This window comes from Coenobita brevimanus, chromosome 53 (assembly GCF_032717465.1).
Source record: "Coenobita brevimanus isolate Jiangsu-jjx chromosome 53, ASM3271746v2, whole genome shotgun sequence".
Classification (NCBI taxonomy): domain Eukaryota; kingdom Metazoa; phylum Arthropoda; class Malacostraca; order Decapoda; family Coenobitidae; genus Coenobita; species Coenobita brevimanus.
In genome coordinates, this window is record NC_137006.1 from 5,405,081 (window position 1) to 5,477,169 (window position 72,089).

The following is a 72,089-nucleotide window of genomic DNA, read 5'->3' on the forward strand; positions in this document are numbered from 1 at the left end:
CTTAGTAGGCATGTCAGACTTCGCTTTAGGCCGCACTAATGGAGAGGCAGCAGCAGCCTGAGAATATGTGGAGGCCTTAGGGATGTAAGTGAGAGAGTTGGAGCGGACAGGAGGCCGAGATGGAGAGGTACTGTGAGTGGCAGGAGGGAGAAGGACAAGGTCAGTTTGCGTCTCGACAGAGCATATCACAGGACGGGACATTACCGCTGAAGCATAGCACCTATTCGGCTTGGGAGTTGCATGCAACTCCTTCACCTTTTTCCTAGCTTCATGGAAGGAAATACCAACCTCAGTTGCCTTCACCGTGCAGACCTCCTTCCACTTGAGACAATCCCTAGAGGAAGTGGAGTGAGTACCCTTGCAGTGAAGGCAACATACTGACTCGGATGTGCAATGTTCCGCATCATAACCCTGGCTTGCACACTTGCCGCACACTGGCTGGGAAGCCCGACAAGTCTTTGCACCATGCCCATACAGCTGGCATTTCAGGCAACGCAAAGGGTTAGGGATGTACGGTCGAACGTGAATGATTTCATAACCAACTTTGACATGACTAGGAAGAGAAACTTTGCCAAACGTCAAGATAATAGTTGCTGTCTTCGTCCTTGTGCCTTCCGAGTAACGAGTAATAAATCTAGCCTCAATTAGATTTTGCTGCACCAATTCATTACGATTTCGTCCTCGCTTATCACCATGAGATCCCTGTTAGTGACAACACCCTTGCAAGAATTCATGGAGACTGTGATTTTCGCTTCGACATCGTAACAGTGGAATTTACGCAGTTTCAGTAAATCTCTCACCTGTGACGAGTTAGCAGTTTTGACCAGGAGATCTCCATTAGCAAGTTTTTTTACTTGTTCGACTTCTCCCGCACAGTGGTCATTACCTTCTTGATAAGGAAGGGATTGAGACTGGACAGGGGAGTGGAACCTAGAGCATGAATTGTCACGTAGGTCGCATTCCCTACAGGAACTTCAAAGTGGGGCTCGAGTCTGGCGTCAGTTAGTCTGTGGGTGGTCAGTCACGTCAACCCTATTGTCGGCAGGACCACCTCCCCCCCTGAAGGGGGGGGAAGGCAGCAGGGACGTCCGCCATAGGTACCACTTCCCCCTCACGGGGGAAGTGGGAAGAAAAACGACCAAGGGACAAATTAGCCGGGGAAAACACACCTAGTCTGAGAATACCTCTCAAACCACTCTCGGGAGGACGCGCCTGTGTGTAACTCACACCCCAGAGCGATCAGTGGGGGGTACACTCCAGAGATGGGTAAGCAAAGGCGATCTCAGTAAGTAGATATAGACACCTACTATGTCTCTAATAGGCCTGGGAGGAAAATGAGATCTAGCTAACCTAACTTTATTATGGCTATGTACAAAACTATTCCCGGTGAGGCAGCCCTAGAACGCTAGAGGAGAGAACAACGAATACAAGTCTGCACTTTCCACGACCATCCATCAAAGTCCCCCGAGTACTTGTTCAAACAGCCAGGCTTTTATATACAAACTCACAGAAGCATGAAAGTAACAAAAAGTTATTAAAATGGGCAGACACTCATTAACGCGACCAGACACGAAACTAACATGGACAGACACGAAAACGGCAACAATGAGCCTATGGAAAGTTCAAAAAACAGAAGTGTGCATTAGTTTCCTCATCAGAAAGGCTCAAAATTACATATTAGTCGATGATAGAAACTCCAACTGATAAATTTCACTTCATGATATAACACTGCAACAAGCGACAACACTCAGGCAGGCCAGCTGGCTGCTCCCACACGGTTTGATATCTATAAAACTCTTTTTTTATTCACAGAAGTGCTAAGCATGATGTTATCAGCACAAGCAAATAAAAAATGCTCTGAACGAAACATTAGTATAAGCAATTTGATCAGAAACACGTAACAATATATATATATATATATATATATATATATATATATATATATATATATATATATATATATATATATATATATATTTTGCATTTTTTCTCGTTATGTTTATTTTTGCCATTTGCACCAGCACTTTAAGGCATAATGAAATGCCTTATTCCTTGATTTATAGTTATCATGCGTGAAGTATGAAAAATAATATTGTGTTGGCGTTTATCTGAATATACACCGTTAAAACAATGTTACCACTAACAATATTGGGAGAAACTGTAGTTGTTAGCAGAATAAAAAAGTAGAAATCTGTAGATTTTTTTTTATAAGTACAGAAATAAACATATGTATACTAAGCTAAATTGTTCACAATATTCCCAAATTGGAGGGTAAGTTATATCCACAAAAGTCTCCATACATTTTAAATAACTGGTTAAAAAGTTTATTGTTATGCTAGGTGTTTTTAGGTCGAGTTCTCTGCCTAAGAACACTAGCTACTGAGCGGGTCCTCTTTCTAGACTGGAACTAGAACACACAACGAGAGGAACAAGGCATAAAAACGCGGCAGACCGCCTTTACACATCTATTGCCTTAATTAAATTTCCTTACAATATACAACAATTATATACAATACAGGTTATATGGACAATGTCAGGCTTTGGTAAACAACAATTACTGCACACAATATATACAGAAAAAGTGTAGTCACCGTCGGTCAGTACTATTCATCAACAATATACAGTGGTTGTAATCACAGTCTGAACAGTCTTTACCGTACAGTCCTAGCGTATCACTCGTTAGTTCTAGACTTAGGCAATTCTCACTGTACATTAGATGTGCCACTCTGTTGAGTATGGACACTGTCAGCCTTCACTGTACCACAGGTATGAATAGGACATATAACACAGACACTGTCAGTCTCTGGTTCATTTGGTGACACTGGGACTACATTACTGGGCTTCTTGGGCTGTTGAAACCTGGGCTAATCATAAGTGGCGCCTGGGCGTAGGAGGCTGGTTGTTGGGCGTACCCTCCCGTAGGGGGCACGGGACTACTGCAGGGGGTGAGGTCGTCTGGGTGTGGCTGCGCTCTGGTGTACAGGGAGGCCCTTCCCTGATGGGGCCTCGACCTGGGAGGTGGCCCTCGGAACAGGGGCCGAACAAAGCCAACAGACACACCTGTCATCGCCTGCTCCTGGCGGAGGGTCGTCAGTGGGACGGGCTCGGGAGGTCTCGCCCAGAGGTTCTGGGGAGGTTCCTGGGTGGCTGGGGACTGTGGTCACCACTGGGCTGGACCTCTGTCAGGAGCTGCCTGTGGCGTCCCTTCCGGGTGGCATCCGTCAGCACTGGATGTTGTCCACGGGCAACCTGTAGGGTGTGGATCTCCTCTCCCTGGATAGGGCCCTGCCACCACTCCTCAAACAGCAGCTCCTCTGGGGGACTATACCTGTGAGGAGAGTGAGAGGGACATCCCCCTCGACCTCCAGATGGCAGGTGGGCCGAGCCAGAGACTTCCTCCGAAGGGGTAGTCCCAGACACTGTGGATGAAAGGTGTACAGTGGCCGACCCTTCCCCGATGCGTACAGTGACCGACATCGCAGTTCCACAGGCTCTAGGGGCAACAGCTGAAGGGCGTACAGTGGCCGACCCTTCCCCGGTACGTACAGTGGCGATACTGCGGTGCTGTTCCCTGAGGAGGCAGATGAAGGACGTACAGTGGCCGACCCTTCCCTGACACATACAGTGGCTGACGTCGCGGGTCTGCCTTTGCCTGGCTTGCCAGCCGACGTGCGTACAGTGGCTGTCATGTCCAACACAGGGCGAACAGTGGCCGCCACCACGGGACTGGTCCTGGGGGTGGCTGCAGTTGAGGGGTATACAATGGCCGACCCTTCCCCAGTACATACAGTGGCCAACACCACGGTGCTGCAGGGGGCAACAGGCGAAGGACGTACAGTGGCCGACCCTTCCCAGGTACGTACAGTGGCCGATACCGTAGTGCTGCTTGGGACTGTCTGTAGACAAGTCCTACCCCGAGCCTTGTGAGCGTGGGTCCGGGTGTGATGTAGTGCGCCGGTACTGTTTAGTTGTCGTTGGCCGTGTTGAGGCGAAGAGGGGCGTAGGGCTGTGGTACACCTGGGCCCGTTTTGCTCGGGCCTGGCGTACTTGTAACCATTTGTAATAATATGTAGCATGTAAGTATAGTATGTAAGTACTGTATTGTAAGTGGGATCCAAGTAGGGCGCCAGTGATCGCATACTAATGTCTGGCCTAATTCAAATTTTGCTGAACCATGAGTTTGAGGCCACACCACTGGCTCACGGCTGCTGTGTGGAGATATAAGGCAGTGCTTAATATATTATCAGAAAACTACTCTGAGACTTCGAATTCACCTACGACTGGCGTCAAGGGGGATCAACATTCTTAACAGGCACTCTCTCTGCTTCCCCCTCCGTGATCTCCTTCTGGGATGGGAGTGGGGGGCTTGGGGCCGTCCTAAGGTGGGTGTCTCCGTGGGGGTGTGTGTTTCAATTATTAATTGCTACAAAAAGATAAACCTCGGAGGTATATTTGGGGAGTGGCGCGATCCCCAACACACACACCCCTAGCTACGGGCCTGGATGTGGAGAGATTGCACTAAGATTACTGGACAAAGTTCGAAAGAATGTCATAAGAATTAATTACTAACAAACCAGAAATAACAATTAACTACCATCCCTACAAGTAAGATGGAATGTTGCTTCCCTTGCATTATTTTAGAGGTCTTTTTATGGCAAATGCTTAAATGAAGTTGGATCCATTGTGCCATTTTTCCATGCCTTCCCCTGTGCTATACGGCCACCTGGTAACGCTCATGGTTTGACTTGTCACATGAAATATTGCAAAACGTTTGCCAATCAGAAATCCTTTATTCTCAAAACTGCACCTTTTTGGAACTCGTTTCCTCAAACTTCAACCTACAGCATTTCAGATCCAACTGTTACAGATTTTCTTTATGAATAGAGGACATCTGTAATTTGATGTGTATATTTTTATCTCCGCAAAGGGTATGTTTTACCCTGCATTGGTTTGTTTATTTTTCTCTTTGTTTCTCTGTCTGTCTGTTAGCAGGATTACACAAAAAGTTATGAAATTTTGTGGAAGGGTGGTTCACGAGCCAAGGAAGAAATTATCAAATTTTGGGCCGAATGGATCCGGATCTGCAGTATCCTGCACAATATCTCCAAAAACTCTTGAAGAATTTCAATGAAATTTTGTGGAAAGGTGAGCCATGGACCAAGAAAGACTTTATTAAATGTTGGGGCGGATCCGGATCCTGTATCCACGGATCAGCATCAGGATACTTTTTAACGGCAATGTGAGCGCTTTCTAGTTTTATCTGTTTTACCTTTCTGTTTTCATTTGATGAAAAAAAAAAAAACGAGTTAGTGTGCAGTTAAGATAAATAATTTCATATCTCTCGACGTACTTAAAACCAATATGTCAATAGACACACTATGTAAGGATAGCATCGACACACCCATAAGCCTCAGCTAATATATCCTTCATAACACCAGACACGAAGGTATTAGGTATTTTAAAAGTATAGCTGTAATCCTCATGCCTGTCGACACTTGAAGCATCTCCTAAGGTAGAAAAAATTACACTAGATCCCAATTTCCCCACCACCACCACATCTCCACCTCTTCCTTTTCCTTTTCCTTTTCCTCTTCCTCCTTTCCTCTTCTTCTTCTTCTTTTTCTTTTTCCTCTTCTTCTGTTTTAGATCCCTCTGACTCTAAAATGGTAAAATGGATCCCCTTGGTTTTTTCAAGGAGAGGTTTCAGACTTTACGGGGTTGAAAGCACGGTAGATATTGACCGAGAAAAAATTAATTTGTATCCGACTAAAACAAAACCACAAAACTTGTTGGAAGAGTACAGGGTGAGCAAAGAGTGAAATGTTTAGATTTTGGAAGCAAGAGGTCAGAACTAAAGGTCACAGGGTAGTGTCAGACTTTCAGCCCTTTTACCAAAAAAAAAAAAAAAAAAAAAAAAAAATTGTTTAATTTTAGGTAGACGATTAAATGATATCGAGTCAGTGACAAATTATACTGCACAATTTTGAGAACAATAGGACAACGGTCAAGGTTACAGGGTAAGGTCACCTACCCATTAATAGGCAAATGCAAATTTATGGCTAAAATAATTACCGTCGTAAGTTTTTCTTTTATTTTTATGAAAAAGGAACAGCTATTACATAAAATATATCTCCTTTAGTCCTCATAAAATGAATCTCAGCAATTTTTTTGAAGTGTATTTATTAGAAATAGTCCTTGTTGTATTCAAACAGCTCTGGAAAAAAACAAATACATTAACTGTGCATCCATAAAGCCTTACAATCATTAATATCGTTGTTGTATTTTGTAGCATAGAAATAAAATATAATTATTTTTTGTGTGTAAGAACCTTTTGCATCACACCAATATATTAATACTACCTGTTTCCTCACTGCATCAATATCAAATACAAATGTTTTCCTCCGCACTTCCACTCCAGAATACTTTGTAATTGTTGAATATGCCTCACCATTTTTGTTGAGCAAAGGATTAAAGGGCTATGTCCAACATATGATTGCATCGTTAGGGAGTACTGCCATTAAGTCATCACGTTCTCGCCCGTAAAATGCATGAGCATTCATTACAGTGTGTGAAAGAAATGTAAACACTAAAAAAAAAAAAAAAAAAAAAAAGTTTCTGTGATAACAGTTTTGTTGAACTGTTTCAGTACCATGTAGTTTTATTATAAACATGTCTTTGGATAAAATTGTTAAGCATTATTCATGCATCTAGTGTTATATATTACACATCACATATCATACGATATTGGTACGGTATTCAAAATAATCACCAGTGCATAGAAAATACAAAAAAGGGTACAGAAATATTCCTTACCTTTCAGTAGACCACTAAAAACGAATGAGAAAGATGAGGGAATTCATGTCTGGTTGGTGCCTTTGAGGTTGTGTTTAAGTCAGCTGACTGACACATGCTACCATCTGTTGACGGGATCAGGCACCAAGGCAAAGACTTCTATAATGCTGAGCAGTCTGGACGGGGTTTCTCATTTCTGTACCTCCACTTTGTGCCTCTTAAATATGCTTCACCATTTTTGTTGGGCAAATGGTTACACATTTGATTCACTTTCAACCAGCCTTAGTGGAGGGGGTCATGGCCTCGCAAGGATGATGTTTTTTCAAGCTTAAGAACGATTAGTGAAAGGTCAAGGTCAAAGAGCCGTGACAAAAGTTTGGTCATAAACCTACCGCAAGATGTGTGTGTTGCACTCTTTCGGTGCTCTTTCTTGTTGTTTTATCCAGAAAAATTTATTCACGTCAAGAGAGACTCCTCGAACTGGAGCAGTTCGTCAGAATCTTCATTAATCCCCTCACTACTACGACGCTCTTACGTTGAAAAACTACAAACACTTGAGTTTTCTTATATAGAGGCTTTTAAATGTTAATAAGTCTAACAAAAACATTTAATAATATGTACGGAGATGTAGGAATAGCAGTGCACCCAAAATTTTCGGAAGGAGGTTGAGGCAGTAAAACGACATGTAAGTCCATCCCTACATTTATCTTTGCAGTACGTACATGCTATTATCGTGTAACATAAGTGCACCCCCAAATATATAGTTATGATAATAATAAAACTATCAGCCAGCCATGCAGTATCCAGAAGTGTGCCATTAAAAAAAGATGTAAAAATGGGATTACATGTCTCTTTACTTCCTCGATCTTGTTCCAGTGTTTTTGGACTCATTGCCACCCCTGTATCTTCATACATTTTATTAAATGTTTTCTATACTTGCTTATCCCTCAGCATACGTACCTACCTCCATTCCCGGAAATAGGAAAGAAGGAAGGAAGGAAGGAGGGCAGGAGGGAGAAGGAGGAGGAGAGAGGTAGTAAGGAAAGAGAATGATAAAGGAAGAAAGAAGGAGGAAAGATTCAGGGAGAAAGAGAATTAAGAAGAGCATAGGGAATTAAGGAACGGAGCTTGGGTAACGAAGCGACAGGAAGAAAGTAAGAGGAAGTCAGAAAGAAAGGCAGGAAGGAGGAAACAAGGAAGAAAAGAAAGAGTGAATGAATGAAAGAAAAAAAAAGAAGGGAGGAAGAAATATAAGAAGGAGGAAAACAGAGACACTGAGAGCATAAAGACAGGAGTGAGGCACTGAGGGAGATGGAAAGAAAGTTATAGGGAAAGAAGAGGTAAAAGAAGAAAAAATAGAGAAAATTTAGGGGTAAGAAATAAAATATTGATAGGAAAGAAAGGGAATTGTCAAGAAGGAACACCCAGAGAGTGCAATACCCGCACCCACATATTGTTTTCATAGCCGAACACTTTATTTTGCCCTGTTACCACGACCTTCGATCGTTTGTTCTCAGTATAGATTTTTTTTTTCTTTATTCTTACCCCTTTCACCAAGCCTGATCGAAGTCAGTGTGTTTGAACTGACCTTGTGCTGTGTCCTTGACATCTGATCTTCCCTGTGACTTTAACATTTGACTCACTGTTCTCAAACTCGTATACCTTTATCCGTGGCTTATCCTAATCCCTTCCATGTTTTTGGCTAAATTATATTAAATGTGTTTAAAGGTACATTGCCACATGGCCTTCGGTTTGGACCAGTAGTTCTTGAAATATAACCGAATTAGATTTTGAAAATGTGCAGTTCCTTCTGCCCTTTTAGAGAAAACATGTAAACTGTATACTCAGTCCTGCGAAGCGACTGCTGATTAGAACAAATACATATAATAATAATTTTCCTGTGTCATACAAGTAGCTAGTATCCTGATGTAAAAGCCCCACGGTAGCAATGGTGGCATATGTGAACGGGTGACACCCAGGATACACTCAGTAAGTCGTGGTCGTGATCGTCGTCGTCGTCGTAGTAGTACTTACTGTTGTTGTTGTTGTTGTTGTTGTTCTAGTTAGCTGATGGAAGCTCATGTTACAACATGAAGTAAAACATCAAAGCGATATATACCGTCCTTTCCATATTTTGTATCCTTAATATGTTTTTTTTGGTGGGGGATGATCTCCCATAAAAACAATGGTGGAAATTTTTGTTTAGTGGAAGACTTATCAAGGAACCAGATGAACTAACCTGAAATGTATCGCTGAAATCTGTGAGCTAAATTTCTCCTTATTCTTATCATTTTTATTTTGGGGGAGGCTGACCACCAAGAATCATGGGGGGGGGGGTAAGGGTCATACTTCCCAAATATCTCATTACGGAGAAGAGTCCATTGTACATTATGTTCTAATATATCATATCCACATCTGCCGGCCTTTCGCTATTTCTGAGGCTTTGAAATTGGTAAGAATGGTTTGCCCTCTTAAAATCATGGTATGAAAACTGTATATAGTGGAAAATCTTTGGTGTAACCAGACAAACTCACTTGGGATGTTTCATTCAAAGGTATCAGATAACCCAGGAAAAGTTTAAGGAACACACACACACACACACACACACACACACACACACACACACACACACACACACACACACACACACACACACAGAGTCTCACGCAACGATACAGGGTGAGTTGCCGCTAAGTATACCATCCTTCTTTGCATGATTGATAACCAGTTTACTAACAAAATAGCTAACTTAACACCCTACCTAATTTTTAAAACATTTTCACCAAGTTTGGTTAAAATCAGATCATAGATGGTTTGGTAAATTTGTTCACATGCAGACACTCCCATCCAAATCTGACCTGGCACTGTGACCTTGTACCTGGATTTGTTACTTTCATAAACAATATGCTTCGTTCTTGTCTTACCCCCAACCTTTCCACTAAGGTTTGTGTACTGTATATTGGATAAAAACTGCGTAAACTAACTTTGCTAGGCCAGAAATTTTACCTACCCTGTGACCTTGACCTTTGATCTATCGTTCTAAAAAAAAAAAAGATTTATTCCTTGGGTGACCCTCGCTCTTTCCACCAAATTTGGTTAAAATCAGGTGAAAACTTTTAAAGTTATATACTACACACACACACACACACACACACACACACACACACACACACACCAGGTAAAACACATCTGTTTTTGCTTTCCAAGCGCGGGTATAATTATAATTAACCCAACATTGAATAGAGAAACACAAACGCATTTTTCAAAAGAACTGTTGAACTTAAGTTCTCTGTCATTCTATGAGGCCCATAATTCTCTCTCTCTCTCTCTCTCTCTCTCTCTCTCTCTCTCTCTCTCTCGTGTTAAATTAATTAAGAAAACGCTGTTATTACATCTGGGTTCAGATCAGCTAAACGCGTCATCTCCTCCTCCTCCCTAGTCAGATGATCTTCAACAAAAGGGCAGATACTAAGAGCTAGGGATAGTAATTCATATATTATTATTATTATTATTATTATTATTATTATTATCTCTAATTATTGTGTTGTTGCTGTTGTTGTTGTTGTTCTTCGTCTTCTTATTCTTATTATTATTATTGTTCGATTCTCCATGTCCTACTGTTAATGTTCAAAACTCCACAATATACTTCACTTTTTTTTTTTTTTTTTTTTTTTTTTTATTGGGCAGTAGACAGGCTATTTCCATATTCTCCTTTCCTGTTGTCAGCACTTTAACCACCAAATCTTTACACCATTCCTTTCTTCCTATGTTCTCCTCTTACACTGAGCTTTCCATTTCATTTTCGATCAAAGAAACAAATCATTCTGTTTCATCGATATATTCAGCACTATGAACCCCCTCCCCCCCTTTTTTTTCAGCACTTTCAGTATACAACACTTACGTCACTCATGTAGTTTATCGCTGTTGGAATTTAATATATTTTCTTCTTAATTTCTGCACCATCTTAGAAAAAAAAATCCTTCTATCATTCGACTTTATGATTATCACTTTCATCGCTGTACACTAACTGCTACGGTTCGCACTATATTTGTTGACGCAGCCGAAGAGACCTCTCATGCCTTTATTGTGCTGGGACGTTACACACAACATCCATCCCTTTTTCTGCTACTTCACTGTTATCCATCCATCCATCATCCAATCCTACATTGCCCCATGAGGAGCGTAGGAGCCCGGGGCTAAGCAGTTGGTCCCGGCATTTAAGATGAGAGTGACCAGCCTCACTCATCCCTGAGTGGCATTACATGAGCAATCAACCCCAACCATCCCTTGGATATAAACCTTCACCGGTTCAATCCGATTGGAGCGCAATAATTACTCACTAAACCACCAGGCGCCAAAATTTGGTTATATGGTTACCACCCAGCGTAGTAAATGGTTTCCTGGTGTACAGGAAGCCATTTGGCTTGTCACTCAATGTAGAGTAACCCACAGGAAGAAGGAAGAGGAAAGAATGAAGGAAAGAAAGACAGAAGAGGATTGTATAGTTACCCGTAGGCAGAAGGACAAGGAAAGAATGAAGTAATGGAAGACAGAAGAGGATGGAAGGATCATTCTGTAAAACCTTTCTCTAGAGTTACTGTCTTCGGTTTATACTTCATACGCTTCATTTTCAACGTAATTGGCATCAACGAAATTTTGTACTTATTATGAACGCCACCTAAACAATTATCCAATTCCCATCATATCTGCAACGCGATAGGAAGTTGACCAAATCACTTATCCCTTCTCTCTCCCTCTCTCTCTCTCTCTCTCTCTCTCTCTCTCTCTCTCTCTCTCTCTCAATCACACACACACACACACACACACACACACACACACACACACACACACACACAGAAGATATCACCATGGGGATCTTCAGTTGATTAAGTAGACTGAGGGAAGGAAGATGGGTTTTGGCGGAGCTGTCGCTAATAATTAGGAATTTGAGAGAGAGAGAGAGAGAGAGAGAGAGAGAGAGAGAGAGAGAGAGAGAGAGAGAGAGAGAGAGAGAGAGAGAGGAAGCGAGTGGAATCTTAGAAGACACTCCAGACACAGTAACAACTGAAACTTGTGATCAGTTCCTTTGGTAACTAAGATTTGTTTTTTGCAAGATTAAAAAAAATAATTTTGGGTAATATTCAATACTCTTATTATAATATTTCTCACGTAATTTCGATTTGGCTCAGCAGAATAAACAAAAGACATGGGAAAGTTTGGCACTCTAATTTTTTTGTTTTCCCTGTTGAAATGTTTCTTCGTGAAGACAGAGAAGCAACAATATTTGGAAGATCCTACTATATTTAGTGGGTAAACCATTTCAGTTCGGTATTGTGTGTGTGTGTGTGTGTGTGTGTGTGTGTGTGTGTGTGTGTGTGTGTGTGTGTGTGTGTGTGTGTGTGTGTTTCTTCATCGAAATAATGTAATTCAGCTTAGAGGGAGATGTCTCTAGTTAATTTACTTTTAATTTGTGTTCGTCCCTTTTCATCTACAGCTTTACATCTTTTCCATAGCTCTTCTTCATGATTACTAGCCCATCATAGTCTACTACCAAACTTTTGTTACAACTCCACATTCAAGATGGAAATATAACAGTTTTACGCCAAGTTAAGGTGCAGCATGTAGGTCAGTGGTTCCCAACCTTTTTGGTCCTATGGCCCCCCGAGTAAATTATGAGAAGCTCCATGGCCCCTATATAACTCAGATCGTATATTTATATATTCTTAATATTTGATATTGTGCAGAAAACGGTAATTACCCCAATATACTTAAGGCTAAACTAGCACAGTAAGGTATATTTCATACTTGATTTCTGTCAGGTTTTACCCAGACCAAATACCTTATAATATCTTATATTACCAATAAGGCCCATGGCCCCCCAGTCAATGTCCCATGGCCCCCTTGGGGGGCCATGGCTCCCAGGTTGGGAACAGCTGATGTAGGTAGTGAAGGAGTTGGTGAAGGTTGTGTCTACTTGTACAGTCGAAAAGTCTGTTTGAAGCTGAATCAAATCGTTTGAAGATAAGAAAAACATGTTAAATATAAGATGTCTTGGAACAGAATATCAAACAGAGCCATCCACTGCTGCCAGAAAGATCCAGATATAACCGGGCCTGCTGGCTGAAAAATGTTCAGTCGGACACAACTGTCTTTCACAGGATATCATTGAGCTATTAACGCTTATTGTTCTAACTACCACTAGATGATTTTATGCTGGGTAGGAGACCCCTTGGCATTGCAGGGCTAAATGAAGGCGTATCTAATATCCCGATTTTTATAAGCATCTCAGATAAATAGAAAATCCATCTTTTAGTAATCAAAATAAAATAAACATAAAGGATCACTCATACAATGCAACCCTTGCCCCAACCAACTGGTCATAGGGACAAATATATGACAATGTCATGAGCCCTTGACATTCAACTGGTTACATCAGAATCTAATGTCTTCATTCTTCCTTAACTCTTATCCCTTTGGCCAAGTTTGGTTCAAATCAACTGAAAACTTTTTGAGTTGACATTTTTCAGTTCGACCTTTTCCTGAAACTATGACCTTTGACTGATTTTTCTTAAAATCGAATCCATGTGTTCTTGGTGTAACTTGTTTGGCATAACGGTAAACAACATAGTATTTTTTTCTTTTATACCAACAAACGACTACTTGTGTCCCTGGATAGAAGCCATTGTTTTTATCTTGTTACCGATGGAGGACTGTACTCATCTTGAACGGGGAAATTACGCTACGGAGGGAGGGCGAAGGGAAATGCTGACGTCTTTCCTATTCTGAATGAAATAATCCTTCTATAGTAGGAATACTGGCCGTCTTCTTAGTGTCTTTGAAGACTGCACAGCACCTTCTCCTTAGCAACTTATTCTTCACACTACACCTCAGTATAGTCAGGTATGTTACTGATAGTATATAGATGATATAATAGATATACAAATGCTGAATTATACAACAGAATGTTAAGGTGTGTAACGCAAAAATAAATCGCTGTGGAGCAAGTACAGAGAAACCTCCTATGATGTCTAGAATCAATATGTTTATAATTCAGTCTACTATTGCCCCATTAGGACTGTCGGGGGCGAGGGCAAGGCTAATTATAGTCCAGACATTTAAGGTGAGAGTGATCAGTCTTTTCTCAAATGAGCGGCATTATGTGCAAAATAAACCTTAAACATTCCTCGGACGTAAACCTGCTGGACCACATAGGGTTATAGAATCTCAGCGTACTAGACCCACAGACGTTCATTCGGTTATATGGACCATCCAACGTAATAAATGGCTTACTGGTGTTCAAGAACCATTTGGTTGCCAGTCTGTGTAGAGTCGCCTGACGGCTGCACTACATGGACTGAGTTGGTGATAGGCGTACCTTAATACCGCATAAGTTGTCTGGTGATAGTAAGAATAAAAGAAATGAGGTTTGTAGGTTAACCTCGCGAGACCAAGCCTTCACCATCTTTTGAGGTTGTGTGTGTGTGTGTGTGTGTGTGTGTGTGTGTGTGTGTGTGTGTGTGTGTGTGTGTCAGAGCGTTACACAGTACCAGAACTTTTCTTTGATGAAGGGGTGGTGGATTAATTAGCGTGTCCAGCAGAAACCAACATTCTCTTCGCAGGACGGTCAGACTCTTGGCCAAAGTTTGTTCCCCCATTAACCCTGTTAACCCTGAAAATAACAGGGGACCTCGTTGTAACACAGACTGATGCATATCGTATTCTTAAGAAAAGCTGTTGACGTAGCCAACACATTGTCTGCCTAACGACGCTCGTGCAGACAGAATGCATTAATCCTGAGTCTTCTTCTTCAGTCTAAAAATGATCTGCTACATGACCGGCCTACATAACGTGCTGTACATGAACCATCGCTAATGCCATCACATAAGTCCTGAACGAGACAGTTACGGCATTTGTTCAGACGGTGAGTATTTGCGTCCAAGTGATGTATGTGAACCTGTGTGTGGTATGTAAGAGGACTACTGCGCCTCAGAAAAGGGACTATTAAATATTCAGTATAGACCGTGTGTGTGTGTGTGTGTGTGTGTGTGTGTGTGTGTGTGTGCCATGTGTTACCTTTAGGAGGACTGCCGGGTCATAGGATACAAAATGAGTGGGAGTGTTGGGCCTCAGCGGACGGAGTGTCTAGTAGGGTGCGATGAGGAAAGACTGTGGCAGAGGAAAACATAAACTTTTTATTTGAACCTCACACCATTTCTCTCTCTCTCTCTCTCTCTCTCTCTCTCTCTCTCTCTCTCTCTCTCTCTCTCTCGTACGTTATTCAAGCCACCAGGAGTTTTTATTAAGCTGAGACAAAAAAAAAAAAAAGCACTATATGGAAAGAATAAAAAAGCGAGTGATATTCGATATGGTTGAGGCAGAGAGGGTGGGGAGAGGCCTGATGGCTTTGTCCAAAGGCAGTGGCCTAAAACCTCTCTTTTCCTTGGCTCTGACTCTGAATAGGTGACTGACAAACGAAACGATCATATTTACCTGAAAAAAAAAAAAAAAAAACGATATCCGCTTATTGATGTGCCTGTGCACTATTACAATAGAGATGAGGGTTTCAATTAGTTCTGAATATTGCCACCAAACAAACATGACTACAGTACGAATACATCCACACCATTTCCCGCCTAACCAAGTTAATTACATATTCCACAACTCTGAGACCAGGCACCTACACGCATTGCATGATAACATTCAGGGGCAGTGTTAGTGACTCGTTATTACTGTGTACCCAACTACCGTAACTTAATATTTATTGTATTTATTATTGGATGTAGCAGTTATAGCGCGAGAGGAAAATAATAAAGATGATAATAACAAAACCAACAATTCATAACCAGAAAGCATTCAGAAAGCTCATACTTCACACTTCAAGAACTCAAAGCAGCCATGAAAAGGAGCAAGGATACAGCACCAGGCCACGACCATCTCACATACTCCATGGTGGCACACATAGGGACGGCAGGTGAAGTGGCATTACTGCGAATTGTCAATACATCGTGGCAACAAGGTCAACTACCAGACATGTGGAAGAAGGTCGACACAATTCCCATCTCCAAGCGCTCTGACCCAACATCTCACCGTCCAATCTCCCTCCTCTCTGTGTTGTGCAAGACCTACGAACGTCAGGTGCTCACTCGGCTAAGATACAAGCTGGGGACATCCCATGAGAACCTTCATGGCTTTACCAAGGGTCGGAACACACAGCATAGCATTGCTACCTTACTTTCCCTCGTGCATGGTAACAATGCTGTCGTAGTTTTCCTGGACTTGGAGAAGGCTTTCGAGCTTGCCAACCCTCTCGCCATACTCGATGGCCTAGCCAGGAAGAATATCTGAGAACGACTCCTGCGTATGGTGGCAGACTACTTGCATTGCCGGCAAGCCAGAGTCAAACTACAAGGCTATTACTCTGACTACCACTGCCTAGAGAATGGCACGCCCCAGGGAGGAATCCTTAACCCAACGTTTTTCAACATCCAAATGACGATGCTACTGGATATCTAACTCCCCGAGGGCTGAACTCTAATATCCTATGTAGATGACCTTGCCCTTATTGTCGCTGGTGGGCGTGGCCCCAGGATCCACACTACAAGAAGAGCCTTGAATATTCTGCAGGATGCCTGTGATGATCTGGGCCTAAAGATTTCTACCACCAAAACTAAAGCAATGAGGTTTGGAAAACGTAACACCAAGCTGAATCTGAAGATTTACGGTCAAGACATAGAATGGGTAGCAAAGTTCAAGTACCTTGGAGTGTGGATTGATCAGAACCTTACGTTTGTACAAGAAGTCACTTATCTCAGGGATCAAGTGAATTCCCGACTACGTCCCCTGCAAGCATTGGCCTTTTGAAACAACGGCTGCAACTACCGTGCGTTGAGGGCCTTTTACAGACAGCCATCAGACCAGTTATTGATTATGCTGCCCTCACAATCATTGGACTCAATAAGAACCAGCAAAATCGCCTTGAAGTTGCTCAGAATCAGAGTGCCCGTGTATTGTTGGGAGCTCCCAGATGGACACTGACAAGGCCATAGTAGAGTGCTAGTGTACAACTCTGCATCAGAGGGCTCAGTGACTGTGTGCCAACTTTGTTGCGAAGATACTACAGTCACCAGAAAACAGCAGATTCCGACAGAAATTAGTCTCTTCACTTCAGCAAGAGCTTCCTCTAAACAAATGGTCAGGTAGAGCAGTGAAAGCTCTCTGGACATTTGACTTAACAACAACGCTATTACAGAAAGGACCTGATGGACCCAGCCTTCGATACACACCGCCACCACCATGGGCACCACCTCCTGCCACGTACAGCATCATGCCTGGCTCACACCGAAGTTTAAGCAATGCAGCCCTTAGACAGAAGGCACTTCAACACATAGCAGCTCTCCCAACAAACGATACCTCCATATATTTCACTGATGGCTCAGTTGACGACAAATCTAAAAGAGCAAGAGCCGCTTTCATAGCTGATTCCCTCTCTCCCATTAAAATATCAATCACGGGATGTTGCAGCTCACTTCAGGCAGAAGCTGTGCCCATCCAGCATGCACTCACACACTACCCATCAGAAACATGTGATCATCAATATAGACTCACTCTCCCTCATCTATGCCCTGCAGCAGACACCACATAAAGACAACATCTCACTCATTACAGATATACTGGCACAGCTGATGCAGCGTCAAGAACAAGGAAGACAAATCATCATTAACTGGGTCTCTGGCCATGTGAATATAGCAGGGAACGAAATTGTTGATAAGGCAGCTTGAGCAGCCTGCACCCAACCTAATCCCGACTTTTGTGTAAACTTACACCCCAGCAGAGCTAAACTGAAGGAGGACGCAAAGCAGAAGGAGAGAAAACATTTACTTACGACACACAAGACAGCTTCACAACACTCATTTTCGGCCAAGTGGTACAGGACCGTCACTCAATATGACCCGCCAGCTCTCATCACTTCCACTACCAGGGCTGAAGAGCAACACAAGTGGTACAGGACCGTCACTCAATATGACCCGCCAGCTCTCAACACCTCCACTACCAGGGCTGAAGAGCAACACTTATTTAGAATTCGACTGGTTGGATGTGTAGATGGGAGCGATGTGAACACCCAGCTGAGCCGTGTGCACACTGTAACACCCCAGCCACCAGCCTTGATCACTGGCTCCTTGCCTGCCCCGCCACTGCCTTCCTTCGCAGGGGACCCAACACCACTGCCGCGGACATCGCAATACGTCTAATTCAAGCCTGGACCACCTACATGAAGGAACAGGTGGCTCTCCACCCACCACCACGCTAACCTACACTCAACGCATACAACACTATGATACAACCAAAACACTCTAATAACAACATAATATTATTATTGTAGTTGTACACTATAATGATGATGATGCTGTAGTGATGATAATGATTTGTTGTTGTTATTATTATTATTATTATTATTATTATTATTATTACTGTTATTAGTGGTGATTTTTCTTCTTTTTCTTCTTCTTATTATCATCATCATTATTATTATCATTATTATTATTATTGATATTATTATTATTATTATTATTAGTAGTAGTAGTAGTAGTAGTAGTAGTAGTACTATTACTACTACTACTACTACTACTACTACTACTACTACTGCAACTACTATTACTACGACTACTACTACTACGACTATTATTATTATTATTATTATTATTATTATTATTATTATCATTATTATTACTATTATTGTTATTATTATTATTATTATTATTATTATTATTATTATTATTATTATTTTTATTATTACTATTATTGTTATTATTATTATTATTATTATTATTATTATTGTTATTATTATTATTTCCCCCTGTGGCGGGGGGGGGGACACAATCTGGCCGCACTATGGGGTGGTACTACTACTCTGCGGCCAGGTTGTGTTACGAAAAATACTGCCACCGTATTTCGTGCGTGTCGTAAAAGGCGACTAAAAGGGGCTGGGTGAGGGGACTAGGGACCCCCTCCTCTGTTTTTTAGTTTCTAAAAAGAGACAGGCCAGAGAAAGGGATGAGGGATGGAGTTATCCCCGTACCCTGAAGATTGGGTCTATGAATGTGCGTGGATGTAGTACGGTTGAGGCTAAAAGGGAGGAGGTTGGGAGAATGTTTGTGAGAAGGAAGTTGGATGTGTTAGCTTTGAGTGAAACGAAAATGAAAGGGAAGGGTGAGTCTATGTTTGGAAATGTGAATGGAAGATTGTCAGGTGTTGATATAGGAAGGGCAAGAGAAGGTGTGGCCTTGTTAGTGAGTCCGGAAGTACAGCACAGCAGTGTGTGATTGAATGGAAGGAGGTGTCATCGAGACTGATGTGGGTGAAAGCGAAATTTGAACGTGAGTTGTGGGTCTTTGTGAGTGCATATGGGCCTGGTAGTGAAAGGGATGAAGAAGAGAGAGAGTCTTTCTGGAATGATGTTGATGAGTGTCTGCAGAGTTTTGGACCGAATGTGAAGGTGGTAATGATGGGAGATCTGAATGCTAGAGTGGGAAATGTAGCAGTTGAAGGTGTAGTTGGTATGCATGGTGTGCCTGGAAAAAATGTAAATGGGGAGCGAATGATAGCGATGTGTGTTGAGCTAGAGATGGTGATTGGAAATACGCTGTTTGAGAAGAAAGATATTTATAAGTATAAATGGGTGAGACAGGAGGGTGGAAGGGTTGTTGATAGAGCTCTGATGGACTATGTGGTTGTGTCTAGGAATGTAATAGGAAGATTGTTGGATGTGAGAGTTCTGAGAGGGGAGGGTGGAGGTATGTCTGACCACTACCTGGTGGAGGGAAAGTTAAGAGTAGGTAAGAGATGGGTGAGAGCTAGGAGGGTTAGGTGTGGCAGGGAGATTTTGAAAGTGAGTGAGTTGGATAAAAGAGAGAAAAAGATAGAGTATCAGGAGAAATTGAAAGATGAGTGGAATGCAGTGAAAGATCAGGAAAATGGCAGTGTGGAGGAGGAATGGCAGTTATTTAAGAGTGCTGTGGTGAGGCATGCAGAAGAGGTGTGTGGTGTGAGACGTGTGGGTGGTGGTGTAAGAAAAGGAAGTGAATGGTGGTGCGAGGAAGTAAGTATGGCTGTGGCTGAGAAGAGACGTGCATATGAAGTGTGGCTGCAGAGGAAGGATGAGATGTCATATGAGAGGTATAAGGAAAAGAGGAATAAGGCGAGAAGGGCTGTGCGTGATGCTAAAGTGGCAGCAGATGAGAGGTGGGGTAGGCGGCTGACAGAGAATTTTCAACAGAATAAGAAAATGTTCTGGAAGGAGGTGAAAAGGGTGCGAAAGGGAGAGTCTGGGAAGGAAGAGCGAGTAAAAGCAGAGGATGGAAGGATGTTAATTGAGATGGATGCAGTAAGGAAGAAATGGGCAGAGTATTTTGAAAGATTGTTAAATGGAGAGGAGGAAAGGGTGGCTGAGCTTGTGGCGGATGGAAGGGTGCAAGGAATACGAAGTAAATGTGTTGGGAGAGTTGAATGATTCTTTGATCACGAAGGAGGAAGTGGAGAAGGCAGTAAAGGAGATGAAAACAGGGAAAGCTGCAGGTATGGATGGGTGTGCTGTGGAATGCCTGAAGGGTGATGGAGTGACTATTGTTGACTGGTTAATAAGATTGTTGAATGTGTGCTTTGTGAAAGGTATGGTGCCAGTTGACTGGGCAAGTGCTTGTGTGGTCCCGTTGTATAAAGGCAAGGGTGATAAGTACGAATGTACTAGCTTTAGGGGTATAAGTCTGCTGAGTGTTGTAGGTAAGGTGTATGGTAGAGTGTTAATTATGAGAGTTAGAGAGGGTACAGAGGGAGTGATTGGTGATGAGCAGTTTGGCTTTAGGAGAGGGAGGGGATGCGTGGATCAGGTGTTTGCGGTGAGACAAGTGTGTGAAAAGTATTTAGCGAAAGGCAAGGATGTGTTTTGGGCATTTATGGATTTAGGGAAAGCGTATGATAGAATTGATAGGGAGGCTTTGTGGACTGTTTTAAGATTGTATGGACTTGATGGTAGGTTATTAAAAGGGGTGAAAAGTTTTTATGTAAATAGTAGAGCGTGTGTAAGAGTGGGAAATGCTGTGAGTGATTGGTTTCCTGTGAGAGTGGGGCTGCGACAGGGATGTGTGATGTCGCCTTGGTTGTTTAATATTTACATGGATGGTGTTGTAAGGGAGATGAATGCAAGAGTTTTAGGTGGAGGTCTGAGTCTGGTGAATGTTAATGGTGGAGAGTGGAATCTGAAGCAGCTGCTGTTTGCAGATGATACTGCACTGGTGGCTGATTCAGAGGAGAGACTGAGACAGTTGGTAGAGGAGTTTGGAAGGGTGTGTGAAAGGAGGAAATTGAAAGTAAATGAGAATAAGAGTAAAATGATGAAGTGTACAAGGTTGGTAGAAGGTAGGGGGATGAATATAGTTTTGAATGGTGAGTTGCTTGAGGATGTAAAGTGTTTTAAATATCTAGGGTCACATGTTGCTGTGGATGGAAGAATAGAAGCAGAAGTGAAGTTTAGAATAAATGAAGTAGGAAAGGTGCTGGGAGGAATGAAAAAAGTGTTTAGATGTCGTTCGCTTAGAATGGATGTAAAGAGAAGGCTGTATGAGGGTGTTGTGGCACCGACTGCATTGTATGGGGCTGAAACATGGAATATGGGTGTAGCAGAGAGGAAAAGTTTGAATGTAATGGAGATGAGGTGTCTGAGGAGTATGTGTGGAGTGACGCGTATGGATCGAGTGCGGAATGATGAAGTGCGAAGGAGAACTGGAGTTGTTCGGGAGATGGCTGGTAGAGTTGAGCAGAGGGTGTTGCGATGGTTTGGGCATATGGAGAAAATGGATAATGAGTGATTGGTGAAAAAGGTAACTAGATCTGATGTGAGAGGTGTAAGGCTGAGAGGAAGACCACGAATAGGATGGATGGACAGTGTGAAGAGAGCGCTGGATGCGAGAGGGATGTCTGTTGAGCAAGAAAGAGTGGCTGTGCATGACAGAAATGGGCGGAGAGAAACTGAATGAATAAGTGATGACGCAGCCCTGAGGGGATATTCTCCCGCATTTGGTCTGATCAGCTATTTCAGGTCAGGTGCGGGTAAGGGGATGGGTCTGTTATGATGTGGCAGGGGTAAACCAGCTCTGCTGTCGGATCCTGCTGCGGATGTCACTGATTGCATTGCGCAGTTGACCCTTGTGCAGTGTGGTGCGGTGAGGATCTGTCCGTTCTTCCCTTTGGGGCTAAGATGCGAATGAATGTGTTTGAATGGATGAGTAAATGGGGAGTGTGTCGTCCTGTCTCGGCTACCTCCCTTTCCTTGGGGGAAGCAGCCTAGGTATATAGATAGATTATTATTATTATTATTATTATCATTTCGTTATTATTTTATTAGCTGAATACAATATGAAACATTCACAAACAATTAGTACCAATTGTTTAATTAGCTTCGTTAGCTAATGAGGCGTTATGCCCATTGAACATATGTGCAATGACATATTTATCAATTACTGTATAATCTGTACCTGCCATGTACAGCACTGTACTGTAACACCACCATTGTGTCAAGCGGCGCCTTGCGGTGCCTGTAGTTAATACAGCTACGAACCTTAAAAAAAAAAAAAAGTTTAGATAATCCGCAAAATTTCCTTATTTCGCAATGTTGGCAAAACTTAAAAAAAAAAGAAAAGAAATCCTGGATCAACGTCTGGATCTATATCAGCCTCAAAATCTAACCAACTTTTCCTTAGCCAATGGGCTACCCCTCCACAAAATATCATTAAAACCCTCCTGTAATTTTCCATATATATATATATATATATATATATATTTTGTGGACATACAAACAGACAGACACAGGTAAGCACATAACCTCCTTCGAACTTCATTGGAGGAGGTAATAATAATAATAATAATAATAATAATAATAATAATAATAACAATAACAACAACAACAACAACTAGAATTCTGGAATTGCTGAAGCAATATTCGAAGAACTCCACATTCCAAATGAAAATACGTTTGTTTTCACTGTAAACCTGACATTATGGGACTCTTAGTATAACTCAAAATTTTTTACGGATTTTGACCTGTGACCATGAGATCAAAGTCAAGGTAGTTCATACTATGCAGCTCATGGTCACTTATGACCTACCACATTTTCACCGAGTTTGGTCGAAATCGGCCAAATACTTTCTGACTTAGCACTTTCAGGCATGAGGCAGCCATTTTGATTTTCCTGAGTATCTCAAAAATTACTTGTTGGATTTCAGTATCAATTCCCAGTTGCTCCAGTACATGTTGACGACTAAATACTGGAACATTTGCAAAGCAATCGAATCAATAGTTTTTGCTATGGAAGAGTGTCAAAACTGAAAAAAAATAACATAGAGGGTGCTAGTGCAGTCCTAACGCTAGGGGAAAAAAAAAAAATTGTGCCAAAAGAAGTCTGCTGCCAAGATACATCACTCATGAAAATATGAAGTCTCTATCTCAACGGTCTTGGAATGCCAGCCTTCAAGATCTTGCCCCCCACCCCGAAAAAAAAAAATTAATAATAATAATATCTACAATATCAGTAAGAACGCCACAGACTGTTAATAATAATAATAATAATGATAATAATAATAATAATAACTACAATGGCACTTAGTAGAGCGCTTATCTCCGGCAAGGCCCAACATGCAGTTCCTTTTAATTCAGTCAAGTCCAATCCCATATCAAACCAATAACCCCACAAGTTGTAACACCATAAATTTAAACTATGCATAACTCTTCCACTAGATCCGGAATTTTATATGGATCCGTGCCAAACTGTACACATTCGTAGGTACCAACATCCTAAATAAGCCTGATTTTTTTTCATCAAGAGCCATGCAATATTCACTAAAAAATTTACGAAAATGTCGAAAAACGCCCTATCTCGCAATGTGAAAATGAAAAAAAAAAAAAAATAAATCCTGGATCCGCACCTTTATCCAGATCCGCACCAAAATTTATTGGAGTCTGTTCTGGGCCAAGCCCCATTCTTCTACCAAGTGTCGTGGAAATCCGTCCAGTAGTTTTTGTGTAATCTTGCTCACAAACCAACCAACAAACAAACAAACAAACGGACAGGGGTGAAAACATAACCTCCTTGGCGGAGGTAATAATAATAATAATAATAATAATAATAATAATCTCTATGTATTTATTGTCAGACGCCATAATCCCGCAAGGGGTGGCCATTAGTCTTTGAGTTAGTTGTTTTACGGGGAGGGACACTAACCCTCTGCCAACCCACTTGCTGACACGTAAAGAACACGTATGGGTTGGTTATATAGTTACTACCCAGCGTTGTAAATGGTTTCCTGGCTTACAGGAAACCATTAGGCTTGTCACTCAATGTAAAGCCACCTGAAATGGAAAGAGGAGTAATAAAATGTGACAGGAATGATGGGAGAAATGGGAAGAGAAGAGGGCAGACACAGAAAAAGAGTGATAATAGTGAAGACAGAGGTAAGCAGCACAACATCAATTGAGTGGATGATGGTGAGAAATAGAAAGAGAGGGGACAGACTAAAAAAGAGTGATAAAGGTGAAGGAAGAAGTAGGGAGCACTACATCAAGTGAGTGGATGATAGTCGCCACCACCTACCACTAATAATAATAATAATAATAATAATAATAATAATAATAATAATAAAATAAGAATAATAGATAGTTACCTACCGGTTATACTTACTGTGCAGCCACAATAAGGAAGTTTCTGCATAACTATACATGGTATATGTTGATTGTCTTTGTAAGCATGGGTACATTTTACATTTGTCTCAATAATTGGCTGACTGTATGCTTAACTGTAACCATATTCCTCTCAGATCATAACAGTGATCACAGCTATATTTCTGTAATGTTACAGCTTTACAGCTTCTGTGTTTTCTCTAAGACGTGTTGCAAAGAAAACATCGAGCAGATTTGCATTCGGTACATTGCACTAGGCTAAATGGCAAAATATTCAGCCAAATTTCTCAACAAACATTTTTTTATCGTAGGATTTTCAATCAAATACCTGTATCTCAGTTAGTTTCTGAGATACTTCTATTTCAGATATTAACTTTTTGCACCAAAAATTAATACATGACCTTCAAAAATAGGTCAAGGTCATTTATATTTGGCACAGGTACTTGGGTTACCCTAGGGTACCTCCCTGTATAGTATAAAGAAGATCTAAGAAAGAAAAAAAAGAGCAACAAGAAATAATAATTGGAAAACACCCAGAGTGCATACCTCCGCCAATGCCATTGCAGGATCCAGATCTGGATCCTGATCCGCCCCAAAATTTCATTAATTCTTTCTTAGCCCATGACCCTCCCTTCCACAAAATTTCAGTGAAGTTCATTAAGAACTTTTCGAGCTGTGGTGCAGACAAACAAAAAAAAAAAAAAAAATTCCTGGATCCGGATTATTATCCTGATCACCACCAAAATCAAAAGTATTGCTCCTTGGGCCATCCCCTACTGCTGCAAAAAAAAAAAAAAAAGAAAAAAAAAAAAAGTAAGCAAAATCCGTTCATAACTTTTTGAGTAATCCTGCTAACAGACAAGCAGACAAACAAACCAACGCCAGCAAAAACATAACCTCCTTGGCGGAGGTAATAAAACTTGCCAAAACAACAAGCTTCGCCATATATATGGCGAAGCTTAACAATAAACAGAAGCCACAAGACATTTTAGGAAGTATCTACATCTCTTTCCTGCTTAAATGAAAGAAAAGCATTCTGGAGCCGAATGCTAATCGCCCGCCAGAATTTGCTGTTTTCCAAGTCCAAGATTTTGGCCATATCTTGATACCCTGAAGGTTTAATGTTGATAGCTCAAGCCGTTCATGAGATATGATGGGAACACACACACACACACACACACACACACACACACACACACACACACACACACACACACAGGCAAGCAAAAACATCATCGCTCAGCCTTGTAAAGGCACGCGATAATAACATCTAGCCATATCGTCTGGAGTTAGCCAAAATAAAGTAGCCCAAGTATCAAGTGAATTTTAAGAGGAAAGCATTTGACCTCAGTGGCATACTAAAATAACAAAAGAAATTATGTAGCTTTGTACTTGTGCACCACAGAACACTGACACGACAGGAATGTCAAAAATAAGCATTAAGCAAAGTGGCATTTCTAGTTGTAACATTTCTACGGTCCTTGCTGGTTGGTTATTGGACTCTGACTGCTTCTGATGTCACCGTCACCATGCTTCTTTGTTTGATGTGGATGTCCAGAGGAGTTGATAATTGTGGCATTCACTTCTCCGAAAATCAGCTTTAATTGAAATAGTCATGTCGAAATATGCAAAATTTCTTGATATGAAGGTGCAACAGTTTGTGCCCGATTGGTATCCAATTCTGGTTGTGAAGATAAAAGTTGTACCAAAGCTGTTGTGAAGACGATCCAAGTTGTACCAAAGCTGTTGTGAGGACGATCCAAGTTGTACCAAAGCTGTTGTGAGGACGATCCAAGTTGTGCCAAAGCTGTTGTGAAGACGATCCAAGTTGTGCTGAAGCTGTTGTGAGGACAATCCAAGTTGTACCAAAGCTGTTGTGAGGACAATCCAAGTTGTACCAAAGCTGTTGTGAAGACGATCCAAGTTGTACCAAAGCTGTTGTGAGGACAATCCAAGTTGTACCAAAGCTGTTGTGAGGACAATCCAAGTTGTGCTGAAGCTGTTGTCTCTTCCCAATACGGTATACAGCAGTTCCGTGTGTGAGTTTAATTCTTACATTAAATTATTCATAGCACTGTGAAATAGTGGCACACACACACACACACACACACACACACACACACACATATATATATATATATATATGTATATATATATATATATATATATATATATGTATATATATATATATGTATATATATATATATATATATATATATATATATATATATATATATATATATATATTGTTACATAGCCTATGATTTCATCATCCTTTGTGTAATTCTAACGTACAGTATGCTGCATGTTTGATCACGAGCGTGTACTACCTCACTCCCCCCTTCTACCCTTATAGTAGAGTAAGTCGTTCTTTCTGTTGTTCAGAGCAGGAGTGTCAACTCTTTGTCCCCTATGGCTTCATTTGCGCGTCCTTCTTACAAGTTGTATCAAGCTCTGCCGGCCCCTATATAATGAGCTCAGTCTCTGCATTAATTGCCACTTAGATCTACTCCTCATTTTGTTCACATCTCTGTCCTCCCCTGTACAGTTGTTATTATTTTTGTGGGTGCTCAGGAAGTCTCCAACCATCTAGCAGCTGTGTAATTTGAGTAAAAGTGTTATTACATCTTTTCTTGTACTGTATAGCATAAGGTGTTAATTCGTAGGCCTGGTGAGGCTTTTGTGATTCGTGTGGAGTTTTTACTGTCAACCAGTAGTAAAAACATTTTGTATCTGTAATAATATATCTTGCATTCACTGAGCATTATCCGGTTTTCTCACTTTATCAGGGCTGACTTAGATAAATTTACCCTTGCTAATTTCGTGTTAATAGAGGCTATTGCAGTTAACCATATATTTAACCTGTTTTTTGCCATTACATTATCCTTATGAGTCCTGAATGTTTAGTTGTTAGTTTGAGCATTAAACTTTAACTTGTAATTTTACCTAACCCCTTTATTTTGAACCTGGAACTTTGCGGGACAGTTTTCTCTGTTCCGTAACTTAAATTTGGCGACCTCTTATCAGGATATTCAGGATATTATCATAAGGATGTTACTTGATATTTTGTGACTGTGATTTATTCATGATGTCTACTATTACTACGCTTGATGAAGCCAAAGATTTTATGTCAAATGTGCAAACAGTGGGTGATGTAGAAAACAGAACAAAGAATGAACTTACGCTTGTTGCTCAACAATTGGGAATTGCTGTTCGCTCTCATCATTCTAAAGATCAAATTGTTGACATGATTAATGAAAGCTTGTTTAATGTAACTCCTCCAGATGAGCAAACGCAGATTGAAATAGCTAAGTTACAGCTAGCCCTGCAGGAGGCTCGTGCTAAGGAGGCTGAATTTCAGGCTCGTGCAAGGAGGCTGAGTTTCAGGCTAATGCTAAGGAGGCTGAGTTTCAGGCAAATGCTAAGGAGGCTGAGTTTCAGGCAAATGCTAAGGAGGCTGAGTTTCAGGCAAAAGCTAAGGAGGCTGAGTTTCAGGCTCGTGCTAAGGAGGCTGAGGCACAAGTTGAAATTGCTAGGATTCAGGCAGACCATGAGTATCGCATGAAACAAGGTGGAACTGAATCATCTAGCTCTGATGATTTTGATGTGACTAAAAATTTTAAACTTATCCCTCCTTTTAATGAATCTGATTTAACAAAGTATTTTCAATTGTTAGAGAGGGTAGCTACAGGTTTTAATTGGCCTAAAAAGTATTGGCCAGTACTCCTTCAAACTGTTCTCACCGGTAAAGCTCAAGTAACTTATGCATCTTTGCCTCAGGATCAATCCGATAATTTTGATGTAGTTAAGAGCTTGATTCTTAAGGCCTATGAGCTTGTTCCTGAAGCCTATAGAGTAAAATTAAGGACAACTTATAATAGATAAGCAATCCCATGTTAAGTATGCAAAAATCAAAGAAGATCTGTTAGAGCAGTGGTTAAATTCTAAGAATGTGGATTCTGATTTTGGTAAATTTAAGCAGTTGATTTTGCTGGAGGACTTCAAAAGGTGTATTAATAAAGATGTAAGCCTATATCTTGATGAGAGAAGAATAGATAATTTGTCTGATGCTGCAGTTTTAGCTGATGAATATGTTCTCACTCACAAGAGATATTCTAAAGAAAAAAGGAAAGCTGAGAGTAAGTACGTTGCCTCTACTCAGAGTACAGGTAACAGGAAAGAGAATAAAGATGATGTTTCTCAGGAAGTAAATACCAGCTCCACCTCTAGATTTCAGAAAAGTAAATGTACTTATTGTAGTAAGCTTGGTCATACTATGGAGAAATGTTTCAGGAGACAGCATGATGTGAAGAAAAAGGAGTCTTTAAATATTCAGTCAATTGGTCTAGTGTCCACCCTTGAGAGTTCCCAGAATTCTTTAACTGAGTTAACTGAACTTGCTTTGAGGGGTAAATTAAATTCTCATGATGGAGCTCCCCTTTTGAGAAGTAACGTGGGTGACACTCTGAAGAGTTCATGTGCTAATTTCCTGTCTGATGGTTTTGTCAGTCCTCTTGATAGTAATGACAGGAAATCAGTTAAAATATATCGTAATACAGGTGCTTGCCAATCCCTTATGCTGACCAGTGTTCTAGGCTCTAATGTTAATTCCTCTGATGAAACTGTAATCTTACAAGGTGTAGGGAATAATTACTTCTCTGTCCCTCTGTGCAGAGTGAATTTAGAGTCTGGTTTTGTTAATGGTTCCGTTATGGTTGGGTTAGTTGAGACACTCCCAATGTCAGGCGTAACTTTCTTACTTGGAAATGATATTGGTGAAAGTCAAGTGTGTCCAGCTCCTCAGTTGTCTAGTGAGCCAGTGCTTGCGACCCAGGATTGTGATGTCCCTGATGTGTTCTCTGCATGTGCTGTCACTAGGGCTAAGTCTAAAGTTACTGGTGACTTAGAGGATAATGATGATGATGATGTTATCCTAGCTGACACTTTTCTTGCTAATTTGGACCACTCACCAGATGAGGCAGTACCCCGTAGTGTTGATAATTTGTCTCGTCAAGAGTTGGTTGAGTTGCAGGTTGCTGACCCTGAGTTGAAAGGTCTAGCTAACTCTGCTTGCAGTGAGGAAGAGTCAGCTGGTGCTTCTACTTGTTATTATATAAAGTCAGGAGTACTTATGAGGAAGTGGAGACCCCCAGCAGCATCAGCCGACTGTGAATGGGAGGTTGTACATCAAGTTGTCATCCCTCGTGTTTGTAGGCAGGATATCATTAGAGTGGCTCATGATTCCAGTTTGGCAGGGCACCTTGGAGTGAGGAAGACTGTGGCACGCATTTTGAAACACTTCTACTGGCCAGGTATCTTCAGAGATGTTTCCTGGTATTGTAAGTCTTGTCACACCTGTCAAGTTGTGGGGAAGTGCAATCAGACCGAAAAGGTTGCACCTGTAGTTCCCATTCCTCCTTTTGAGGCGCCATTCACCCGTATGTTGGTGGATATTGTGGGCCCTCTTCCTAAGACTTCTTCAGGATTTTCTTATGTGTTGACCCTGATTGATATGGTTACTCGTTATCCTGAAGCCATTCCACTTAGAAATATCTCAGCAAAGAACGTGGTTAAAGAAATGCTAGGGTTCTTCACAAAGTTTGGTCTGCCCAAGGAGGTACAGTCAGACCGGGGAAGTAATTTCATGTCAAATGTTTTCAAGCAGTCTCTGAAAGAGTTGGGCATCACCCAGATCACGTCTTCAGCTTACCATCCCCAGACCCAAGGAGCGTTGGAGAGATATCATCAAACACTCAAATCGATGCTCAAGAAATACCGTTTGGAACATCAGAAAGACTGGGATATAGGTCTTCCATTCGTTGTATTTGCTGCAAGACAATCTCCAAATGAATCACTGGGCTTCTCACCCTTTGAACTACTGTTTGGCCATGAAGTAAGAGGACCCCTTAAGCTACTCAAGGAATGCTGGCTGTCGGAGGAAGATGACGTCAACCTGCTGGAGTATGTGATGAAGTTCAAAGAACGGCTGTCCACTGCTTTACAGCTGGCGAGAGAGAATTTAGGAGCTGCTCAGGAGAAGATGAAGACTTGGTATGATAAGAAGTCCAGGTTACGCCACTTTCAGCCAGGAGATCAGGTTTTGATTCTGCTACCGGTGCATGGGCAACCTCTTCAAGCCAAGTTTAGTGGTCCTTATTTCGTGGAGAAGAAACTCAGTGATGTCAACTATGTCATCGCCACACCAGATCGTGGAAAGAACAAGCAACTTTGTCACATCAACATGCTAAAGTTACATCACAGGCGGGACGAAAATAACCCAGTCTGCACTGTAGCTGTTCCACCCGAGTCTGCAAGTGAAGTTCTCCCATGCAACATGAGCCTGAGTGATAGTTTGGGGAAGAATCCTGATATCATGAATGATCTCCAGACTAAGCTTTCTCATCTACCTCCCGAGGAAAGGCAGGAGTTTTCGGCATTACTGCAGGAGTACCCGCAAATGTTCCGTGCCACTCCAGGAAGAACCACTGTGTTGATGCATGATGTCGATGTTGGAGACGCAAAGCCAATTAAATTGCCTCCTTACCGTGTGAACCCAGTGAAAGTTCCTCTCATCCAGAAGGAGCTTGGCTACCTGTTGGACCACAAGATGATTGAGCCCTGTCAGAGCGAGTGGAGTTCTCCTGTCACTCTAGTCCCTAAGCCAGGTGGGTCACAGCGGCTTTGCATCGACTACAGATGTGTTAATCAGATAACCAAAACAGACACTTACCCTCTCCCTCGCGTGGAAGATTGCATAGACAAGATCGGAAAGGCTAGGTACATAAGTTAGTTTGATTTGTTAAAGGGATACTGGCAAGTACCTATGACTGAACGTGCTAGCGAGATCTCATGTTTTGTAACACTAGGAAAGACTTCTGTATGTTCTGTAATGCCATATGGTATGAAGAATGCACCAGCCACATTTCAGAAGCTCATGAATGTTGTAACAGAGGGTTTGGCAGGGTGTGTTGTTTATATTGATGATGTATTAATCTTCAGTGACAACTGGAAAGATCACCTATGCCATGTCAGTAAATTTCTTGAGCGTTTGGTTCAGGCTAATCTTGTAGCTAATTTATCAAAGTGTGAGTTTGGTCAAGCTAAAGTTCAGTACCTTGGGTACGTAATTTTTGATGGACATGTTGCACCACCAGCAGCTAAGGTTCAGGTTGTAAGTGATCTTCCCAGACCTAAAAGTAGGAAAGAGCTACAAAGATTTTTGGGAATGGTAGGTTATTACAGGAGATTTGTTCTTAACTTTTCAATTCTTGTATCACCACTTACAGACCTACTGAAAAAGGGAGTTAAATTTGTCTGGACCGATAACTATGAATCCTCTTTCAGCAAACTTAAAGCTATCCTATTAAGTCAGCCAGTGCTCGCTACTCCAAATTTTGCTAAGCCTTTAAAGATGGCTGTTGATGCAAGTGATACAGGAGCTGGGGCTGTTTTGCTGCTAGAGGATGATCAGGGTATTGAACACCCTGTATCTTATTACAATAAGAAGTTCACTCCACCTCAAAAGAATTACTCAACTATTGAGAAAGAGCTTTTGGCCTTGATTTTGGGTTTACAGCATTTTTCATTTTATTTGTGTTCTGGTTTTGACCCCATATTCATTTATACCGATCATAACCCACTGAAATTCCTTAGTAAGTTTAAAGAAAAAAATCAGAGATTGACAAGATGGAGTCTACTTCTTCAGGAGTATTCATTAAACATACAACACGTCAAGGGGAAAGAAAATGTTATTGCAGATTGCTTATCTAGACTTTAGACAGATTGTTTTAGAGTGATAAAAAATTTCCTTTGTAAATTTCTTTTTCTTTGTGGGGAGGTGTTAGATAGCCTATGATTTCATCATCCTTTGTGTAATTCTAACGTACTGTATGCTGCATGTTTGATCACGAGCGTGTTCTACCTCACTCCCCCCTTCTACCCTTATAATAGAGTAAGTCGTTCTTTCTGTTGTTCAGAGCAGGATTGTCAACTCTTTGTCCCCTATGGCTTCATTTGCGCGTCCTTCTTACAAGTTGTATCAAGCTTTGCCGGCCCCTTCATAATGAGCTCAGTCTCTGCATTAATTGCCACTTAGATCTACTCCTCATTTTGTTCACATCTCTGTCCTCCCCTGTACAGTTGTTATTATTTTTGTGGGTGCTCAGGAAGTCTCCAACCATCTAGCAGCTGTGAAATTTGAGTATGTATTATTACATCTTTTCTTGTACTGTATAGCATAAAATGTTAATTCGTAGGCCTGGTGAGGCTTTTGTGATTGGTGTGGAGTTTTTACCGTCAGCCAGTAGTAATAACATTTTGTATCTGTAATAATATATCTTGCATTCACTGAGCATTATCCGATTTTCTCACTTTATCAGGGCTGACTTAGATATATTTACTCTTGCTAATTTCGTGTTAATAGAGGCTATTGCAGTTAACCATATATTTAACCATTTTTTTGCCATTACATTATCCTTATGAGTCCTGAATGTTTAGTTGTTAGTTTGAGCATTAAACTTTAACTTGTAATTTTATCTAACTCTTTTATTTTGAAACTGGAACTTTGTGGGACAGTTTTCTCTGTTCCGTAACAATATATATATATATATATATATATATATATATATATATATATATATATATATATATATATATATATATATATATATATATAATCAGTGTGTGTGTGTGTGTGTGTGTGTGTGTGTCTGGCGATGTGAGGTAAATAACTCGAATTTAAATTCAGTTCTAGCCAAAGTAGGTGGAAGAGTGGTGGGAAAGCCCATAAAGAAACCTATTGTCTTTTTAGACAGATCAAAAGCCAAGATCACATAATACTGTCAAACGCCAGCCACACATAATCAAGTTAAATCGTTATTTTTCAATTTTGATCAAACCTGGAGAATAAGTTGGCGATGAGGCAAGAATGCACTTGAACTTTGAGAATAACCAGACACAGGCCAAGTTTAGAGAGGAAAATCAAATTTTAACCCATGTTGGTGACTTAACAAAATAGCCTAAACAGCTATGACCAATTTTAATCAAACTTGGTTGGAGGTTGGAGGCTCTTCCATGGAGTAAGTCTTTCGTTTTATTTATTTATTTTTTTTTGTGGGAGGGAGAGAACAGATCAAGATCAAGGTCAGAGGGTAAGGTCAAATTTAACAATTTTTTTTTTTTTTTCCCCCGATATAAACCAAACTTTAGGGCTGTGGATAAGAATAAATGGACTCAACTTTGAGAACAACCAGTTAATGGTAAAGGTCACAGAGCAAGGTCTGCTTAACCATTTTCGACGTGATGTGAACCAAACTTGGTGGAATGTTTGATGGTGTAACAAGAACAAAGGGATTCAGTTGTAAAAACAGTCAGGCAGTCAAAGACCAAGGTCACAGAGCAAGATAAAGTGCGACCTGTTTATCAGTGTATGAAGAAAATAACTAAAGCGGTTTTGATCTGAACTGAATCAAGCTTTGAGGATAAGCTGATCACCTAAAAGTTTCACCTCTGGTTTTTTAAAACAACAGATAAAATCGTCAAGGTCACATGGCAAGGTTAGCTTCAACATCTTTTAACTGATGTAGCATAAAGTTTGTGAAAGAGTTCAGATTAAAACAAGAAGAAAGCGATTGTCAGACCCGACGCTGACGGTCATTTGTTTTGGTCCCGGGGTGCTTTGGGTACTACGTAATTGGCGTGCCTCCTCGAGTCCTACCTTCAGTGTTCACAGAGACATTGACAGGGATGAGTGTACTTCTCTGTAGTCCAATTGCCTCATTGTTTTTATGGTGTTTGGGTCTGTTAGACCCAACGATACCATTTGGATATGAACATATAATGTTCGTGTGCCGACCATGAAATCTAATATTATATAATACTTCTGAATTATGTGAAAAATGATAAGTATCAGTGTGTGTTGGTGCAGGCGAGAGTGTGACACAAACTGTGTACGACCTCATGTAGGCACCTGATTTTTTTTCCCCAGCACTAATAATTGGGTTTTTCTGTTTTAGAAAAATTTTCAGATAAAAGACTATTATAGATTATAACAGGATATTATAAAAATTGGAAAATGGCAAAAAGACTTTCAGTACCAGATTCAGAAATTCCACTTCTTAAAACTATGAGTGTGAGTAGTGATGACTTGCTTACACCCGGTTGCCTATAATTATGTATCACAATAGCATTTCAAAATATATACAGTAAAAATGGCCTGCCCATAAATACAAACACAGCACTGTAAAGGTCTATCTATCTATCTATCTATTGCCAGACGCCTCAATCCCGTTTGGGGTGGCCACAAACAAATCGCCTCCACGTCGTCCTGTCCCCCGCCATTTCACTGCCCTGCTCCCAACTCACCCCCCTCTCTCATATACCTCTCCACCCCATCCCTCCATCTCATCCTCGGCCTCCCCCTCCCTCTTCCCCCCTCCACCTCACTCACATACACTCTCTTCGTCAGTCTTTCACCCTCCATCCTCTCCACATGGCCAAAACACCTCGGTGTGTTCCTCATAACACTTCCTATCACATCCACATCCACACCACAACGCTCCTTTATATCCTCATTCGTCAGCCTGTTTCTCCATGTGACTCCACAGGCTTCTCTTAAATAACTCATTTCCACTGCTCTCACTCTTGACTTGTGTCCTTCCAACAATGTCCAAGCTTCACTTCCATACGTTAGAGTTGGTATCACAATACTGTCATGTAGTAATTTTTTCACTTCCATGCTCGCTTCCCTGTTTCTTATCACTGCTTTCAAAGAACCAGCAACCTTTCTTCCCTGCTGTATTCTTTCAAGCACTTCACCCTCCAAACCTCCATCCTTACTCATCACACTACTCTAGTACTTAAACGTACTCACATTTTCCAATTCCTCACTATCCAACCTCGCTGTACATTCACTGACTTCACCTCTCTCAATGACCATCACTTTACTCTTCCCTACATTCACCTTCAGATTCCGTTTCTTACACACTCTCCCAAACTCATCCACCAAGCCTTGCTGCTCCCCTTTGTCTTCACTCAACAACACAGTATCATCTGCAAACAACAGTACAGGGAGATTCCAAACACTATCCTCTCTCACCAGGGCCACTCCAACATCCACTACCCTACCTTGTACCTCTTTTATTACCCCATCCATGAACAGATTGAACAACCATGGCGACATGACACATCCCTGTTTCAACCCAACCTCCAAAGAGAAAAATTCACTTAGTTCACCATCCACACACACTGCAGCCTTCGCACCATCATACATACTCTTCACAGCATTCAGCAACTTTCCATCTACTCCATAATATTCTTAATACTTTCCACAATCCTTGTCTATCCACCCTGTCATATGCTTTCTCCAAATCCATGAAAGCCGCATACAACTTCTTTCCCTTCTTTAGAAACTTTTCCACTAATGATCTAAGAATGAATATCTGATCTATACAACCTCTTCCCTTCCTATAGCCTCCCTTTTCTTCTCCAACTAATTCCTCTGTTCTTTCTCTAACTCTGTCAATAAGTATCCTACCATACACTTTTCCTATTATACTAAGAAGACAAATACCCCTATGATTACCACACACTTCTTTTTCCCCTTTTCCTTTGTACAAGGGAATAATTATACCTGACTTCCAATCCTCCGGGACTCTGCCTTCCTCCCAGGCCAATCTGCACATCTTCCACATCCATTCTACCACTATCTCTCCCCCATGCTTCAGCATTTCTCCAAACACAATAACAATTCCTGGGGCTTTCCCTGATTTAACTTTCTTCATTGCTTCCACAACTTCCATCCTACTGATTTCTTCCTGTCTTCTCACCTCCCTCCTTCTCCCAGCCATTCCCCAGCCACTTATATTCGCATTACTTCCATCCTGTATGTTCAACAATTCCTTAAAGTGTTCTCTCCATCTGCTCACTTTTTCTCCCTTCTCCACTAGTAATCTACCATTTTTATCTTTCACTCCCCTGCTAACCTCACTTCCACCCTGTCTTACTCTTTTTACCTCTTTCCAGAACATCTTCCTACAGTCCCTCCACTTTACACTCAAATTCCTTCCAAATTCCTCATCCACTCTTTTCTTACTCTCTCTTACTAATCTTTTCACCTCTCTCTTTCTTTCTACATACAACTCTCTCTTCCGCCTCTCAACCTCTTCCACGCCCCTACTTCTCATCCATTCATTGTATGCTTTCTTCTTTTGTGCCACAGCCTGTCTCACCTCTTCAGTCCACCATGCTGTTCCTTGCACCTCCCTCCATCTTCTCCTCCTCCCACACACCACATGACATGCTGCACATATTTCTTCTGTAAATATCTTGCACACACCTTCCACGTCCCCCATCTGCTCCAATTCATATTTGCCCAATCGTTCCTCCACTTCTCTCTTATACTCTGCCTTTTTCTCATCTTCTTGTAACCTTTCCACTCTCTTTGCAACTACTCCTTCCTCTCGTCTTTCCCTTCTTCTATTCCTCCATCTTACTTGTATCCTAATTCTGGCCACCACCAAGTAGTGGTCAGAAAATCCACTCCCGCAACCTCTATAAGCTCTTGTATCCATTACGCATCTTCGCATCCTTTCATCCACACACACATAATCAATCATTGCCTTCCTTTCATTCAGTTTACCACCCACCCTTCTCATCACTCACCATGTATACCTGTGGATCATTTTATGCCTGAAGAGGGTATTGGCTATCACCAACCCCCTCCCAGCACAAATGTCCACTAACGCACTGCCATTCTCATCTATCGCAGCAGGCACACCCCACTCACCAACTATTCCATCCATCTTCACATTCCCTACTTTACCATTCATATCACCGATCAAAAACACTCTCTCATTCCTTCCAAACTTTTCCATGCACACTTCCACATTTGTCCAGAACTCTTCTCTCACTCTGCTAGCACGATCTTGCGTTGGCGCATACACACACACAATCGCCCACATGTGTATTCCAACTTTCAACTTTACCTACACAATCCTTGACCCAACTGATCCATACTGTCTTATGCTCTTCTTCCATCTTTTACTCAGAACTATACATACTCCTTCCTTTGCCCTCTCATTCTCACCTACTCCTGCACATATACCCCATCCATACACCCATTCTCTCACACTTTCTCCTCTCCATTTTGTTTCAGTTATTCCACATACATCTACTTTTGCACCTCAAGCACCTGGACAATCTCTCTCTCTTTCACCTCATCATTCGCTCATTACTTTTGTATATACCGGAATAATATAGGCCTACATAGTGTATTGCCTTAGAAATGATTTTCCCTCACTCTTTAGATATTTACAACACATAAGTATCAATTAGTAGTGATTATATGGAGTTTAGTGCATTGTAAATATGAGTATTTGAAGAAACCTCGTTTTCGATCCCCTAAATATATATTCTATTTTGTCATGTTGTCCTACTGATCATAGTGGTGATGGCATGCTGAACAGCAGGCACAAGGTAGCAAGATGTATAAATAACATACCGTACACATATTAACCCCATGTGTTTATTAGTTTTTTTTGTCTAGTCGTCTAAGTGAAGCTTTATATCAAAAATTTTCAGAATATTTTCCATATATATACAGATAGAGGTTTCCTTTTTACTTTCTTTTATTTTCCTGTTTCAATAGGTTAAACATACTTCAAAGTCCATGAGATATGGTTATTTCCATTAAACTGTCATTAGAAAAATTTTTACGAATTTTTTCCTACTGGGTCTCTCAGATCTGACGATACCAATATAGTTACAAAAAAAAAAAAATAAAACACGATACCATTCTGGGGTTAAGAAGTATCTGGCAAAGGTAAAAGGATAAGAATTCTAGGCCAAGTCAACGTAAACATTCTTGACCTGATTTCACTTAGAGTTGGTGGAAATGTTAAGGGTTAGACAAGAATGAAGTTATTTGACTTTGAGAGTAATCTGTTGAAGGGCAGGACACCAGGCCAGTCAGATATCTAGCCTTTAAACCAGCTGGTGGGCATGGATATTGCACTTTCTGATGCTTCTTCATGCATTACCATGCATTATTTATGTTACCTTCTGGAACTACTTTACCCCTAAGTGAGTGTCTGTATGATATGATTTGATTCCTTGAGTGTCCGTACCTATTGTCTCAAACATCCTCTTTCCCTTAGAATGCTAGGATTTAACTCGCGCAATATTTAAAAAAAAAAAAAAAAAAATCGTCTAGGAACAACCTGCCAAATGCCTGCGAGTGTCCGAGAAGTTCTTTCAGCCTAACGTAATCGAACACTATTAGCTTGATTAAAATAAATTTGTAGCTTCAGACTGTTACGCGTTAGTTAACTAATTCGCCTTCTAGTGATCTTTCTCATCCCTCCCCCATTCCCAATAGCATCACCATTACCCCTTCCCCTCATCCACTCAGCCTTAACCATATCCATACCACTTTTTTTTAAGTCCCTTCACCGCTACGTTTTCTCTCAGCTGAACAAAATTCACCTGGTGTCAGCCTGAACAGATTCCCACCACGCGTCCAAAGCCGCGGCGGGTTTGTTGGAGAGGCTCTTGCACTTTGACGGCTACTATTTACTTAAACTACATTAAATAGTCTTCATTTATTTTAACAATGTCACACTCATTCACCTCTCACAACAAATACTATGAGTGCTGGTATTTCTCTCGGCTTATAACAATCGTCTGTTATTAATCTCTCGCCACCCGTCCCTCCAAGACTACACCACAACACCATATGTTTTACACCTCCACCCCAACCAATACCACACACTGGCACCTCATTATTCTGGCCAACATAATATATTGCCTAATTACACAGTCAGCAGGGGGCTCTTCCAAGCTTAATAAACTTGCCTAGCAGTAGCATGAGAAAAACGTTATTATAATGCCCACATAATTCTCCTATTTTCTGTTAACACCTTCGCCGCTGAGTAAACTAATTTGGCGGCAGCAACGGTAAAATATCACACGTTGCCCACTTTACTCTCCTACTTTATTTTTTAACTTTACTCAAAGGGGACTTTTCTAAGATGAACATCAATAGCCCAGAGGCAGCAGAATAATATAATTGGTCGGTAACTACAAATAAATAGCCTGGTCGCTCTCTAGTCATCTTCGTCATCATCATTCCAACTATTCAACAAACCTAAAAGCTGGGCGAGGTAAATGAGAGAGAGAGAGAGAGAGAGAGAGAGAGAGAGAGAGAGACTTGGATAATTATGAACACGTGTCCATAATGTAATCTAACACATAGTCAGTCACATATCATTTGCGCTCCATCTCCTAAGCAAAACCATCTGCTCATATGAGTTATGTATTTTTCTCTATAGATGCACACCTGCCGGATAGTCATTCCGTAGAATACTGAATTCAGAATAATACAGGTGTCAAACCCTTGTCATGTGCTTCTCTGTACATGCTTCATCTGTACATTTCAGTCCTTCGTCAGTTCCTTGCTTTTCCCAACTTTCGTACATTGATTATATACACACATTTATTTACCAGGCTCGTATATTATCTCGGCCCCCCACACCTCCTTCTCCTTCTAACTTTTACACGTATACCTCTATCCTCTTTCTTTATAGCTGAACTATCTAATACCACTCTCTTCCTCCATTTTATCAGTAGACTACTTTACTTCACATCGTTCATGACTATAATATGCTATCAACTTCACGCTCCCAACATACATTCCTTAAAACTTTTCACGACAATGACATCTCGTAGTTTTTCTTCCTACCTCCGAGCAATTTTATGCACCTTAGGAGGGCTCTCTTCTAAAGGACTAGAAGAGGGTATTGAAGGCTATATCTAAGCTCTCCAGTTCAAGAAGACTCTTCGAAGTACAACAATATCGTTTAGAAACAACAAGAATAACCCCAAACAAACGTCACCATATGGAAAGAATTAACCGTTCCTTTTCAGCTTTAGAGGTATTTGCTTGTACACCCAATCCAGTCCTTTCCTATCCACCCTCTCCACCCTCCACCCTCCACCCTCCACCACCACTGCTTCTTTCGTCCACCTACAATATCCTTCATTCATATTCTCTCCCAAAGTCATTTTCTAGGGACATGTTTCATCTCACTGCTTCACCTGCACCTTCAAAACCACTATTACCTTCCTTTCACCACCACAGCTTCCTTAGTATCTTCCACCTTCTTCCTGTCATTTCTACTTCTTCCCTCTAGCTTCATTCAGTCCATTTTTTCCTCCCAGACTTATTTTCCTTGCCTCATAATGCCCCCTCCCTGCATAATATTCAATGTTTCATCACATTTCCTTCACCTTCTCTCCATATTTCCATATTCTGCCCTCCATGTTCTCTACTTTCCCTTCATCATTCTCTCGCCAGCACTCATTTTTCACTCCTCACTGCCTAATGTCTGATAATTTCACCTTTCTTCCATCTCTACGAAACTTCCTTCCATTACCTTTGTCCCTCGACCTTCCCTTCTCTTCTCCTACTTTCTGTCTGTCCACCTCCCCCCGACCTCAGTCATTCAGTCCCTCCATCCTGTCTACCTTACATTTCTTCTTACCTCTAACTTTTCCATCTTCCACGTCTCTGCACCATCCTCTCTCCACTTTCTCCCCTCCATCATTGCCAACTTTCCTCCATCCCTGTTCCCTCCTGATCTCATTTTCTTCCCGTCACTGTCTCATGTCCGATATTTTCAATTTCCGGCATTGTGTTTAAACAGTTATTTTCATAATCTCACAGAACCTTATCTTCGTACGATTTACCCACGCCTGTGCTAATGTGCCCTACTTATCTGTATCATCATCATCATCATCATCATCATCATAACAGTAGCAGCAGCAGCAGCAGCAGCATGACCTTATTTCCATCCTTGGGTGTGGTGAAATAGGATCCATAAGCAGGAAAAGAGAAAGAGACATCAACGCATGTCCGTTAAGGTGGGCCACACAATTCACATACCATTCAAGCCATCGGAAATGGATAACTGTAATAACGAAAACACTTCGTACAATATACAAACACTAAAATACTCTTTATTCTATAAATTCTAAAGCCCTAAAAACAATGTTTCAGTGATTTAAGATGATATGTTATCATGTATGGTAATCCTCTGGCATCTACGTTATTTGGTATAATATGTGAAAGAGTGAATGTTCCCTTTGGACTCAAGATTGTGAGTTGACTTGCCTGAGCCCATATGGGAAATTCGTCAGTATAACTCCTTCAGTCTAGTAACGCCTTGTTTCCCCCATTCTCGCAGTCTGCTGACGATTTTATACAGTTGAAATGGAATAACATCTTTTGTACCGACCGGGTTGACAATTGATAATTCTAACTCCTTCATTTCAATAATCCTAAACCATATAAAAAGGCCCGGGCTGAAGGACTGAACTGTGAGAGTGAGAATTTCTACAGAGATCAGGACTGTTTTGATGGTCTGGAATCAAGATAGGTAGTTATAGGCACAAATCAGCATCGCTAAAACGTCTCAGCAGAAGGTAAACGGTAAGAGCCAGCCCCACATTAGCCCTTTCGGCTCGAGGTTAACCTACCGTAGTCCAGGGCGTTTAAGGGTAGATGGCCAGGGTACCTCCTTTAAAGGCATTACCCGATCGAAAGCTCCCAGATGCCTCTAAGTGACCGAACCTATGGAAGACCTTCACTCCAACTGAGGCCTTGTAACCAATAGACCACCAGGCGCAGGAGAGCCAAAATCTATTTCGAGGGATTTAACAGTACACAAATGGGAAGTGTGACACCATAAAACGATACATTCCGTAAACCCTTCTGAAAATATGATGAAAAACAGGATAGAAGCTTCCAAAATTATCGTTTACGCTGAGTCCAGATAATTTCCCAGAGGACCCGAAGCATACTGTACAAGGGCTGGAGGTTAAGCCACGGTATTCCAGTCCGTTCAACACAGAACGGGTAATCGTTATGCTACGGCATTCCTAAAAAAAAATATTAACTCCAAATCATCTTTTTATTGTGCTATATTCGTACACTAATTCCTCCCTTTATATTTTACTAAAAATGTACTGCGTATATGAAGTGGATTAAGAAAAAGCTAGTTGCCTTTAGCTGCTATGGACACACCAAAATATTATATTTATGGTATTGCCAGCTAATATGTATTGTGCTTTCTGTGTTTTTGTGTCGTTATTCATTTTGGCATTGCCCGTGGGAATCATTGTTGTACGTGTGTGTTGGGGGGGGGGGGTTGGAAGGGGAAAGAGCACTGGCTTGTGTGTGAATAAAAGCTGAAATTTGTTAGTATGTAGGCATGTATGATGAAATGCTTATGCTGCTGATGATGGTGATGATAATAACATTAATAATGATGAAAAATTGTGTGTGTGTGTGTGTGTGTGTGTGTGTGTGTGTGTGTGTGTGTAACTTGACATACTTATATTCAAGTAAGTTAAAATATGAGTCATTTTTTACTCATAACTTCAATGTAATGAACAGCATTCACGAGTAATCAACCTGCTTTATCACAAACGCTGCTGGCTGTAGTTATTTGACGGCCAGTAAACTGGTGACACAGTGTATTGGTTCTGGAAATGATGGTTATATAGTGTATGGAACAACAGCAACAACAACAGCAAAAACAACGACGAGGACGACGATGACGACGAAAACAGCAGCAACAACAAGAGCAACAATAGTAATATCCTGAAAGTTCCAACAACAACTGCTTCTCATGACATTATTTTTACCTCTCCAGGGACGGAGTCCGGCGAAGTATTGTTTTTGGTCAAGTTTGTTTGTTTCTTTGTTTGTTAGCAACATTATGGAAAAACGACTGAATGAAATTACATGAAACTTTCAGGATATGTGGGCACTGCTTCCAAAAGGAAATGATTAAATTTTGGATATAATCGTGTGAACCTGAAAGGTCAAAATCAAGGCCACAGGTTTTCAGATAGTTATAAATTGAAACCGGTTGAAGATAGAGATATATATACTATTATCAACATACAGGAACTCCCATATGGGCTTTCCTTTGGCACCAAGACCTTGAGTGACTTTGAAAGGTCAAACTCAAGGTCACGGATATTCAGGGGGCTATAACTCGAAACTGGTTGAGTCGGGCTAGGTTTGTTGTGCGTGGCACCACTTGTTTCTTCTGTGTCGGAAAACACTTGGTAAATGTGAGACACAAGAATATAAGTCATCGTTCTTTTTCTTTTTCTTGGAAGAAACCTTGATTTATACTTTCACTGCACCGAAACCTTTAATCTTACGGCGCACATTATCACAGGGTATTCTCTCACGACCCCTCCCAGACCCTACAATAATTTCAGCTCATCGTGCCAATTTCTCTGTTTCCCACACCCATTTCCACCCTCTCCCTTTTCCTGGATACTTTCATTCTTGGATGATAATACGAAGTAAACCTTCACGCAAAAGCAGGAATAAATCTCGCCGCATCAAACTTTCTACACAATCAAGCCTCCAAACCATTTAATAATCCAAATAACTATTGAATATTTGATCAGCTCTCAGTTCTTTCAATTTTAACTTCAACAAGTCATTGTTCATTTCTCCATTAAAATCCTCAGACAGGAACATTATAAATGACCCGCGCTAAACGACAAGTGCGTTTGCCAAATAATCTACAGTACCACAGAGGAAGTTAACCAGAACGTTCTTATAACAAAACTTGACTCTCCCGAAATTGTCTAAAAAAGGTACAGGCAAGGCATGTAAAGTCATTCCCAGACAATTTACCAGCCTACAAAGCTCCAGGTCCAGATGGAATTCCTCCCAAGGTATTGATAATGTGATCCCCAGAACTTGCCCCCATTTTGGCAAAATTATTCAGATTATGCATTAGGGCATTTTCATTCCCTAATCCCTAGAAAAAAAAAAGACAGCATTCACCGAATTCTAAATAAATGAAATTTGTCTGATCCTTCTGATTACAAATACATACCTCTCACATCTTCTTTTAGGAAAGAATAATTAATACGCACACCGTTAAGCATCTTGAGGACAATAGCTTAAATAATAATAGACACTATGGCTTTTGCCATGAAAGATCCGATTGTTGACATGTTGTCAGTCTTTTCAATATGGGGAAACCCTTGCAGAAGCTGTTGATGTTTCTAAAACTTTCAACAGAGGATCGCATCGTTCCCTGATAACCAAACTCCCTTGCTACGGCATAGTATCCTTTGTCTCATTGATCTCTTCATGTTTAGGCAATAGAAAAAGAAGAGTAAAGGTAGAAGACGTATGTTCAAATTTCATGTCCATCATTCCTGATGTGCCACAAGGATCAGTCCTGGCTCAGATCCTGTTCCTCATTTGTATTAATGATCTCTTGACTGTCACCCATAACCCCATCACTCATATGCAGATGACTCAGCGCTTCACAGTTCCTTTACACTTAACCACCCATTCACAAATTTTCATATCCTCAGCTTCCAAGTCGGCACAGCAGTCTCCTTGAGTCACAGCCTATCACTGTTGTCTCATTAAATGCTAAAAAAATATATCTTTTATGCAGAGAAGAAGGAACCAAAACCCAGAAGCCCACAAGATTGTTCCCTCCTAGAAAAAAATAACACAAGATAACAGAAAGCCAAATTCAAGATCCGTTCATTTTGAGATGCCTGGACACTGCGTTCAAAGGACTGGAGGTCATAGTCAATAGGAAATACAAAAAGAGGAAGACAGTTCCAGAGTTTACTTGTTGCATACATGATGAACTGGGGGTAACGATTAACTTTTACATTACTGTAGAGAGTTGGACAGAAATGGTATGAAAGTTTGCTGCTAGGCGGGTGCTAAGCGCCACCCATAGTGGTAGAGGGATGCAAGCAGAGTTCAAAGGAACAGTGACCATTGAAGAAGCGACAGAAATTAGATAAAGCTGCAACAGTGTGGCGAAGAGACAGAGGTTGAAGGGAGCCGGTAAGAGGAGGAGAGTTAATGAAAGGAAAAACCTTTGACTCCACCTTGTTAAGAAGAGCTGTATGTGGGGTGTTTCCCCACACATGAGTTATATTCTACATGGGGGCGAATGAAATCAACAACTATGCAGGAGTAAAGAAGGAACGGAGTCGGTTTAGCACACTTAAACTCTTGGAAGTAGATTTTATGAGTAAGATAATAATTATGATTTTTCCAAGATAAATCCTGAGAGAATGAAACTCCAGGGACGTTCAAAGGTGATGCAGGATTAAATTGGATATTGTTTTAAATTAGAAGTTACTCTTGCACAAAACTTTTACGGGTCGAAAGATGTTAGAACTAAGTTTTTGATGTATTAAAAACAACAAGATATATCCAGTTTAGTAACAGACAAATATTGCCAGATTTCTACATTAATTTAAATTCATATACTATTTCTGTCTCTAACAGTACTGAGTCTTGATGTTTAGCTTAACAGTATCCCCAAATGGATCACTTGCTCATTCTCCTTCAATCTCTTCACTGATGAGCAGTTTGCTATACTTTACATGGGTCATTTGCTCTCTCAGCTTGAATATTGCTCACCCTTGTGATGTGTTGTGGGGACGTTGTACTAAAATAACTGGACAAAATTTAAAAATGAGTGGCCATAAGAATAAATATTAGCCCAGCTATTACAAATGAACTAACTCCTCTATAAAAGTAGCCTGCACTGGACTGATGCCGTCCTTGCATTATTTTACAGATACTTTTATGGTACATGCTGGAATCAAATTCCACTCATTATGCCACCTCTCCACACGAGTTCCTATGCTACGCGGGCATCTTGTAACGTTCATGATTTATTAATCACCCCACCAAATCTCAGATTTTCTGCCCATCAGTATTCCCAGACCTCTCTTCTTTACAGTTCCCTACGCCAGATTCCTACCAAACCTCATTTTATAGCAATTCAAGTCTTACTGTTATAGATTTTGTGTATAGAGGATACCTGTCGTCTGAGGCATGGATTTTATTCGGTATCTGATTTTTCCTCCCTTCCTATGGTCTTGTGTAAAAAAAAAAAAAAATGCACACAAGTCACTATTACTACAGCATCTGTTTCCACAGGGTATACTTTTTTGTCCCAGTAACACAGTCCACCGAAATTCCAACCCATCCTTTTTTTTTTTTTTTTTACTCCTCCCGTTTGACGGTTTCATACTGTAGTGCGACGCAGATCCAACAGTTGAAGAACGCGATATTTTTGTTTTCTAACAACCAGCTTAGAAATGGCCCCTCGTGATGAAGGGGTTTAGTGGGGACATACTGTATTGGGCAAAGCTATTGATGTGGTCATATGTCAGCAGCTCATGTAACGTTATATATGTGATTTATCACATGGTTTCAGAGGTAACAGGAATACAGTACTATTAAATTCATGACCAAAATCAAACATTAAATACAGATTGGAATTCCATGAGTGATGAGATTGCTGTGTGTGTATGTGTGTGTGTGTGTGTGTGTGTGTGTGTGTGTGTGTGTGTGTGTGTGTGTGTGTGTGTGTGTGTGCGCGTGTGTGTGTTGCTGGTGATTCAGTGAATGATAGTGATAGTGGAAAAGGTACGAGTAGGGTGATTAAGTGAGCGCTAAAGACAGTGGTTGAGTGATTGATAGGAATAAGAAGGTATAATAAATTATTTGCAATTTTTTCAGTATGTGAGATTTTGTTGCCATAAAATATTGTCCGAACTGAGATACTAATATTAGGTGCATATTGCTACGTAATCATGAACCACACTGTCACAGCACACATAGCCACTGAACACACTATAGCTTCATCAAAAGACCTCTGGAAGCGATTGGTTTAAGTGGCCGGTGTCCTGAGTTCTACTGGGTTCACATACAGTTCAACCTGGGCTTGCAGCAGCGACAAGGTCAGCATTTGTCCTCCTCCCTCCTCGGTCTTCCTTTCTTCTCATTTATCCCTCTCTCTGTCCTTTCCTCTTTTCACGTCTTCCTTACATCTACACTCTATCTTTCCTCCCTTTTTAGAGTAGAGGACATGGATATGACATCGATGATTGTGGTTTATTTTCTCGGTAAGAGGGACACTTAAGCAAAAACAGTTTACCTCTCTTAATGACAATCGTCTTGTGGACAGCCATTAAATAAGGTATGAGGAAGGTATACAAACTTAGCAGAAACTTGTTCTCGGGGAGTGTCACAGGGTTTTGAGAATTTATTATTACTTGATACTTTAAAATGTTGGTTGTAAATATGGACAAGGAACTGACTTGTGAAAATCAAGCAATGATTACTTCATGCCGCCTTACTTCGCCGATTCTCAAAGGATGAGAATTCATTTACTTTCTCAGCAGTACACAGCAGAGACTAATTACTCACAAATGCTGTTTGTTAGTACTGCTAGCCTCATGAGAAAGTGACTCCAACCCTGACAATCAATAACTAATGCTATGAACGATAAGCAGGTTCTTGCTGGTGCATTAACTCCTGGTTGCACAACGGATTTAAGTTAATAAAAAGGACTGGCCTAAGTACCAGTTATGAATAATGCAAAGCGTTATGCAAACTAGGAGCGATAAGTGAAATAAGCTTAATGTGGAGAAATAAAACACGAGTTTACATTAAGCTCAAGAGAAAAGAACTGTGAATTTATTAATTACAATGGAACAAATTTACGTTACATGTTTCAAAATGAATTCAAAAATAAGGAGAACACACTCACTCGCTCACTCAAAAGCTAAACTCTTAAACCTAGGAAAATACGAAAAGAAATACTGGTCAGAGAGTGGGCTAAGCAGGATGAACTGGCGTCGTTGCTGAGGAAGGACGCTGCCACACACGCTGAACCTCTTGCCAATTCACGCTAGGTGGGGATTCAGGAACTCGGTGTACACACGCTGCTCCAAGCTGGGCCAACGAACCTAGTCCCACGGCGCTCTAATCCTGACTGAATTCAAACAAGCGAGGCGAGGGCTGAGGCCAGCCGCTAACTGGTAACGGCTAACGGAAAGAGAGTGAGCGAAACACGCCCATAATAAATCACTCAGCGAAAGTGCTAATGTCACGCACAAGGAAGATCACTTATGAAACAGTGAAAAATGTTCTGAAAACACTCCCGATCGGGTGAATACGTGGCGGTTGACTGAGTGACACTTATGGGAATTCACTAGAATTCACGGTTTCCCACCAAAGTTCAATGTCACGAGTTTATTTAGATAGAGAATTGCACCAACTCGTGACAGGGAGATGGGGATTAAGTGCATCATCTTCAATATCATTATATCATCATGATGTACTAAGCCGACTCCGCTCTTTCTTTACCCCTGCACAATTGTTGACTCTATACAGGGGTTTTATCTGCCCCTGTGTGGAGTACAACTCTCATTTGTGGGGAGGCTCCCCACATACAGCTCTTCTCAATAGGGTGGAGTCAAAGGCTTTTCGTCTCATTAACTCTCCTCCTCTTACTGACGTCCTTCAAACTCTGTCTCTTCGCCGCACTGTTGCATCTTTATCTCTTTTCTGTCACCACTTTAATGGTCACTGCTCCTCTGAACTGTCTGCTGGCATTCCTCCACCTCTACGACGGGCGCGTAGCACCCGTCTGGCAGCAAACTCTCATCCCTTTTCTGTCCAACTCTCTAATGCAAGAGTTAACCATTACTCCCAGTCCTTCATTTATGCAACAGGTCAACTCTGGAACTGTCTCCCTCTGTCTGTATTTCCTGCTGCCTATGATCTCCAGTCTTTCAAACGCAGTGTGTCCAGGCATCTCAAAATGATCGGATCTTGAATTTGGCTCTCTATTGTATTTTGTTTTTCTCTTGGAGGGAACTGTTACTGCGGGCTCATGGCCTTTGGTTCCTTCTTCCTTGCATAAAAAAAAAAATCGTCAGTAAACCAACCTTCATAATTATATATATCATGATCATCATCACCAGATCCAGCAGCAACAACAGAAGCTGCACCACCACCACCACCACCACCACCAAAAACATCATCATCATCATCATCATCAATATCATCCTGCCTCTACTCCTTACTATTGTACTCTGGGTGGACAGAATGTAGAAGCACGAAGTAGAAACTGCAGATATGACGACCATCAGTAACCGGACTGACAAGAGAAATTTGCCATATACATCTGTTCATTCAGCCGTCAGGACGAAAAATAAAGATATATGTGAATAATTCAATAAAACTCGGTTCCCATGAAGATATACCGGTAGTTCTTTGCTTGAATATAAAGAAAGCATATTCCATCTGTACAGCGAGATACATGTGTAGATTTTTTTTTTCCAGTGAGGATTTTGTTTACAGCTTAAGGAAGACAGGTAGACATTCAGGGACTACAAACTGTCTCCATAAATTCCTTCAGTATGACATCATCTTTTTGCCTGTGTCGCAAGACACCAGGTCAGGGAATGCAAGGCCAGCAAGTCTTGTTCTGTTTAGAGAACACTTTGATATAAACCTAAAACCCTTAATCCTACATCACCAATTTTCATCACGTATTCACGAATTGCATCTTGCCCCCCCCCCCCTCATTTTTATTTATCCCACCATCTATTTGTCCCCAACGTCCATACCTTTATCCCTCTGGCAAAAAAGTAGATGTGAATTTTCCTCCTGTACATTCAAAGAAGACATGACAGCTGCAAACCCAGTCCTGCAATGTGCATGCCGATTTTGCTGAAATCCACTTGTTCACTTTACCCTATTGTGAGGGGAGCGGGCTGACCCTCTCCAGGAATCACTGGGGGGTCACATTCTCCTGATATCGCATTACGGATGAAATTCCTTTGTACAACTTGTGCTAGAATGTCAAAGCCATATCTACCCTTCTTTCACTGTTCATGATAAATTTTACTTTGGTGAAAGAGGCTGAAGCCCTGTAAAATCATGGTAGGGAAACAGTACATAGAAGATCGGAGTAACCTGACGAACTCGTCTGGGAAATTTCTTTCAAATGTTTCCTTTGTAACTGATCGCTTTTATGTTTGGGAGAGGGGATGGCTCCCAAGAATCATTGGGATGTTCACACTCCAGATATCGCATTACAGATAAGAGTCCATTGTATAACTTGTACTAAGATGTCAATCCATACCTGCCCTCCAGTCACTACTTCTGAGAATTTTAAAATTTGTCAGTGGGGCTGATGCCCCTAGAATTCATGTTTGAAAAACTACTTGTATATATAGCTGAAGACCTATTTAGTAACCACACTAACTCAATGGGAATTTTCATTCAAATCTATGAAATAGCCTAGAAGTAGTTAATGTACACACACACACACACACACACACACACACACACACACACACACACACACACACACACACACACACACACACACACACACACACACACACACACACACACACACACACACACACGCTGAATCTAGCGGAACTGTATAGGTGCTGAAAGTGATACCATTCTGCTTTACAGGATTGAGCATTTCTTAGAGGATATCGCTAAATAAACCTTCAGGGTGCTCACATCACTACCCCTGCAGCCCCTAAACGCATGCTTTTCCACCGTCAGCACCACCGCCCACAAGAGTTCAACACATGCCCTCCTCCCTACCATTCCTCTTTTCATCACTCCCATTTTTAAAAACCCTTCTCCTTCATTCTTTCCTGGAGCGTCGCTGCTGTCAAGGAACGTATTTGTCGTTTTTACTCTTTGCTGCCGTTACACCCACTTGTTAAAGGCGCTAAGTGAATAAAACAATAGAGGAAGATATAAAAAAAAAAAAATGCTTTCCATTCAAATCCAAATATTTTTCATTGGTGAGAGAGAGAGAGAGAGAGAGAGGTTATGTAGACGCAGCCATTTAATAATGGTTTATTTTTAACTAACTGACCGAGAGGGCTTTACCTCAGACGGAATAAAATCAGATGGTGACAAAAACGATATAAAGAAAGACGCCACCGTACAGTGTTGATGAAATACAATACTAAAATGGCTGAGAGGTGTTGTGCAGCCGCCAGGTTAAATAGGTTTCTTTTCACTCCAGTAACCTTGACTTTTGATCGATTACCTTCATATTCAAACTTGGCTTAGTAGTGATAATAGCTATCGGCTTAAAATATATGACCTGCCGATGTTAGGACGTTTGAAAATTAGAACTAGATCAGACAGACGGAAAGACTGACGTAACCCCACAAAGGAAAAAAAAAACAACGAAAGCTAATCTATAGCCATTCATCTTACGCTGGTTGGCTATGCAGTTTAATTAGTTGTATCATACCGGATATCCTCGCCATAGACTAATAGGATTCTTATCTGTACAGTGAGTGACGGAAAACCTAATACTCCACTGCATCTACCTCAGACATAAGGCATGTACGTAAGTTCCCTCAAGTGCACATCATAAGAGAGAATCGTTTATGGACAGAGAAACACACCAGGCCTCTTTTAACATTAAAAGATTATCCACCAGAGAGCACTGAGCAGAGGAGTGGGAATACCAGGCAGAAGTAGTGGTATACTATGCCATTATCCGCCTCTGACTGTGCAGTACATCGATTTGCTTGAGTACTGTCATGTACCCGCTGTACAGGTGGTAAAAAATTTCCGAGTGACTTCCTCTACAACAAAGATCGGATGCTTTATGCCCCTACTGCTGAAAATTCGTTTAGAAAAATCATTATACAGTACTTTGTATAACATGGCAAAGTCTGCATATTAAGAGTTTATGTAGGTAGGAAGAGAGGACGATGTAGGTGTGAGGCGGCGGCAGATAGTAAAGAAGAGACTGAGAATGGAAATGCCATGAGTGCTGAAGTCAGGAGAATAAAAGGCGTGGGTGTTAACCCCATCTCTGAAACGACGTCTTATATTAATTTATCCACCACCAGAGATCATTTATATTAGCAGGCCCTTCAATCTCCAGAAATAAACTGACAAGGAGAGTGTGCAAACTTTTCATGAGTGAGGGTAAAGGGCCCTGTGTTAATGAGGCCGGAAGAAGCTAAACTTTGACAGGAAGATCATGTGAAAGAGGTGCTGATGTGAAGTGATGAGGGATGGTGAGTGCTGAGTTCAGGACAGTGACGAGGGAGTGGGATGAGTTAAGGGGTTGCTGAGTCTGAGGAGTGTAACTGGCCGATGTGCTGAGTCAAAGAATGTGACTGGAGAGTGTGCCGAGTGACCTCGTGGGAGCTGAATGAAGGAACATGGCGTGGTGTGCATGCTGAGTTAAGAAAGGTGATGGGAATGGATGCTGAAAAGAAGCGTGTTGTATGGGATAAGAAGCTGGTATGGCCGGAAGAGGTGTAACTTAGCCGGAAAGGTAACGTGAGTATAAGGGGACGAGAAAAGCGAGGGGAAGAATGTGTGCGGAAATAAGAATGTGCTGAGTCTAAATTAGTGATTTGAAAGAGTCCTGTATAGAGGAGGAGGAGGAGGAGGAAAAAAAAAAGAAGAGAAAATGAGTTAGATAGTGAACAGATTGCTGGTGAGATGAGGAGGAGACACCTTTCGTGTGTGACCCAGGGATGGGAGGAAACTTGCATTTATTGGGATGAAAATTTATTACAGCTTTAATATTTGATCACAAATAGGTTTAGGCCCAAGTCCAGAGTGGTTAAGATATAAAAATACCGTGAGTCGCTGGAATGCACTTATTTGGCTATACTACATCCCATATAAAGTCACCCAGGGGATGAGAACAGCCTCTAAGCATGAATAAAAATATAAGACTACGTACAGCTGCCTGGCGGCCACTCCGCTCTTCCCTCCAAAACAAAAACGTTCTTTTATCCACATTAGTGAGATATATTTCCTCTGCTTTATATTCAAGCACACTTAAATCAAAATAATTATTGTTGTTACCCCTTACAAAAATGAGAATCAAATAGGTTACAATAGCCTCAACATTATCAACTATATACTAAAAAAAAAAAAAAAAAAAAAAAAATCTTCCATTATTTACAGGTATGGCTAAAGTAAAATATTTTCACCTCACTACACTCATCCCCATTTTTTTTTTTTCTACCCGACCCCAGGCCATCAGCTAGGTCCTCCTTACTGCTGACTTGGGCAGTCTGTGCACATTTGAGTGTTTACCAGCTGTCACCCTATGACTCCTGCTAAGTGAATTGGATCTCTTCTCAGTGATACTAGCAGTTGATTCTTCTGTACAGCTACATTCAGAATCTACTGGTTGGACCATGAAACTGTCATTATCTGAATTACAAACTTCCCCTATACTACTCTCAGAACCTATCTCATCAGCAGCATAGTACACATGTACACATGATCAGTGTCTGTTGAAGTCTTACGGCCTGAATTACCTGAGTCCCTTATTTTTCTCAACATTGTTCAATGGACAACTTGTTCTTCACCTATTCCAGGTGCAGGCTTAACTCGGTACACTCCATTCACAGGATTCAATACATTAATCACCTTTAGACCTCAGACAACCAATGATCCTGTATTTTGTTCCTACCCCGAACCTGTTGGATTATCAACATCACCTTATTTCCCTCCTTCAGTGGATACAGTTTTGTTTGCTTATCATACAAACTTTTCCTCGATAACATTTCCTTTTGTAATCACTCACATGCAGATTTCCATGCTAATTCTAACCGTTGCTTCAATGTAATGACCCAGTCATCCTCTCCTTCTTCATCTGAGTTACTAACATTCAACAAAAAATCAGCAGGTAACCGTGCCTCCCTGCCAAATACCAGATAATGGGGTGTGAACCCAGTGGCCGAGTGTGGCGTGCAATTATACTGTACATAGCGATTATCTCTCCTAGGTGTTTAGGCCAACATAATTTCTTTTCGGGTGTAAGAGAACGCAGCAAATTGTGCATAGTTCTGTTAAAGCGCTCACACTGACCGTTCCCCTCGGGATGGTACGGAGTAGTTCTTGTCTTCTCAGTCCCAAGTACTTTACATAGTTGTTTAATCAAAGAACTCTCAAAATTTCTTCCCTGATCAGTATGTATCCTTTCAGGAATATCATAACGATAGAACACTTCCTCAACTAAAACCTTTGCAACAGTGGATGCTTTCTTATCTTTCGTGGGAAATGCAAAGGTGAACTTACTGAACACATCTGTAACTACCATTATATTCTCTTTTCCATCTCTAGCTGGCTCTATCAAGGTAAAATCCACTGCTATAATTTCCCAAGGTCTCTTAGCGAACAGTGTTCCCATTGGGGTTCTGATCACAGGCACCTGAGACTTGGATACTATGCATCTGCTACACTCCTGGCAGTAACTCTCAATGTCTTCATAAAACCCTGGCCAACAGTAGCGAGATTTTATTAAATTTATGGTTCTTTCTATGCCCTGGTGTCCCATACAGTCATGCATGGCTTTCAGAACGTGTGGCTTCAGTATAGCTGGCAAAACAAACTGTTTCTTATCATCCCTGGGAATGATCCTGTACAACAATCTATCTCTCACATGCAACTATTTCCTCTCCCTCCGTAACTGAGCAAACTCACGATTCATCTTGGCTTCCTGAGCACCACCTAATTCATCATGCTGGTACAACAAAAGTTTTCCAATTACAGGGTCTTTAGACTGCAGCAATATAAGTTTCTCTTTCGAAATACCTGTCAAACAGACAAAACTATCAAACTCCTCCAATGGGCAACTTGGGCTTGTAGAATCTGAAGGAGACGCATCTGACACATCAGGCCCCGAAACTTTCCCGACAAACTTCTCTTCTGTCAATTCAGCTCCGGAAACTTCCATAGCAAAGGCCTCCACTTCCTCTGAAGAGCTGCCACCCTCTGTAGTCTTCCTAGACAGCCTATCCGAATTACCGTTCGCTCTACCCGGCTTGTGTAAGACCTTGAATTGAAACTTAGCAAGTTCTGCAACCCATCTCTGCTCTACTGCACCTAGCCTCAATTTCTCGAGTCTACTCAGAGGGTTATTATCTGTGTAGACAACGAACTGACTACCCATTAAATAATCCTTAAATTGATCTGCGACTGCCCATTTCAATGCAAGTAACTCAAGTTTCATAGAGCTGTAGTTAGACATATTTCTTTCTGATCTTTTTAAGCCCCTGCTTGCATAAGCAGTTGGATAAAGCTTACCATCATACTCCTGCGAAAGCACAGCCCCTGGGCCCTGAAAGCTAGCATCGGTCTCAACAGCAAAAGGTTTTGTATAATCAGCACATTTCATTACCGGGGCATTTATCAAAAGGCTCTTCAAAGTTTGGAAAGCTTCTTCCTCCACTTTAGTCCATCTGTCTAGAATTGAAGCCCTGCCAGGTGTATTATGACCCCCAGTTAAAGCATGCAAAGGTGCAGCAATTTTGGCAAATACTGGAACAAATCTTCTGTATAATGATGCAAAGCCTTAAAATGACCTCAACTCCTTTATGGTCCTAGGCCGTGCCCATTCCTTTACGGCTCTAATTTTGGACAGATCTGTTTCCACCCCTGCTTCTGATATTTTGTACCCCAAATACGCTACTTCCCGCTGCAACAAGTGCCATTTACCTGGCTTTAGCTTTAACCCGTACTTTGGCAATCGAGAAAACACTGTCTTCATCCCGTCTAAGTGCTCATCAATAGTTTTAGAGAATACAAGTAAATCATCCAAGTACACTAACAATGTTAAGTGTATCTCATCACCAAATATCCTTTCCATCAGGCGCTAAAAAGTACTGGGGGCATTGGTCAACCCGAATGGCATCCTGTGGTACTGATATAATCCAAAAAGTGTACAAAATGCCGTTATGGGTCTGTCTCGTTCTTTTACCTTCACTTGATGGTACCCAGATGCTAAATCAAAAGTTGAAAACCAACAGGCACCTGCCACAGCATCTAATGACTCTGCTATTCTTGGGAGGGGAAAGGCATATTTATGGGTGATTGCATTCAAACGCCGGTAGTCGACGCACAATCTTAAACTCTGGTCCTTCTTTCGAACGAGCACTACAGAGGAGGCATAATCACAAGAACTTTCCTCAATCACCTTATCTTCAAGTAACTTTTCTGTATGTTCCCTAACCTCCCTAATTTGATTAGGAGGGATCCTACGGAATGGCTGTTTGATAGGGGCCTGAGTCGTCAGCAGAATCTCATGTTCTATCTCGTCAGTACATCCAAAAGAAGACAAAGCAAAGACATCTTTATATTCTCTAATCAGTTCCCACAGTCTCTTCTGGTCAGCTTCAGAGACACCTTTAACATCTACATCAAATTGATGTTGCTGTAAATCACTGGACACTTGATCCATTATAAATGTAGGTTTAGTACAGGTACTACCAGCAGGCATTGTGGAAACTTCACAAGTTTCAGCTACATATTGTTTACATGTTTCACCCCTTACAACTATTCCAACTTTCCAAAAACTCTTAAGCCTCACTGGTACACCTGATACATTTACAACCATGATCACTCCCTTGCCATCATTTGCTGCAGAAAGAGTGGGAATTAGTATTAAACCCGACGGAAGCCATCCCTCACCACGCTGAAATGGCTCGATAAGATATTCCTTCTGTTCACAATAACGAGGCATCAGTACTTGTATAACTTTCTTTGAGTTAGCTGGGATTATTATTGGGGATGAAACCCTGGCATAACCAAACCAACATCTTTTGTTCCACCTGTTTTTCTGTTCCACTACTTTCAGACACTGTACCAAAGCCTCATTCCCAGGGGTTTCAATTAATTTTTGCTTATAACTGGATCCATACATATGCAGAAACACGGATCTGCATTCCTGTAGCACGTTCATGCCAATTAATACTTGGTTTGGACTTACTTCTCGCTTGGCCTTTGTTACTAAGATTCCGCAATTTGTTACCATTTCTCCCCCAATACACACATCCTCAAGAATATAGCCTTAATAGGGAATGCATCCTCCATTTGCAGCCTTCAAATTTAGTCCTTCAAATTTACATAAATCTATACCATTTGGCTGAATATAATTTTTTTTAAAAATTCCTCATCAACCAATGAAACCTCACTACCAGTGTCTAGTAAACTCTGAACCTTTACACCTGCTATTGTGACTATAGTTGATGGGGCCTTCCCAATTAGACCTTTCCACTTTTCTGGTGTCCTTTTTGAGTGAACCATTTCACTGGATTCAGTTGTGTATCCCCACTGCCCTGTTCACAGCAGTGGGGGTTCCTCGTTTCCCGTTGAAGGGGGTGCTCCTTACCAGTATGTTGTTAGTAGTGTTTGAGGATCCGTTCCTGCCAGGCTGTACATCTGTACACTGGTATGCCATGTGGCCAATTAGACCACAGTTATAACACTGACCTCTAGACCCATACCTTGGATTTCAATACTGACTTCCTCGTCTAGGCCAGTTACCTCTACGTCGCCCATAATATGATCTGCCAGCATTAACACTGTTACACTGCATGTCTGCATTATACACCGTGTTGGCCTGCACTTGATTAGCGACACTCAGTTCCATACGCTTTTCCTGTAAGGTGATAAGTTTATTCACTGCTTGTGTAGTTTCCAGTGAAATAGCCTCCAAGCGTTGAATAGCCGGATCACTGCAATCTCTTCTTGTGGCACACTCACTTGCTTCTATTTCTTTACTCCAACACTGTGTCCTCTTCGTACTCTATCACTTTCAGGTTTGGACACAAGCTGTTCCTCTCTTGCTCGTTTTGCAGCTACCCTTACCAGTTCCTCGAATTTTATAGTGGGGTGTTCATCTAAATATCTTCTAATTAATAAACCAAACACTCTGTCTCTCATATTTTTAACAAATCTTTCCTTTAGCCTTTTCTGCCTCAACTCACTCTCCATAGGGTGCATGGCCTGAAGTTCCCTATCAATAGCCAGTAGTGCATCACTATAGGCCCAAATATCCTCCTCATCTTTTTGCTTTCTTTGCACAAACTTGTCTTCCAATTCTGTATATGACTCTGAACCACCATATGTTTCACAAATTACTTTCAGTACTTGCTCTGGGTCTCTGCTTACAAAGTCTGGACAATTCCGAAGCCGAGCTCTTGCCGGACCAGCCAGATATCTCAGGAGATGCTGGGCTGACTAAATCTTGTCCCATCCTAACTGCTCAATGTTATCTCTGGCATCAGCAATCTACTCTCTTATAGACACAGTCTTCAAGTTATCACAGGTACCAGTCATAACTCTAAGTTTGGGTTCATATCTCATAACCTGTAGGCCTACATCAACATTGACATGAGAACCCGTTACCTTACTTCCAGCATTATCCAACCTCGCTGTACATTCACTGACTTCACCTCTCTCAAAGACCATCACTTTACTCTTCCCTACATTCACCTTCAGATTCCGTTTCTTACACACTCTCCCAAACTCATCCACCAAGCCTTGCAGCTCCCCTTCGTCTTCACTCAACAACACAGTATCATCTGCAAACAACAGTACAGGGAGTTTCCAAACACTATCCTCTCTCACCAGGGCCACTCCAACATCCACTACCCTACCTTGTACCTCTTTTATTACCCCATCCATGTACAGATTGAACAACCACGGAGACATGACACATCCCTTTTTCTCTTTGAAAGTTGGGTTGAAACAGGGATGTGTCATGTCTCCATGGTTGTTCAATCTGTACATGGATGGGGTAATAAAAGAGGTACACGGTAGGGTAGTGGATGTTGGAGTGGCCCTGGTGAGAGAGGATAGTGTTTGGAAACTCCCTGTACTGTTGTTTGCAGATGATACTGTTTTGTTGAGTGAAGACGAAGGGGAGCTGCAAGGCTTGGTGGATGAGTTTGGGAGAGTGTGTAAGAAACGGAATCTGAAGGTGAATGTAGGGAAGAGTAAAGTGATGGTCTTTGAGAGAGGTGAAGTCAGTGAATGTACAGCGAGGTTGGATGGTGAGGAATTGGAAAATGTGAGTACGTTTAAGTAGTTGGGTAGTGTGATGAGTAAGGATGGAGGTTTGGAGGGTGAAGTGCTTGAAAGGGTACAGCAGGGAAGAAAGGTTGCTGGTTCTTTGAATGCAGTGATAAGAAATAGGGAAGTGAGCATGGAAGTGAAAAAGTTACTACATGACAGTAATGTGATACCAACTCTAACGTACGGAAGTGAAGCTTGGACGTTGTTGGAAGGACACAAGTCAAGAGTGAGAGCAGTGGAAATGAGTTATTTAAGAGGAACCTGTGGAGTCATATGAAGAGATAGGCTGACGAATGAGGATATAAAGGAGCGTTGTGGTGTTGATGTGGATGTGATAGGGAGCGTTATGAGGAACACACTGAAGTGGTTTGGCCATGTGGAGAGGATGGAGGGTGAAAGACTGACGAAGAGAGTGTATGTGAGTGAGGTGGAGGGGGGAAGAGGGAGGGGGAGGCCGAGGATGAGATGGAGGGATGGGGTGGAGAGGTATATGAGAGAGGGGGGTGTGGGTTGGGAGCAGGGCAGTGAAATGGCAGGGGACAGGGCGACTTGGAGGCGATTTGTTTGTGGCCACCCCAAACGGGATTGAGGCGTCTGGCAATAGATAGATAGATAGAAATCCACTTCCTTCTGCAAAGCATCCAGTTTACTTTCCCACAGAGCATTATATCTTTCTAGTTCATCTTTAAGGCCACTACCTGTACCTAAGCTGTTCTCCTTTTCATCACATGGGTCAGACTTCAAGTTCGCACTAACTCTTGCTCCCTCACCTGAGTCACTATGAGGCTGCAAGAAGCTCAGTAAATCATCTGCAGTCTTCATGTTTGATACTAGTCTCCTGTGTCTTGTGGCCTCTTGTTTCAGCAGGATTAAGGATGTTCCTCTTCCTCTCGTCCTTCGTTAGGGTAGCTTCCACTTCATACTCCATCCCCTGGGTGACTATGTCTCTGCTAGAATACTAAATACTGTACCATTTGTACCAACAGCCTCGCATCTCCACCAAGTGTGACCCAGGGATGGGAGGAAACTTGCACTTATTGGGGATGAAAATTTATTACAGCTTTAATATTTGGTCACAAATAGGTTTAGGCCCAAGTCCAGAGTGGTTAAGATATAAAAATACCGTGAGTCGCTGGAATGCACTTATTTGGCTATACTATATCCCATATAAAGTCACCCAGGGGATGAGAACACCCTCTAAGCATGAATAAAAATATAAGACTACGTACAGCTGCTTGGCGGCCACTCCGCTCTTCCCTCCAAAACAAAACCGTTCTTTTATCCACATTAGTGAGATATATTTCCTCTGCTTTATATTCAAACACACTTAAATCAAAATAATTATTGTTGATACCCCTTACAAAAATGAGAATCAAATAGGTTACAATAGCCTCAACATTATCAACTATATACTAAAAAAAAATAATAATAAATAAATAAATTCTTCCATTATTTACAGGTATGGCTAAAGTAAAATGTTTTCACCTCACTACACATGGAATGAGGTGTGAAGAGGAGGTAAGACTTTATAGAGACAAGAAGAATGGAAGGGGGAAGATGTTGAGTCGAAAATCATGGAAGAGTAGGATGAAACCACGAATGTGACGGTGGAATGTGGTAAGTCAGTGAAGATATCAAGGAAATGTGCTGAATCTAAGCAAATAACTGGATGGTGCTGTAAGTGAAGGATGGGGGAAAGCTGTGATAAGGAAGTGTTCTGAGTTTAGTGAGGTGATTGAAGGAATGTGTGAGTTGGGTTGAGTTTTAGGATGCTGTGTGTGACTGGGCGAGGGGGGATGCTAAGTCTGGAAAATAAAAATGAAAGTGTCATGAGATAAAGAGGATATGTGGGAGGGTATGCTGAGTGATCTTTTGTTGTAAACTTGATATGTGACAGAAGTAGTTTTTCCACTTTCTTGTATACCTACGGTGGCTTATTTCTTTTCTTTTTAATTTTAGAAACGGGGATACCCCACGCACTTGTAGTTTTCTTTCCACTCGTCCCCTTCGACTTTCATCAACGATCATATTCATTTCATCCTGACATTACATGGTCAAGAGCTACTAACATATTAGCAAGAAAACAACGTATCTGATTGCCCCATCCATCCGTTGAAGAGTGGAAAGGGATACAGAAATTTTTTACGAGGGAGACAGGAACGAACCCCTGGGATTTCATCTTCTATAAACTCTTTTCCGGTGAAGGTCTGCTACTATGCAAAATTTCTCGTGTCTACTAAAAATTGTGGCGATGTCCTCCCTGGGAGCAGACCCCCCCATGGGGCGGGGCCACTGGGGGTTCCATCCTGCCTAAGACGTGGCCGGGGTAAACGTCTACCTGTCTATAAATATTTGTGTTCTTATGTTATAAACCATGACTGAGCATAAAGGTTTAGGCCAGGAACCACAGAGAAGTCACTGCCCCCCCCACCGTGGGAGCGACCTTTGGGAATCTGACCGTGCCTAAATCGTGGCCCAGTAAAGGTCCATCATTGTGCAAAATTTCATGTTCTTCGGTCAGAAAAAAAAAAAAAAAAAAAAAAAAAAACTATGCCATTGTCCCCTTGAGATCTCCCCCGCCCCCTTCGCCCTTAGAGATGTGGTCATCGACGTACCACCGAACCTAACACGTGACCAGGGTGAACTACCATTTTGCAAATTTTCATCTTCCCAAGTTAAGAATTATGGCCGTGCATAACGTTGGACCCCCAGGGGCAGCCCCTTCTCCCTTGAAGAACAACCTTCGGTAATTCCAACGATTCCAAAACGTGGCAAAATTCATTTTCTTCGTGAAAAAGTATTGGCTGTGCACAACGAATTTCGAAGGGGACCAGAGTGGGCTACCCCCCTATGAGGGGAGGCATTCGGGCATCCCTCCATACCGGTATTTATAACCTGCTTAGAGTGAAGCACTACCACTGTGCAAAGATTCATGTTTCTGGGTAAAAAACTGGCTCTACCTCACGGTTTTGGGTGGGACACGCGGCGGCGGCCATCGGGGGTCCACGCCGCCTGGAAACCTGACCCGGAAAGAGGTTTCGTTCTCCTAAAAATCTCCGTAAGTCCGGTACCCCATTCCTCGTGACAGTACGGTAACTTCGTGAGCGAGTTTGTGAGTGAGTGAATGAGGGATGGAGTGTGACAGCCAATGATTTTCAAAAGGTAGAGGCCAAACAGACAGATGGAGAGACAAACAAGCAGCAAACAACACACACACACACACACACACACACACACACACACACACACACACACACACACACACACAAAGAGAGAGAGAGAGAGAGAGAGAGAGAGAGAGAGAGAGAGAGAGAGAGAGAGAGAGAGAGAGAGAGAGAGAGAGAGAGAGAGAGAGAGAGAGAGAGAGAGAGAGAGAGAGAGAGAGAGAAAAGGCTACCAAAAGTGTTACCCACCCACCACGCCCACTCCGAGAAGCACCTTAAAACACTGAATAACCTAAGGACACACTATCTTTTATCTATATACCTAGGCTGCCTCCCCCAAGGAAGGGGAGGTAGCCGAGACAGGACGACACACTCCCCATTTACTCATCCATTCAAACACATTCATTCGCATCTTAGCCACAAAGGGGAGAAGGGACAGATCCTCACCGCACCACACCCACAAGGGTCAATTGTGCAGTGCAATCAGTGACATCCACAGCAGGGTCCGACAGCAGAGCTGGTTTACCCCTGCCACATCATAATAGACCCATCCCCTTACCCGCACCTGACCTGACTAGCTGATCAGACCAAATGTGGGAGAATATCCCCTCAGGGCTGTGTCATCATATATTCATTCACAATTTCTCTCCATTTATTTCTGTCACGCACAGCCACTCTTCCTTGCTCAACAGACATCCCTTTCGCATCCAGTGCTCTCTTCACACTGCCCATCCATCCTATTCGTGGTCTCCCTCTCAGCCTTACACCTTTCACATCAAATCTAATTATCTTTTTCACCAATCGCTCATTATCCATTCTCTCCATATGCCCAAACCATCGCAACACCCTCTGCTCAATTCTACCAGCCATCTCCCGAACAACTCCAGTTCTCCTTCTCACTTCATCATTTCGCACTCCATCCATATGTGTCACTCCACACATACTCCTCAGACACCTAATCTCCATTACATTCAAACTTTTCCTCTCTGCTACACCCATATTCCATGTTTCAGCCCCATATAACGCAGTCGGTTACCACAACACCCTCATACAGCCTTCTCTTTACATCCATTCTAAGCGAACCACATCTAAACACTTTTTTCATTCCTCCCAGCACTTTACCTACTTCATTCATTCTAAACTTCACTTCTGCATCTATTCTTCCATCCACAGCAACATGTGACCCTAAATATTTAAAACACTCTACCTCCTCAAGCAACTCACCATTCAAAACTATATTCATCCCCCTACCATCTACCAACCAAGTACACTTCATCACTTTGCTCTTATTCTCATTTACTTTCAATTTCCTCCTTTCACACACCCTTCCAAACTCCTCTACCAACTGTCTCAGTCTCTCCTCTGAATCAGCCACCAGTGCAGTATCATCTGCAAACAGCAGCTGCTTCAGGTTCCACTCTCCACCATCAAAATTCACCAGACTCAGACCTCCACCTAAAATTCTTGCATTCACCTCCCTTACAACACCATCCATATAAGTATTAAACAACCAAGGCGACATCACACATCCCTGTTGCAGCCCCACTCTCACGGGAAACCAATCACACAGTAATTCCCACTCTTACACACGCTTTGCTATTTACATAAAAACTTTTCACCCCTTTTAGTAACCTACCATCAGGTCCATACAATCTTAAAACAGTCCACAAAGCTTCCCTATCAATTCTATCATACGCTTTCTCTAAATCCATGAATGTCCAAAACACATCCTTGCCTTTCGCTAAATACTTTTCACACACTTGTCTCACAGCAAACAACTGATTCATGCATTCCCTCCCTCTCCGAAAGCCACACTGCTCATCACCAATCACTTCCTCTGTACCCTCTCTAACTCTCATAATTAACACTCTACCATACACCTTCCCTACAACACTCAAGAAACTTATACACCTAAAGCTAGTACATTCATACTTATCACCCTTGCCTTTATACAACGGGACCACACAAGCACTTGCCCAGTCAATTGGCACCATACCTTTCACAAAGCACACATTCAACAATCTTACTAACTAGTCAACAATAGTCATTCCACCACCCTTCAGGCATTCCACAGCACACCCATCCATACCTGCAGCTTTCCCTGTTTTCATCTCCTTTACTGCCTTCTCCACTTCCTCCTTCGTGATCAAAGAATCATTCAACTCTCCCAACACATTTATTCCTTGCACTCTTCAATCCGCCACAATCTCAGCCACCCTTCCCTCCTCTACATTTAACAATCTTTCAAAATACTCTGCCCATCTCTTCCTTACTGCATCCATCTCAGTTAACATCCTTCCATCCTCTGCTTTTACTCGCTCTTCCTTCCCAGACTCTCCCTTTCACACCCTTTTAACCTTCTTCCAGAACATTTTCTTATTCTGTCGAAAATTCTCAGTCAGCCGCCTACCCCACCTCTGATCTGCTGCCACTTTAGCATCACGCACAGCCCTTCTCGCCTTATTCCTCTTTTCCTTATACCTCTCATATGACACCTCATCCTTTCTCCGCAGCCACACTTCATATGCATGTCTCTTCTCAGCCACAACCATACTTGCTTTCTCGCACCACCATTCACTTCCTTTTCTTACACCACCACCCACACGTCTCACACCACACACCTCTTCTGCATGCCCCACCACAGCACTCTTAAACAACTGCCACTCCTCCTCCACATTGTCATTTTCCTGATCTTTCACTGCGTTCCACTCATCTTTCAATTTCTCCTGATACTCTATCATTTTCTCTCTTTTATCTAACTCACTCACTTTCAAAATCTCCCTGCCACACCTACCCCTCCTAGCTCTCACCCATTTCTTCCCTACTCTTAACTTTCCCTCCACCAGGTAGTGGTCAGACATACCTCCACCTTCCTCTCTCAGAACTCTCACATCCAACAATCTTCCTATTACATTCCTAGACACAACCACAGAGTCCATCAATGCTTTATCAACAACCATTCCACCCTCCTGTCTCATGTATACTTATAAATATCTTTCTTCTCGAACGGCGTATTTCCAATCACCATCTCTCGCTCAACGCACATCCCTATCATTCGTTCCCCATTTTCATTTCTTCCAGGCACACCATGCATACCAACTACACCTTCAAATGCTACATTTCCCACTCTAGCATTCAGATCTCCCATCATTACCACCTTCACATTCGGTCCAAAACTCTGCAGACACTCATCAACATCATTCCAGAAAGACTTCCTCTCTTCTTCACTGAGCACTAAAACTAGTAGTGAAAGAAACAGATAAGTATAGCACAGGAAAATTACCCATACATACCAGTCTCACTCTGTAATTATTTAGAACAATGCAGTTTCATTGCCACATTGTACCTGCTGATAAGAAATTACAGATTTATGCTGGCTAAGAGTTGATTTGGTTAAGTGGAAAGGAATTGAAGCAGACAGTACGCCGATTATCTTTATAGAAAAAAAGGGTATTTCTTAGATCAAGACGGGGTCTTTCATTTCCTGAATCATTTCGTCTTTTAACGGGAGACTGAACACAATTCCCAAATGCCTGTAGCTTACTGTAGCTTAATGACAGTGTTATGGTAATGGATTGGTTGGAGAGAGAGAGAGAGAGAGAGAGAGAGAGAGAGAGAGAGTTAAGACTGGCTTTGCTTTGAGTCTGTGTGTGGTGTTGCTTGATGATGAAACATGAGTTTGCGAGAAATGCTGTCTTGATCAAAGGGCTCACTTCACAGGTGTGTTGTTACCTCGTCACGACTCTCTCTTACACACACACACACACACACACACACACACACACACACACACACACACACACACACACACACACACACACACACACACACACACACACACACACACACACACACTCCAGATACGAGTTAACGGTCTCAAGCAGAACACGTCTGGAGATGACCATGAATTGATTAATTTTCCTTTAGCTCGAAAGTAAAAGGTTAGATGTAGTGTTCTTAAACCCTTTTAAATCTTACACCTGACTAAAATCGTGAAATAAAATCGCATGGTCATAGATCATAGGGAAGGAAATTATCACCTTTGTCTCTAAAACAAAATATGTCTCGACGTGAATACAGTCGACTATCAGTAACATGAATAGTTATACTGAAGACTTTACACGCTGTAAGTTCACATGGCAACTCCTACACAACGTTGGCACTATTTGCTGCTGATTACCAACTTTGTTTTTGGTCTTTCAGCTGAGGGAAAACCTTGCAGTAAGAGGGTAAAAAGTGTCTCAACTAACCCCGTTAATCCTAGATCCTTCCTTAGTTGAACTGAGACCATGGAAATAAAAAAAATAAAAAAAAGTATGGGCTTGATAAGTGGATTAAAACATTTACTTCTATTCCCATCTACTCCTTATATTCTGGAAAGTGTTAAGAATATATGGAGTAGATGGGAAGTTGTTGAATGCTGTGAAGAGTATGTACGATGGTGCGAGGCTGCAGTGCGTGTGGATGGTGAACTAAGTAAATTTTTCTCTTTGAAAGTTGGTTTGAAACAGGGATGTGTCATGTCTCCATGGTTGTTCAATCTGTACATGGATGGGGTAATAAAAGAGGTACAAGGTAGGGTAGTGGATGTTGGAGTGGCCCTGGTGAGAGAGGATAGTGTTTGGAAACTCCCTGTACTGCTGTTTGCAGATGATACTGTGTTGTTGAATGAAGACGAAGGGGAGCTGCAAGGCTTGGTGGATGAGTTTGAGAGAGTGTGTAAGAAACGGAATCTAAAGGTGAATGTAGGGAAGAGTAAAGTGATGGTCTTTGAGAGAGGTGAAGTCAGTGAATGTACAGCGAGGTTGGATGATGAGGAACTGGAAAATGTGAGTACGTTTAAGTAGTTGGGTAGTGTGATGAGTAAGGATGGAGGTTTGGAGGGTGAAGTGCTTGAAAGGGTACAGCAGGGAAGAAAGGTTGCTGGTTCTTTGAAAGCAGTGATAAGAAACAGGGAAGTGAGCATGGAAGTGAAAAAGTTACTACATGACAGTATTGTGATACCAACTCTAACGTATGGAAGTTAAGCTTGGACGTTGTTGGAAGGACACAAGTCAAGAGTGAGAGCAGTGGAAATGAGTTATTTAAGAGGAACCTGTGGAGTAACATGGAGAGACAGGCTGACGAATGAGGATATAAAGGAGCGTTGTGGTGTTGATGTGGATGTGATAGGAAGCGTTATGAGGAACACACTGAGGTGGTTTGGCTATGTGGAGAGGATGGAGGGTGAAAGACTGACGAAGAGAGTGTATGTGAGTGAGGTGGAGGGGGGAAGAGGGAGGGGGAGGCCGAGGATGAGATGGAGGGATGGGGTGGAGAGGTATATGAGAGAGGGGAGTGTGAGTTGAGAGCAGGGCAGTGAAATGGCGGGGAACAGGGCGACTTGGAGGCGATTTGTTTGTGGCCACCCCAAACGGGATTGAGGCGTCTGGCAATAGATAGATAGATAGACTTCTATTCATCCAGAGTGAACTGTTCTATCATTAACGAGGCACGGATATCGAGATTTAATATTTAATATTGTAATCACCAAGAGTTACAAACCTGTCAATATTTTTCCCAGTAGAAGACAATCTTTCTAAATCCAGTCTTTTACAGCAACCAACTCTTGCCAAGCAAAGTATTCTTTCTAATTAAGACTGTGATTTTTGCTCATGTGATCCAGAAACATAACTCAAAATCACTGTCAGAATGACGAGTCGACATGGGTTTTGTGAGCTTGTGAATCGTTTCGCTGATAAAATAATTAAATCATTTCACTTTTGGTTACGAATTAATTGTTATTGATTTTAACTATGCTTTCTGATTAGTTTTAGAGATTCTTAGTACGGGATCTGTAAACCTGGACTCCTTTCGCTCGAGTGGTTCAGATTCTTATGCAGTGGATAGTTTGATTACAATACCGTAGTTACTAGCCCTTGCGTGGTCGGAAAAATTTTACATTCTGTTCCAGCTAACGCCAGACGCTTTTTTCAGTTGAGATTTACTGATAGGAACCTGAATATTAGTACTATCACCATCAGTTACCTCATGGTCGGAAAGTTCTAGTATCTTAATCCAACTAAGGCCACACGAATTTAAACATTTGAAAGTGAAAAACGAGAGCTGTATGACATCGTCTGACCGTGGTAAGAATACAGAAGTATGTCATCATATGACAAAGGGGTAATTCAGGCTTTTCTGACACCTTCAGTTGAGTACATTCCTCTGGCGTAAACTGGGATCGAATACATAAGTTGCCCCTTCCATGTAAGGGTTAATGGCAACAGTATTAACCCCTTGGGGGTAGGGGGGTTTCAAGAATACTCCCCCAGTATCCCTGCTTGTCGTATAAGGCGACTAAATGAGTTGGTGGTGGGTTAGTGCCCCACCCTGTAAAAAGAACTAGCTAAACAAGCCAACAAAGCGCCACATTTCTAACTTTTAGTTAAGTAAACTCGTGCTGCATTTGGTTGAACTGAATACCAGATTTTTCCCGACTACATCAGAAGCCCATAAACATTTCACAGTGGACAGCTCTGTATTGCAACCATGATAATATTGTGCTTGCCTCAGACGGCCACTTACGACTATATCAACTCTATGTTCATTTGGGTTACCCATTTAAACCCAAGTATGTCATTCCTATTGCTACCAGTTATTTTATTCACCTTGGAAAAGTTCTTTAATACTGAAGGAGTAAATATAGCGTATATTATGATGTACAGGAGATTAAAAGGGATGTTGGTTCACTGAAAGCAGTGATAAGCAACAAAGAGGTGAGCATAGAAGTACAAAACAATCCCTGCTCGACAATACCGAGATCCACATTCTAACGTACGGAAGCGAAGCTTGAACTTTGTTTGGAGGTCAAAAGTCTATAGGGAGAGCTGTGGAAAAAATTATTTGGGAGTGACATGTAGAGCTTCATGGAGAGACAGACAGGCAAATAAGGAAGTAAAGAAGTTTTATGGTATTGATGTGGATGTGATTAAAAACATTAAAAGAAGTATTCCCTGATACTTTCATCATGTGGATGGGACTGAGGATGAAAATCTGACTTAAAGAACGCATGTGGATGAGGTGCATGGGGAGAAGGGGAGGGGGAGGCGAGATGGAGGAATGGAGTGGAAAGAAATATGAGAGAGAGAGAGAGAGAGAGAGAGAGAGAGAGAGAGAGAGAGAGAGAAAGGGGGGGGGGTGAGTTAGAGGGAGGGCAGCCAAAACGGCAGAGGTCAGGGAGACATGGATGCAATTTATTTGTGGCCATCCCTTACGAGATCAAGACGTTCAGCTGTAGGTAGATAGACAAACTTTTTTACATTGTTCTTGCTACCGTACTTACAGACGATATTTATTTACCTTGAGGAAAATTTCTCTAACTGGAGAGACCGCAGCAGACATGCTGTAGCTTTTTCCACTTACCTCTTCACGATCAGAATTTCTTCGTAACTTTAATCCAGTCGACAGGTGGTAACTGGTGCAAAATGAAAAATACATCCTCGTAGTAAAGCTCGTGGAAATTCTTTAATATAATACATGTTGCAATGATCCTCAATTACAGTGTAAGAAGGCAAATTATTCCTCTCAGTATTTACTCAGGCCTGTATTCTAGTAAGATAAGGAGGTTCCCTAACATTTCTTTACCGTTTATTTCTGCATATGATATGGAAATACTCTTTCAGACGCTTTTTACTGAATCGGTATTAAGAGAACATGAAGGCAGTATTCTCGTCAGCTCAGGAGGGTCACTAGCTCCTACTCCTTATGTATCACATGAATATTGGTGTGTTTGATGCTTACTTCTTTTTGGCACTGAAATGGTGCGTGGTAAATAACTTGCAAGTACATAATATCAGAAATACAGTACATAAACAGAAATGAACTGGATTGAAAAGGTGTCAGACATTTTTCCAAGCCACCTCGAATCCAGGCCTAAGGGCCAAATTCTGATCACCGTAGGAAGTTTTCTAGCGACTCTTCCTTTCCAGGGGATCTCTATACGACCCTTTAACCTCTTCAGTACGATGACGTCTTATATTTTCTTAAGCCTCCAGTGATGTAATTTAGTATAGGAGTGGCTTTTCAAACGGAAGAGAATTTATATCGTCCTCATTAATCCGAATCTGTTTACCATCATCCGTTCACTAACCAGTTATATGAAATTTGTTTCTGTTATATCAAAGGCGAGCAAGAAAACCTGAACGTGAATTTGGCAAAATAAACTGATAAATAAGTGTCACAGAAAGTCTCCCAAGTCGATAAGAATGTTTTCCTGTGGTTCGTATTGTTGTCAGGTTACGAGACTCTAAAATATGTAACAATACACCAGTGATAGCTCATGAGAATATGGTCCTTTTTGTGCTTTGTGAATCTAATCTCCTCTTATTAGTCTTTTCTTTTTGGATATACCTCTCCCTTTCCTTCTCTTTCTTCGGAGACTGTATTCTTATTTTTTCCCTCTTTCTACTTAGATAGATCTCCATTCTTCCCTGGTCAAGACATCCACGTTTATGTTCAATAGGGTAAAATGTACTGGTAAACGTAAGGTAATGGTGGCCTTCATAGCCCACGACGATACTGTCCACTGCTTTCTGTGCCCAGAATCCTCTCATTCTTTTCATTTATCTCTCTTGCTCATGATGTGTTAAACAATCCCTTCATTTTGCTGCTGTAATAATTTTATTTCAGCTACCTACTTATTCAACGTGCACAGGGTTAGTAGATAACTTATCTAGATAAAAAGGAGCACTCAGAGAATGCAACAGTAGTATCCCAATAGTCTAATGGCCAATCAATGAACATCGGCCTGTGGCACTGACCTTCGATCGATTTTTCTCGAAATCGAATTACTGATCGATATTCTTGCCTTGTGTATCGAGCGACCACTCCATGAGTCTGATTCTAGGCCTATTATCCATATCATACAAGAACGCCAACTCCAGTTATATGGACACGCGGCACGTTTCCTTGAGGTTTATCCTACTCATTGGTTGATACTGAGAGAGTCACACCAAAGCAGAGGAGACCAAGGGAAAGGCCGCAAAACTCGTGGCTGACACAAGTTGGATCGTTTTTACCTGGGAATACCTACGGGAGGGGGGGAGGAGTCGATATCTGGAGGCTTGCAAGTGGGATCCATGTGGGTGGAGTCAGAGGGTGAGTGAGGATATGCGCCCAGCAGCGTTTTCCTCGAGTGAGTGAGTGATCCTTGCTTGACCTTTATCATTTCCAAGTTTGGGTTAAATTACATCAATATTTTTAGTTTTCTTTGCCCCGTAACCGTTTATCTATTGCCCTCAGAGTTATGTCTTCTTGCCGACACTCAGCCCTTCTACCAAGTCTGGAAGTGCTGAATAGGGGAGGCCTTCGTGCGGTGACAATGACAGTGCTGGATGGCTCTACTGCCTGGAAATAAAAATGCACCTCAGCTTCCTCCCTATCCTCTGGAAGTGGGATGGCTGGCTACAGAAGGAGGGCAACTTCAGCCTGCAGTCTACAAGGTTCTCAATCAGATTAACATTGGGTTCCAACAACAAGAGCAAGAACAACAAAAACAATAACACCGATAATAACAATAACAACAAAACAACAACAACAACAACTACTACTACCTACTACTATTACTACTACTACTACTACAGGTACAGCACCAAAATTCCGGCACCCTTGG